Raw genomic sequence first — 71,315 nt, 5'->3', positions numbered from 1 at the left:
GTTGCTGAGTGAGAGCGTTTGTGTTTTGTGTCTACCGGGGATGACCTCATGATGGGGCACCACACCTCTGGTTGAGATGCAGTACCTCTGGGGCGACTGAAGCTTCAGGGGCTCCACAACAGCACAGAATGTAATCCTGGCACAATGGAACAGATCTACTGACACACAACAACTGCTTCACTCAGCAACACTGGAACGGGTACTGGGACACCACAGCCATTATTTGATTGTTTCAGGCTCCCCATGATACTGTCAGGTTGAGTCATTAATCCTGTGGTCCAGCTGAAATTTGCCCCCATGTTGAAACTGGATTTGTTCCGCTGAGTTGTCTTAGGCTACTTTCACACATCCGGCTGTAGCAGTGTGGCACAATCCGGCGCTCAGCTGAAAAACGAAACCTTTTTTTTTGCCGCCGGTTTCGTTTTTTTCCAGCATTGACTTGCATCGGCGCCGCATGGGCGTGCGTTCCGTCCGTTTTTTGCCGCATGCGGCAGATTTAGCCTATGCGGCGGCCGGATGGAACGTTCCCTGGCACGTTTTTTGCTCTGGCAAAAAAAAAAACGCATCGCGCCGCATCCGGCCGCTGCGGCGCATTTTTCAATGCATGCCTATGGACGCCGGATGCGGCAAAAACCGCATCCGGCCGCTGCATGCGGTTTCTTCCACTGCGCATGCTCAGTAGCGTACCGCAACCGGAAAAAAACGGACGGGCCGCATGTAAAAACTTATGCAAAGTATGCGGTGTTTTTGCCGCATCCGTTGCATAGGTTTCACAGCCGGATTGAGCCACAGTGCTCAAACCGGATGTGTGAAAGTAGCCAGATTTTTGGCATCAGGCACAATCCGGCGAAAAAAAATCTGGCTCCAGATCCATTTTTTCCCCATAGTCTTGTATTAGCGCCACATGGTGTTGCATTTCAGCTGGTGTGCACTGGATCCGGCAAAAGTTGTCTTGGCAGCCGCCGGACAGGACGCACCATGTACGGCCTCTTTCACACGTCACTTTTTGCCAATCCATCGTTTTTTGGGTAAAACAGATCCGGCACCGGATTCATTTTTCCCTCATTTTTCCCTCATAGTGTTCTTTTTGAGCCGGATTGTGCCCGCATGGCGTTTTCATCCGGCGTGCGACGGACCTAGCGAAATGTGTCCGTGTGGCCGCCGGAAGGAACGCACAATGCAACGTTTTTTCTGTCCGGCAAAAAAACGGATTGTGTTGGATCCGGCGCTATCCGTTTTTTTACAATTGTAGCCTATAGGCCCTGGATCCATTGCCATCCATATAAAAACGGAATCAGGCGACGGATCGGTTTGTTTTTTCTGGGCATGTCCAGAACATATGTAAATGTACTTCTGGAAAGAAAAATTAATAAAACCTCTCTCGCCGGAAGGGGAAAAATGAGACTGATCCGTTTTTTTGGCTGATCCGTCACATCAGATTTTTCACAATCTGCATCAGGCACAATCCGGTTTGTGCCTGAAGAAACAAAAATTAAAAAGTATAGTTTTTTGTTGAAAAACTAAAGAAAACGGACGCCGACGGATCCGGACCCATCCGGCGTGTTGTATAATGGAAGCCTATGGGCGCCGGATCCATCGTAATACGGCAAAAAAAAGCAATAAAGCGACGAATTGTGTTTTTTTTTAAACTGAGCGTGCTCAGTATCACAATGGATCCGTCAAAAAACAGAAGAAACGGATGGGAAAAACTGATCCGTCGCATCCGTTTTTTTAGCCGGATTGTGCCTGAAGGCAAAAACCTGATGTGTGAAAATAGCCTTATTTTCATTGCGCGACTGGATAAAACCCCTTTAGATTTGGCAATTATTAAATTATTATCAAAAAATTAAGTGCTTGTCCTCGACTTCCTATTAGGCCTCTTTTACACGTCCGTGAAAATCACGCATGTGTTTCACGGACGTGTCAAAGGTGCGTATTGCCCTCGGTGTGCCGTGTGCACGGCCTACGTGTGTTCTCCGTGTGTTATCCGTGATAACACACGGAGAACGGGAACTTTCTGCTCACCTGTCCTTGGTGTCGCTGTCCATGGTGCTGATCTTCGGTCTCCGGTCCTGCCGTCTCCCCGCTGCTGCTGCTTCCGGCCGCAGTGAAGTGAATATGCAATGAGCATAATGAGCGGCGGTTGGCAGCAAGTGACAGCAGCGGCAGTGACAGGAGGGCTGGAGAAGGTGAGTAATGTTTTTGTTTTTTTTCTCGCAGACAGGTCTTCTCTCCGGTGCATGTCACACAGACCACATCCGTGTGATCCGTGTGTGTTACGTGTGACCCGATTGCGTTCCGTGTGACACCCGTGATGCCGTACATGTCGGCGTGAGAAACAAACGGACACACGTATGTACAGAACGGACACAAGTTTCGTGCGAATATACTTACATGTGTCCAAAACGATAGAAATACATAGGTCCACGTGTGTACGTGTCTCCGGTACGTGAGAAAACTGCCAAACACGTACTGGAGACACGGACGTGTGAAGGAGGCCTTAAACAGGGAAAAGTCGTCAGCTTCGGTTTTGCCGCATTGCTCTCCTCACATGGCACGATGAACACCGAGCCATGAGGTTTTGCATTGCAGCAAAAAGCAGGACCGTACTCTCAGGCCATGTTCACACAGGCAGAAATGCTGCATTTTTCCATGTTTTTTTACATAAAAAATGCTGTGTAGGAACATGGCATTGGCTTAAGAAAAAACAAAACATAAAAATCATGTACTTTCTGTTGCGGATTTCTGTCCATCACCTGTTTTTTCATGAAGGAAAAAACGCGCCAAAAACACAAGGTGTGAACACATCTTGAGGCCATGTTCCCACGTAACGGAGGCCGTCTCCCCACAATGAATTTGTAAAGCTTTTTTTCATGATTTTCCAAAAACGATCATTACATGTTTACCAAATTGCAGTTTCACCTGTAACGCATTGTGTGAACACCGCCTAAATCCTGTGCCTTTTGTGTGCAGAAAATCTGATGCAAAGTGGATGTGATTTCCTGAAAGACATTGTGACGCTGGGCGTTTTTTGGTGCTTTCATGGTAAAGCGGGAAAAACTGTGTGTAAAAAAAAAAAAACAATTGTGTTTTTAAAGTCCCAGTGTTTGCACAAAAAAAATATTAAAAAATGTTGCTTCAAATCTGCTCCAAAAGCAAAAAAAAAAGTCGAAAATGCAAAACAAACCCCGCAGCGAGCAAATAAAAAGGCATATCGGTATGGATACTGGCTGTCGAAGGATATATATATATTTATATATATAATGTACATATCTGTATACATAAAAAGCTGCAGCATAATTTGGGTGCATTTTTGCTGCAAAGTCATGTTGATCTCAGTGAGGAAAAACAGATAAAAACGCTGTAAAAATTTACACCGTTTAAAAAATAAAAAATAAAAATGTTCCGCTGGTCAAAAGGTGGAAAATAAACAAAAACGCATTGTGCGCTGTTACTGTAAAACGATACATTTTTCAGCACAAAAATGTTGTTTCTGTCTTGTTTTTGGGGGATGCATTCTCAGAAGAGACGCATTGTCCTGTCTCGATTTTCAAGAATTGCAAAAAAAAATAATGCACACGGAGTGCAAAGGCAATAGAATTTGTGTGACCAACTACAGAAAATCTTCCAAATCTGGACGCACTCGTGACTTCATGTCACAGCGGTGGTAGGGGACAAGTCACAATCCAACTCTACAGGAGATCATCAGATGCAATATCTAGACCATACATGGACAATATCATCTTGGTCAAAGAGATGAGAATAAGGCTACTTTCACACTTGCGTTGTGCGGCTTCCGTTGCTATCCGCAGCCTTGAGGAATTACGGTAACCGTTGCAGGAAACCGTTATATTCCTCATAGACTTCTATTAGCTACGGATAGCAACAGATGGTCTTGCATTGCATCCGCCCCGCGGCACATCAGTTGTTTTGACGCTGACCGTCAGTGACCGTCGGGCGGATGCAACGCTGCATGTAGCGTTTTTCTGTGCTTGGCAGAGTGCAAAAAAAACACAACCTGCAGGATTCCGTCGGCGTCCGTTGTTTTTATAATGGATGCCTATGGTGGCGGATTCCGTTAGAATCCGTCATTTTGACAGATTCCGTTAACGCATCCATCTTTACAGAACTGTGCATGCCCAGATGTGTAAAGTCAAGGAAAAAAAAACTATAACGGATTGCGTTATTTTGTGGGATCCGTAGCATCCGTTGTGCCACTATATGCAACGCATCCGTTGCATGCGTCACACAACGCAATGCTACGGATCCCGTCCAACGCAAGTGTGAAACTAGCCAAATCCCTGTGAGACTCCACCTCAGGTGTGGAGGAGAAGGTGGTCAGCTGAGGGTAATGAGGTGGAGTAATGGAGGTGTGATGAGGAGGGTATAAAGCCCTGCTCCCTCCACCTTCTCCTTGTGTGTCTTGCTCTGCAGTCAGGATGGAGCTCTTGGGCAGGTGGAGTTGTCTACTAGTGGTTCTCCTCTATGGATCAGGCTTTGTTAGTTCCTTGGTCAGGCACCAGCGCCAGTCAGATTCTTGGTGGAGGAATTATCAGCCTGGTCAAGGATCTTCTAGAAGACTTGGACAATCTGTACCTGCAGTGGGCTCTTCTAGAGGAAATCCTTGGTCCCAATCTAGATGGGACAACAGATATACTGCCAGAGACCATAATCTCTGGGACCTTACACAAGCTCCATCCTCTGTTAGTGTGCAATGTGGTGAAGACAAGATGGTGGTGACTGTGAACAGAGACTTCTATGGGAATGGTAAGCTGGTGAAGCCCTCAGACCTGACCCTGGGCTCCTGTAGGCCTGGACAGCAAACCACAGATACTACGGTGGTGTTTGACAATGGCCTTCAAGAATGTGGGAACATCTTAGAGGTGAGCACCCAATATGACTATTCTTATACTGGTTTCTTTCTCATTGGTTAATATATGGTAGGACATGGCTGGTGCTGTCCATGTATAGCAAGACACTGTGCAATGTGTCTTCTATGACTATTATAGTTGAAAGAAGCGTAGAGGACTGGTGCATCTGTGCCGCCCCTGCAGCGGTCGAACTGCTCTAATTCGGGGTCTGCTGTGGCTTGAGGGTCTCTGGACCCGGGAGTTTGTGGCCACTTCAAATGAAAAGGATATTTACAGGGGATAAGAGTTTGTGACTCCACCTGTGGTTCGCGGTAAGGAGTACCGCCGCTGCCTGAGTACCTGGGGGAGATGGAGCGGGGCAGCCAGATGTTCTCTCTATGGGTAGGAGAGGCCCTGGGACTCTGGATAGTGGAGTGCAGTGCTGGTTGGAAGTGGGGGAGGACCACATACTCACTCAGGCAGTGTTGGTAGTGATGCGACCGCAAAGCAGACTGACACGAAGGTAAACCAAGTCTCTGGGTGCCGCTCTCTCTGGGGGAGCTCGTCCGGGAGTCCACTCCCTTTTGGTGTTGCGGGTGGTCGGTACTTTTCCTCCATACACTAGTGTTAGATGTTCTGTGTGACAAACCACCCCCTAGACACCCCTCCCCTCAGCCTGAAGCTTTCAGGGTCCTGTTCCCCACTATTGGGTAGGGAAGCTATGCTCTCGATGACTGACACTTGGGATTCAGTGGGCTGCATGTGTTTGAAAGCCCAATTCCCCCCCCCCCCCCCCCATTGTGTTTGATGCTGTCAATCTGAGCTCTTGGACAGTTCATAGAGATACTATTCTCCACAGGTTAATTCAAGTTGCATGAAGCTACTCCCTCATCTAGGGTCCAGTATCCCTCCGTGCTTAGTACCGGTTCGGTTACTAGGTACTCCGGTGCCAATCGTTCTTCAAAACTAAGTCGGGCTTCTTTCTCTAATATCCTCTGGTCCCAGACCACCGCCTGTGACCTAGCCAACGTCTCCCAGGAAGCTCCAGCTCCTCACTCTGAGGGCTATCACTCAACTCCTCCAGCTAGACCACCCACTGGTGTGCCTGACAGGGTGTGGTATTTGAATGCTGATGGAGCAACAGTCAGGATCCCAGAACCATGAGGGGTTGAGTCCTGCACCAAAGGCTAGAGTGCAGTACCCTTTGACACCTGACTAGTTCAGGGGCATCACACATCACAATTCTTAATATGGCTCCATAATGAGGTGCCAAAATCTCTGGCACAGACTTGTATTAAACAAGGTGACAATGGATTTACTGCGGCCACAATGTAATAGAGCAGGATGAGCTGAGCAGACTATCTAGGATGAAAGGACAATATTGGCTTAACTTAAAAGGTTTTTTTCCAATCTCTAAGACCCTAACCCAACATTTAGTATCTGCAAATATCTCCATTTAAAAATGTAGTGTAATTCTCCTGATTCACTGTCCCTTACCTTATGTTCAGGGCATTGCAGGACCAAAGGTAACCATGGATCACTAGAAACTGACTTTATGCATGGTCCTTACCATGGATGCCTAAGGTACTGCAATACCCTGAACGTAAGGTAAGAGATGGTGAATCAGGAGAACTATACTATCCTTCTAATTGGGAGTATTTGCTAATATTTATAGCTTGGGATGGGATCTTGAAGATGGGATTACCCCTTAAGTCTAGACAAAGCAGGTGTATCTGTTCGTCACCCACAGGCTGAATGTCGAGTATGAACCCACCACTCCATACTTAAAATGTTCATTGTAAAGTAATCCAGTCCACAGGACTGCATGTACAAGGAGTTTCCCTCTCCGAATGCCATCCAGACTCTGATCACTGATGGTCAGATATGAGAACAGCTGAGTTTACATGAAGTACAATAACTTTTGTAACTTCCACAGAGCTAAGCTATCATCTGGTCTTTGTCCCACCAATGTCTAGACCCTGCATGGAGTGGTCTTCCCCTTTTCTTAAACAGATGAAGACCCCTTAGGCTTCCTTTAAAATTAATCTACAGAAGATCTCTTCAGGTCCTTTGCTAGATCTAAATAACTAAGCTACTGATGATCTTCCAGATGACTCCAGACTGGCTGATCTACAACTCCAACCTGCGCTACAACCCTACCTCTGCCAGCAATGTGCCCATCATCAGGTCCAACTCTGCTGTGGTTCCTGTCCAGTGCTTCTACCCAAGGTAAGACTCTAGAAGTAGCACCTCCTGAGGAGCTGACTAATCAGATATTTATTGGAAGGGCTCCACAAAGCCACTAGTTAATGAGACCACTCAAAAGTTGGCCATACTGGTGTAAATGCCTCCAAATTTCTATGGAGCCTTAAAGGAGGTAATGACTAAGCTGACCAAAGCCAGTGCCATAAGTGATCTCTATTATCTGGCTAAACTCCATCTTTGCCCTCTCCAGATACGAGTATCATGTTTGATCCCAAAATGCTGGGAGAACAAGTCTTGAATTGGCTCTAAGATCATACTGACAAGCCTGTGCTTACTAACAAGTAACTGTTGTAGGGTTATAATCTCCTGTCACTTTCTAGTCCTTCTCATTATGTCTCTTTTCTAGACATGGTAATGTGAGCAGTAACGCCATCAGACCAACATGGATTCCATTCAGCACCACAGTGACCTCAGAGGAGAGGCTAGCTTTCTCCTTGCAGCTCATGACTGGTAAGAATATTGCTAACACTTAGGGTAGTGGTGCAAAGTCTTGTGGTCTACTTAATGTGCATTTTCTCTTCAGCCGACTTCAGTGCCCCTAGTTTGGTACTGGTCTTTCAGCTTGGTGAAAAATTGTACATAGAAGCCTCCTTGGATATCCAAAACCATGTGCTGATGATCCTGTTCGTTGACCGTTGTGTAGCCACCATTACTCCAGATGTGGACTCTAGACCCAGTTATGACATAATCTCCAACAATGGGTGAGTTACAAACATCAATACTACACAAGACTTTAAGGAGCCCAATAGCTACAACTGATTTGTGTTACAGGTGCTTGATGGACAGTATGGAAGAAGATTCCTCCTCAGTCTTTGTTTCACCAAGACCTCAAGCCAACAAGCTTCAATTCATGGTCGATGCCTTCAGGTTCACGGACAGCGCTGCTTCTACGGTGAGCACTTGGCCTTTATTCCTCCTGGTCAGATTGAACCCGCAACTTGCATAAGCTTCCAAAAGTGTAATTTCTTGGGTTACTCTTAACACGATTTGTGTCGCGGGCGGCGGGGCGATGCACTCGGGTCCGGCACTGCTGCTGCTCGGTGGCTCGAGCGGTGATCCGGGGACTCGAGCGGCGCTCCTCGCCCGTGAGTGAAAAGGGGATTTATTGTTTGGGGATTTAGTCCGTGACGCCACCCACGGGTTGTGGTAAAGATGGGCACCACTGCTGCTGGTGACGGGGATCCTGGGAGCGATGGTAGGGAGCAGCTGGGATGTTGGTGGTCCCAGGGCCCGGTGGTGTGATGGGGAGGCAGGGTTGGTGAGGTGCAGGGACAGCGCGGTGCTGGATGGCATGGTTGTACTCAGACAAAGTCACAAAGTCTCCGGTAAACCAAACTGCTGGATGGACAAGTCCCGCAGCCGGCTGCAGTGTCTCTCCCCGGACAGGTGATGGTGGCTGTCTCTCCCTGCACCTATGCGTACTGTGACTCCGATGGCTTCTCAACGGTAGCCCACTCCCTGGTGTATGGATGTCGGAGGAGCCTGTTTTGCCTGCAGGCGCTGGCCCTTGGATCTCTAGCCTGTGGCAGTAGCTGTATATCCTCAGTGCGGACAGTTGCCTTCTAACGGGTCTTTGGTTGTTAGGAACCCCAGGGGGTTTCCAGTCACTATCGGCTTTGACCTTTGTTGGCGGCTCCAAGCCTGGTCGGGGTCCGAAGGCCGTGCCTGTATGTGCTAGCTTCACTTCACGGTTCGGTACCGGCAGGCCACCGCCCGATCCTGCAACCACAGTCTGCCAACCTTGCTGCCAGTGCCTGGGCCACAAACCCAGACACTCCCCACTTTACTTCTTTCACTTCAACCTCCTGAACTCAACTCCCTCTCCTTTTCCTGCCTCCAGGCCAACCGCCTGGCTCCGCCCCACCTGGTGTGGACATCAGACCCGTGAGGGAGGCAACAAGGATTCTGTGTCTGGCTAATGTAACTGTCCCCGGGTGGGGGTGTGAGTGTCTTACCTGTGACAACCTGGCTAGGCCAGGGCGCCACATTTGTTTTACAGTACCCATTAAGCTTGCTTTTCTCAATTTCCAGTAGCTAAAAGAAAAGTAACTCCTGTATGTTCTCCTAGATCTACATCACCTGTACCCTGAGAGCTGCTGAGATCAACCAGACCCCTGATCCAATGAACAAGGCCTGCTCCTACAACAAGGCCTCTAGAAGGTAAACTCTTCCAACACAATAACACATCAGACTAGTGTTGACCATCACACTAGATAGTGGCTGATCACTAAATGTTTGGGACATTTGGACTGTCTCACTCTTAGTTGGTCACCTGTGGAAGGATCTAGTGGGATCTGCCAGTGCTGCACCACTAGGAACTGCGCTACTGCTGGCGGCCAGAGATCACAATGGGGATCGTCTTTTGGCAGGCAAAGAGGATTTGGGAAGAGAGATGTTGGTGAGTCAGACTTTTTGACAGGTCTCTAGATACGTGAATGTAGAATTTACTGACTTGCAGGCTAAAGTCAAGTGGAGAACACTTTCTGCCAAAGTGACTTTGTAGCCTACAGGGATAACTTAAGATTTTTGGGTTTGGTAGACTACAAAGTTTAGATGCACCTTAACTGTCTGTATACTGAAGGTTGGAGTTGATTTCAATATTTTTATCTTGACAGATTCTCATCTAGAGAAACATGGCCTGGCCACCCTGGGTCCCATACTAGTGACTGGATCCAGGACTAACCAGGTTACTGGAGCAGGAGCCCTCCAAGCTTCCAGGACGGGTGCAGGACCTGAACCTCTACAGCTGTGGGTGCTGGTGGCCATCGGATCTGTCACTTCAGTAGTTGTTGCCGTTGCTCTTACTGTGGTTGGAACGTGTCTTCTGAAAAGATTTTCCCACAAAGAATCTGTCTAAAATAAATGCAATTTGTATAATCCTTCTCATGGGTCTTCTTGAAATGGTTGTTAGGGACTTGACAATCTCTGGGTTGACTCGGTCTGTTTCATGCAGGCATCACTTACACAGAAAACTTGTAGAATTCCTATCCTAATAAAAAAATTTTGCACTCAACTAAAGTGAAAGGAGTTGTCCACTTAACCACCATATCTGGCATGGTGAGATGTTTCTCATCCACTTAAAGATGGTCTGATGTCTAACTCCATTCTAAATCCCTGCAGTAATGTCAGCTGTTTTATTCCGAGTGCATGCTAGAATCTTAAACAACACGCTCGGGTCCGGTGCTGCTTCGCTTGCTGCTCAAGCAGTGGGCCGGATCCTGGGGACTCGAGCGGCGCTCCTCGCCCGTGAGTGAAAAGGGGAATGGTTTTGGGGATTTGTCAGTGATGCTACCCACGGTTGTGGTGAGGTTGTGACACCACCGCTGCTCTGGACTGGGATCCCGGGAGCGATGACAGGGAGCAGCCTGGATGTTGCCTCTCCCCTCCGTGGGTAGGGGGGTTGGTTGTCCCGGTGAGGGTTAGGGATGGCAGGCAGGTTACGGGGCCTGGTGAGGTGCAGGGTCGCGGGTCCCACAGGCAGATGCAGTGTTTTCCCCTGACCCCAGGTTGGTAGTGTAAGTCCTTTCCTGCACCTTCGTGTATGCTCTTCCTGCGCTCCGGTTTCCAGCTGGCTCCCCGGTTCGGTACCGGTGGGCCACCGCCCAGCCCCGGCTACCTACAGTTCCACCAAGACTGTCTTCCCAGCTCCTGCAGACGGCCACTACAGTCTGCCCCACTGGCGCTCGAGTGGGAACTTTTCGCGCCCAAGATGGCGGCTTCTGAAAATTTTCGGCGGGACACAAGGCACACTTCTACCAGGCGGTAGAACGGTAAGATCCTGTTCGTGACACCAAGTTGTCACGGGCAGAGGAGGGGACGCTGCGCTCACCATGCTCGGGTCCGGCGCTGTTGCTTCGCTTGCTGCTCGGTGGCTCAAGCGGTGGGCCGGATCCCGGGGACTCGAGCGGCGCTCCTCGCCCATTAGTGAAAAGGGGAATGGTTTTGGGGATTTATTGTCCGTGACTCCACCCACGGTTGTGGTGAGGTTGTGACACCACCGCTGCTCTGGATGGGGATCCCGGGGAGCAGCCTGGATGTTGCTTCTCCCCTCCGTGGGTAGGGGGGTTGGTTGTCCCGGGGCCCGGTTAGGGATGGCAGGCGGGTTACGGGGCCTGGTGAGGTGCGGGGGCAGCGCTGTGCCGCACGGCACGGTGGTACTCACTCAGCCAGTAATTTACACGGAGTCTCTGGTTAAACAAACGGCTGGATGGACGGGTCCCACAGGCGGCTGCGGTGTTTTTCCCCTGACCCCAGGTTGGTAGTGTAAGTCCTTTCCTGCACCTTCGTGTACGCTCTTCCTGCGCTCTGGTTTCCAGCTGGCTCCCCGGTTCGGTACCGGTGGGCCACCGCCCAGCCCCGGCTACCTACGGTTCCACCAAGACTGTCTTCCCGGCTCCTGCAGACGGCCACTACCGTCTGCCCCACTGGCTACACGAGGGACCTAGGCCCCAGTCTGCGTCTGCCTCTCTGCAGACCTCCTCTCTTTCTCTGCCTGGACTTGTCTGAGCTGGTTTTTGCCTCAGGCCAGCTAGACTCCTCGGTGGGCGTGCCCATCTGCCTGACTCCGCCCACCTGGTGTGTCTGTCTGAACCGAGGGAAGAAATCAGGTCTCACTGGGGATGACTGCTGTGAACTGCTGGGGGTGTGTGTGTTGTTACCTGTGGCCCCTGGCTTGTCCAGGGTGCCACAGACGTGCTCGCCACGCTCGGGTCTGAGGCTTCTGCTGCTGCTCGGTGGGCCGGACCCGGGGACTCGAGCAGCGCTCCTCGTCCACGAGTGAAAAGTGGGGTGGTTTGTTTTGGGAGATAGTTCGTGACGCCACCCACGGGTCGTGGTGGTGATGGCACCACCGCTGCTGGTGATGGGGATCCCGGGAAGGATGGTAGAGAGCAGCAAGGATGTTGTCCCCTCCGTGGGTAGGGGTTGGTGGGCCCGGTGGTGTAACGGGGAGGCTGGATGGCTGGGTTGCAGGGACAGCGCGGCGAGGTGCCAGTCGGCACTAGTGTACTCACTCAGGCAATAAATGACAGTCTCTGGTAAACCAAACGGCTGGATGGACGGGTCTCGCAGCCGGCTGCAGTTTCGTGCTCTCCCCGGACGGCTGATGGTTGCTGTCTTTTCCTGCACCTTGTTAGAATGTTCTGACTCCTGTGGTTGCCCACCAGTAGTCCACTCCCCGGCGTATAGGTGCCGTAGGAGCCCTTTTGCCCGCAGGCGCTGGCCCTTGGATCTCTAGCCTGTGGTGGTGGCTGTATACCCTCACGGTGTGGACGGTTGCCTTCTGTCGGGACTTGGTTGTTAGGAAACCCCTGGGGTTCCTGTCACACTCAGATTTGACTGTTGTCGGCGGCTCCAAGCCTAGTCGGGGTCCGATGGCCCTGCCTGTGTGCTTAGCTTCACTCCACTCCCCGGTTCGGTATCGGCGGGCCACCGCCCAGCCCCGGTCCTTACGGCTCTGCAGAGATTCACCAACTCCTGCAGACGGCCACAACCGTCTGCCAACCTTGCTGTTTGTGTCTGAGCCCCAACCCAGACACCGACAGTTTCTACTCCTCACACTTTCACCTCCAAACACTAACTAACTGCTTTTCCCGCCTTCAGGCCTGTGAACTCCTCGGTGGGTGGGGCCAACCGCCTGGCTTCGCCCCACCTAGTGTGGGCATCAGACCCTGGAGGGAGGCAACAAGGGTTTTTGTCTGACTGGTGTTACTATCCAGGGGAGGGGGTGTGTGTGGTGTTATGTCTGTGACTACCTGGCTAGTCCAGGGCATCACAGATCCATGTGACATGTACTAGAGAACTGTCAAAATATACATTTTTATACTTGCCTGTCTCTGGTGCTGCTGTCACTTCTGGGCTCATTATGGTCATGAATATTCACTGCACTCAGTGTGGACCTGGAAGTGACAGCAGTGCTGGAGACAGCAGCAGCTGGGACAGGTAAGTATACAAGCTCATGCTGTCCATATGCTATCCAGATGTCACACAAGACGCAAAACACTGGTTCCCACGAGGCGCATAGGAAAACCAGTATGTGAGACCTTACCTGTCCTGGCTGTATGAAGCTTCACTCCTTTTGTGAAGGTGCTTTCTCCCTCCCGCTCCCTAGATTAGACTGATTCATGGTCAGCACTGAGTGGGGAGGCTCCTTTTGGCCCTTTTCTATAGCAGCTTGTGGTGATAAGACTGAATTTTTTTTTTTATGGATGCATCAGCCAGTAGATGGCAGCAAAGCACATTATCAGTCCTCATTGTATGCACATCACATCACATAATGCATCACATTTCCTAACTGACAGTGACACATCCGCACTGGGGCTGTGGGGAACTCGTTACCGGGCTTCTCCTTTTGTCCTGGGTGGGATGTAATGGTGGCAAGGCCTGGTTCTGTGACCCTGGTGATGTTGTAATAAAAAGGGGATTATTTACAAGGGATAGTCTTGTGATGCCATCTGTGGTGCTTGGCCAGAGATAGCTGACACTGCAGGATGAGGCCTCTGGGGCAGATGGTGATGCAGCTGAGTTGGTATACTTCTCCACAGAGCTGGGCTGTTGGGAGCAGTAGTCAGAGATGGCGAGGGTGCAGGCGAATAACTAAGCGATGCAGTCTCAAGGTTTTTACTGACTGTAGTAGGTTCCAAGGTAACACGACTACTCAGTGACCGCCTTTTGGAGTGCTGTGCTCCAGCCGATCCCGGGTAGTTCAGAGGTCATTCCGGTGCACCCTTATGTTCCTACCCTGGTCGTTTTCCTGTGCGGACTTCCCGCTCACTTGTTCTACGCACACAGTGCCCTGAGCCTGTGTCTGCTGACCCTACAGAGTGGCTTAAAGCTCTGTCTCTTGGCCCTCTATGGCCACCTTCCAGCAGATTTGTGTACAGAGTTAGCTTTGGTACAAGCTGTATCCTTAGCCTCTGATTTTACTAGATGAGCAAGTTGGTTCTTCTCCTCTAGCCTAGAGACCAAATCACCATCTGCAGCCAAGTCCCTCCACTCAAATGTGTCTTATGTGGAACGAGACCATGGGTGTATGGCGCACTCCCCGTGGGCTCTAGGACCCCTTCTCTCTTGTGCCTGGGCTGAGCTGCACCAGCTCCAGACCATAGGCTTCCACTTCTCTCTCAACTCCCCACTTTTTACAGGATGCTCCTAACTAGGCTCCACCCCTCCCCCTCCCCCCCCCCCCAGCCTGGCCTTAGACTGTCACTAGGCCCTTACCATTGTCTGAGGTGTTGCTGAGTGAAAGCGTTTGTTTTGTATCTACTGGTGGATGACCTCTTCCTTACTCAGGATGGAGCACTACACCTCTGGCTGAGATGCAGTAGCTCTGTGGCGACTGAAGCCTCAGTGGCGCCACACTCCCCCGGAGCAAATCCCAGCATGTCCTCAGGCTGGAGCAGAAATAAAAATAGTGGGGTTATGACATGCAAATTTTTGCTCGTTGTTAACAGGCAACAAGTTAAAACCTTTTCTTCCCTTTATGGGAGGCATTATCTCTTGAACATTACCAACATGATGAACTTTTTGCAATATAATATAAAATTCTGCAATATAAAACATCATTTTAACACTAACTTTAAGGAGACCACAATGCCAAGGTTCTTTGTACCACTCCTGTTATGGGCAATATTAGCAGCAACAAATAGGACAATGTGGGGGACCCACCACAAACAAACCCCCAACGTAGGTTCTGAGCGGGTGACAGAGCGTTCCTGACCACGTTTCATTACTTCTGCCACACCAGACAGGTTTTAACTCCTGTGGTAAATCTACTGGGGAGCACACTAACAAGGTGCTAACTATATACAGTGGTAGTCCTGATCACCCATAGTCCAGTGATCCAGTTGTCCATTTATAACACAAACACATTACAGTATTTTCAACGTTCAAAAAAGTTAACAAATTTTACATTTCTTTAGGTACTCTTTAAGGCATACTTATTTCTTGTCACCAGGTCTGCGGCTTCCCCGTTCAGGGCAGTCAATGTACCCCGGCACACCGTAGGTCAGACCCAGTGTCTGTGTCCCCTGGTCACAGGATGCAATGTTTGTCTTGCTGACTGGGGCAGATTCTCGGTGTGGTGCGCACTCCGGTGCAGCTTCCTCCAAGTGCTGGGTTTTTACATTCAGGGTGTACCAACCCCTTACGCTGGGAATACACCATTGCATCACCTGGGTACAGATCGCGAGCAGGATGACCCTTCAGCAGATGGGCTTCCACGTCTCGCCGGGAGACAAAGATATTTTTCACGAGACTGGACTCTCTAATAAAGCCCTATCCATAAGGGCACGACTCTCCGGCATCACCTTTATCAGGGACTTCTGCCACTTCTGAACAGTACCCACCTGGAGCTCCAATTGCCGGCATCCCACCCACTTCACCACCTCCACCTCTAGGAAGTCCGGGTCTAGGTCTGGTCACGATACGGGTGCTACTCCTGGACAGCCAGGGGAGCCTGTCGCTTCCAGACCGTGCCCCCGGTTGCTCCGGTTGCTGCTCGCCATGGCGCATGCTGAGTCTTCTGCGTAGTCATCCCATGATCTTTTACTTCCTGGGAAGGCGGGACTTCTGGACTCTTTGGTAAGTTTTCTTTCTCCTCTGTAGCTGTCCGGGCGGGTACGGCTTTTCGCGCCATACCACAACCAAGCCCACCAAGGGCGGATACACCCAGGCCACCTGATTACACATGGCACCTGTTCTTTTTCAATGGACACCAGTGCACAGTCCTTTTTACACAGTCTTTAAGGCGCACAGTACCCGTGGTAACGGGCATGAAATCCTGTTCGTAACACCAAGTTGACACGCCCGCATTCGGTCCGTGGGGCACTCTTTACCGGGCCGGTCCTTTGTCATGGGTGGGATGTCGTGGCAGCAAGACCCGGTTCCATGACCACGGCGATGTCGTTATAAAAAGGGGACTATTTACAAGGGATGATGATAGTTATTTGTGACGTCACCTGTGGTATTCATCCAGAGATAGCTGACACTGCAGGACGGGTCCTCAGGGACAGATGGTGATGCAGCTGAGTTGGTATAGCTCTCCACGGGTAGAGCGGAGTCCCCAGGGCTGTTGAGAGTAGAAGTCAGAGATGGCGTGGGTGCAGGCGAATAACGGAGTGACACAGATGCAGTCTCAAGGTTTTTACTCACTGTAGCAGGTTCCAAGGTAACACGATTATTCAGTGACCGCCTTTGGAGTGCTGGGTTCCACTGTGATGGGCTCCAGTCGATCCCGGGTAGTTCAGAGGTCAAAACCGGTGCACCCTTCTTATGTGGCTTGAAGCTCGATCCCTTGGCCCTCTATGGTCACCTACCAGTGGATTCATGTGCGGAGTTGGCTTCGGTACTAACTGTATCCTTAGCCTCCGGTTTTACTAGATGAGCATGTTTGGTTCCTCTGCTCTTGCCTAGGGACCGGATCCCCGTCTGCAGCCAAGTCCCTCCTCTCCAACGTGTCGTATGTGGAAAGAGACCATGGGGGTATGGTGCACTCCACATGAGCTGTAGGACCCTTTCTCTCCTGTGCCTGGGCCGAGCTGCACCAGATCCAGATTACAGGTGTTCCATCCTCCACTGCTCCTTCTTGACTCCCCACTTTCTACAGGCTGCTCCCATCAACTAGGCTCCATCCCCCAGCCTGGCCCCAGACTGTCACTGGGCCCTTACCATGGTCTGATGAGGTGTTGCTGAGTGAGAGCGTTTGTGTTTTGTGTCTACCAGTGGATGACCTCTTCCTTACCCAGGATGGGGCACCACACCTCTGGCTGAGATGCAGTACCTCTGTGGCGACTGAAGCTTCAGGGGCTCCACAACAGCACAGAATGTAATCCTGGCACAATGGAACAGATCTACTGACACACAACAACTGCTTCTGTGTAACCCAGGGATAGGGGTACTCAGATCCGGCCCAAGGGGTCACTTCTGAGGGCATCACGGGGGCGTGACCCGGTCTGTTATCCCAGGCACCAAAACAAAAGGATGATTATATACAGGGGAGATTTTGGTAAAGTTCGTGACGCCACCCATGGGTTGTGGTGAAGGTGGACACCACCGCTGCGGTTATGGGGGTACCCGAGGGCCGATGGTGATGCAGCGAGATGTTAACCCCTCCGTGGGTAGGGATGGTGGCCCCGGGACCTGTTGGGCTTTGTAGTGCAGGGAGATGGGCGGCTGTCTGAGGGCTGCATGCCCGGTTGGACCGGGGGATGTTGTTACTCACAGTTCGCTTTGCAAGAAAACTCACACAGAGTCAGGAATTAACCAGAAATTGCCGGTGTCCGTAGCCTTTGGTACGGAGGGTGTTCGGATCCCACACCCGGTACAGCAGGGCCCTTTCTCTCTCTGTCCACTACTATAGGAAGCCTCAACTCCTTGGCTTGGAACGGGGAGTCCACTCCCCAGTGACGATCCGGAGCCTGATTACTATGCCGGCGGGCCACTACCGTGCCCCGGCCACCTTGGCTCCTTGCCACAGCTCTACTCCTTTCAGCAATCCTGGAGCTCGCTTCCACACTCCATAGCAGCCGGGAGCTTTCACACTCCTGTCTGCTCTGCTGCCTCTCTTCTCACACTCTGCTGCACTAGCCCCTCCCCTGCTGCTCAGTTTAGCTCTTACACTGGGGGGGTGTCTGTCCTGCTGCACCGGTGTGGGATCAGGTTACCAAGGAGGAGAATGACCTGCACTTTGCTGGATTTCTGTAGGCTCTGTGACACCCTGGATTTGCCAGGGCGTCACACTTCACTCAGCAACACTGGAACGGGTACTGGGACACCACAGCCATTATTTGATTGTTTCAGGCTCCCAATGATACTGTCAGGTTGAGTCATTAATCCTGTGGTCCAGCCGAAATTTGTATGTTGAAACCGGATTCGTTCCGCTGAGTCGTCTTAGGCTGCTTTCACACATCAGTTTTTTGGCATCAGTCATAATCCAGCGAAAAACAATCTGGCTCCGGATCCGTTTTTGCCCCATAGTCTTGTATTAGCGCCACATGGTGTTGCGTTTCATCCGGCGTGCGACGGATCTGGCAAAATTTGTCTTTGCTGCCGCCAGACAGGACGCATCATGTATTGCCTCTTTCACACATCACTTTTTGCCATCATGCGCAATCCAGCGTTTTTTGGAAAAAACGGATCCGGCGCCAGATCCATTATTTCCATAGTGTTGTTTTTAGCCGGATTGTGCCGCATGGGCTTTCGTTTAGATCCGACGTGCGACGGATCCGGCGAAATGTGTCTCCGCTGGAAAATACGCAGCATGAAACGTTTGTGTCCGGAAAAAAAACGGATTGTGTTGGATCCGGCGCTGTCTGGTTTTTTTTTTACAATAGTAGCCTATGGGCGCCAGATCTGTCACCATCTGTAAAAAAACCGGAATCAGGCGACAGATCCGTTTTTTGTTTCTGGGCATACCCAGAACATATGTAAATTCACTTCTGGAAAGAAAAATTAAAAAAAAAAAAATTCTCTCACCGGAAGGGGAAAAATGAGACTGATCCATTTTTTTTGCCTGATCTGTCACATCAGTTTTGTCACAATCTGCGACAGATCCGTCGCATCAGGCACAATCCGCTTTGTGCCTGAAGTAAAAAAAAAAAGAAAAAGGATAGTTTTTTTGTTGAAAAACTTAAAAAACGGACGCCGACAGATCCGGCGCTGTCCGGCGTGTTGTATAATGGAAGCCTATGGGCGCCTGATCCATTGTAATACGGCAAAAAAAGCAATACAGCGACGGATTGTGCTTTTTAAAACTGAGCGTGCTCAGTATCACAATGGATCCGTCGAAAAACAGAAGAAGCGGATGGGAAAAACCTGATGTGTGAAAATAGCCTTATTTTCATCGATAAAACCCCTTTAGATTTGGCAATTATTAAATTATCAAAAAATTACGGTAAGTGCTTGTCCTCGACTTCCTACTAAAATGTTACAAATCGTTGGCTTCGGTTTTGCCGCATTGCTCTCTGCACATGGCACGATCAACACCTAGCCATGAGGTTTTGCATTGCAGCAAAAATCAGCACCGTACTCTCAGGCCATGTTCACACAGGCAGAAATGCTGCAGTTTTTCACAAACATGCTGTGTAGGAACATGGCCTTGGCATTAAAAAAAATAAAATAAAATAAAATATATATAATAATAATCTTTATTTCTATAGCGCCAACAAATTCCGCAGCGCTTTACAATTCAATATAATAAAAAAAACCATACTTTCTGTTGCAGATTTCTGTCCATCATCTGTTTTTTTCATGAAGAAATAAAAAATGCATCAAAAAACTTAGGTGTGAATATATCTTAAGGCCACGTGTTCACATAACAGAGGCTGTCTCCCCACAATGCATTTGGAAAGTGCTGTTGTCTTTTCATGATTTTCCAAAAATGATCCCAAATTGCAGCAAAAAACCCAAAAACCCTTCCCCTCTAACGCATTGTGTGAACACCGCCTAAATCCTGTTTTTTTTTGTGTGCAGAAAATCTGATGCAAAGTGGATGTGATTTTCTGTAGGACATTGGGGCACCGGGCATTTTTTGGTGCTTTCATGAGGAGGCGGGAAAAACTGTGTAAAAAAAAAAAAAAAAATACAATTGTGTTTTAAAGTGCAAAATCCCAGTGTTTGCACAATAAAAAGAATATATTAAAAAATGTGGCTTCAAATCTGCTCCAAAAGCAAAAAAAAAGTAGAAAATGCAATACAATCCCCGCAGCGAGCTGATAAAATTGCAGTCAAATGCAGTGGAAAAAAAAGCAGTGTGAACATGGCCTAAGGATTTTATATATATATATATATATATATATATATATATATATATATATATATATATAAATTATATATATATATATATATATACACACATATATATCTATAGCTATATATATATATACATATATACTGTATTTATATATTTATATATATATATATATATATATATATATATATATATGTATATATATCCCCGCAGCGAGCAGATAAAATTGCAGTCAAATGCAGTGGAAAAAAAGCAGTGTGAACATGGCCTAAGGATTTTATATATATATATATATATATATATATATATATATATATATAAAAATTATATATATATATATATATATATATACACACATATATATCTATAGCTATATATATATATATACATATATACTGTATTTATATATTTATATATATGTATATATATATATACATAAAAGGCTGCAGCATAATTTGCGTGAATTTTTGCTGCAACGTCATTTTGATCTCAGTGAGGAAAAACAAGTAAAAACACTATAAAAATTTACACCATTTAAAAATAAATAAAAAATAAATAAATAAATATGCACCACTGGTCAAAAAGTGGAAAATAGACAAAAACGCATTGTGCGCTGTTACTGTAAAACGCTATATTTTTTCGGCACAAAAATGTTGTCTATGTCTTGGGGGGGGGGGGGGTTTAGGCTATGTGCCCACGGTGCGTTTTTTCATGCTTTTCTGCAGCGTTTTCAACTCCACCTTTTTTAGTGCCCAAATGGCTGCATTTTGATTTCCCAGCAAAGTCTATGGGAAATAGGGTTTTCCTGTGCCCACCATGCATTTGAAAACGCTGCGTCAAATTTGCATGTTTTTTGACAAAAACCATGCGTTTATAAAAGCAGCATGTCAATTGTTTTTGCCATTTGAGGTGCGTTTAGATAACATAGAAGTCAATGAGAAACGGGGAGTAACCAAGAAACATCAAAATTCCAGCGTTTTACATGCTTTTTAGGTGCAGAAAACATGTGTTTTGGACTAGCAAAACGCATGCTTTTTGGCCATCAACAAAATGATTTCATATGTCCCTTTACACACATAATCCGACAATTAAATTAATGAAAATTAAGAATTTATTGCTTTTTTTTCAATAAATTGTATATTAGCGCTAAAATTTAATGAAATATGTCTGTTTTCATGATTAATTAATTAAATTAATTAGTTTATTTTTTTTTCTCTTTTTTTCACTGTGTTTGACAGATTAAACTTTATTTAGCAGTGTCCTGATGTTCAAAACGCATCTGTCAAAACGCAGGTGGAAAAGCATGCAAAAAGCGCTAAAAACGCGGTAAAAACGCATGCGTTTTTAGCGCTATTTTGTGGCCAAAAGCAACTTTCAATACATCAATTACTGCCAGAGGATGCGTTTAGAAATTCAAGGACCTCAACGCAACGTGGACACATAGCCTTAGGGCCCACTCACACTTGCGCTATTTTGACGCAAACGGGAAGCGCGTTACTATGGCGCGTGTGTGTGTCATGCAGTACCCGCTTGTGTCCACACGATGTCGCGCTTTCACTGTAAATAAATGAACTCTACTACATTAGTGACGGATTCCGTTTGCGTCGAAATAGCGCAAGTGTGAGTGGGGCCTTAGACGCAATCTCATAAGAGAAGTATTGTTCTGTTGTTCTGTTGCGATTTTCAAAAATTAAAAAAAAAAAAAAATGCACGTGTGTTGACAGTTTGACAAGGCATTAGAATTTGTGTGACCAACTACAGAAAATCTTCCAAATCTGGACGCACTCGTGACTTCATGTCACAGCGGTGGTAGATGACAAGTCACAATCCAACTCTACAGGAGATCATCAGATGCAATATCTAGACCGATACATGGACAATATCATCTTGGTCAAAGAGATGAGAACAAATCCTTGTGAGGCTCCACCTCAGGTGTGAAGGAGAAGGTGGCCAGCTGAGGGTAATGAGGTGGAGTAATGGTGGTGTGATGAGGAGGGTATAAAGCTCTGCTCCCTCCATCTTCTCCTTGTGTGTCTTGCTCTGCAGTCAGGATGGAGCTCTTGGGCAGGTGGAGGTGTCTACTAGTGGTTCTCTTCTATGGATCAGGCTTTACTAGTTCTTTGGTCAGGCACCGGCGCCAGTCAGATGCTTGGTGGAGGAATTATCAGCCTGGTCAAGGATCTTCTAGAAGACTTGGACAATCTGTACCTGGAGTGGGCTCTTCTAGAGGAAATCCTTGGTCCCAATCTAGATGGGACAACAGATATACTGGCAGAGACCATAATCTCCGGGACCTTGCACAAGCTCCATCCTCTGTCAGTGTTCAATGTGGTGAAGACAAGATGGTGGTGACTGTGAACAGGGACTTCTATGGGAATGGTAAGCTGGTGAAGCCCTCAGACCTGACCCTGGGCTCCTGTAGGCCTGGACAGCAGACCACAGATACTACGGTGGTGTTTGACAATGGCCTTCAAGAATGTGGGAACATCTTGGAGGTGAGCACTCAATATGACTGAGCTGTTGCTAGTATCTTTGTTGTTTTTGTGTAATATTATATATGGTAGGTCTTGGCTGGTGCTAGTCAGGTAAACCAAGACACCGTGCAATGAATCATATAGGACTGGTTACTTCTGCCAGGACTGTTATAGTTGGGAAAAAGGTGTAGAGGACTGGGTTTTGCTTGAATGCCTCAGTTTCACTGGTGAATCACAATTCTAAATATGGCTCAATATTGAGGAGCCAAAATTGCTGGCATAGACTTTCATTAAACAAGGTGTCCAATGTTATAATGGCTTTACTGTGGCTGTGATGGTAGAGAGCCGGATGAGACTACCTAGATTGAAGGGAACATATTGGCTTAATTTAAAGGAATGTTCCAATCTAACACTCCCCAACATGTAGTAATAGTGGCAAATGCCTCAAATTAGAAAGGGAGTCAGAAGAACTAAACTACCTATCTCTTGCTTCATGTTCAGGGCATTGCAGGATTTTGGGTATCCATGGTTATGACCGCATAGTCAGTTGCTCATGGTCATAACCATGGATACTGAAGTTCCTGCAATGCCCTGAAAATGCGGCAAGCGAGGTTTTTCTGATTCACTATGCTACCCTTCTAATTGGAGGAATATATGATCTACTTCTAATTAGGGATATTTACATATTTGTATCTTTCAAGTGTGGCAGCCTAGCCAGGTCGTCACAGATAACATCCAAACACCCCCACCCTCATTAGACAGGGACACCAGCCAAACACAATCCTTGTTGCCTCCCTCCAGTGACCTGATGTCCACACCAGGTGGGGCGGAGCTAAGCAGTTGGCTCCACCCACCAAGGAGTTCACAGGCCTGGAAGTGAGAGAACAGTTCAGGAGGTTGAAGTGAGAGGAGTGGAGTGTCTGGGTTTGTGGCCCAGGCACTAACAGCAAGGTTGGCAGATGGTGGTGGCCGTCTGCAGGAGTGGTGGAGCAACGCGTAACCGTAGGACTGGGAATGGGCGACGGCCCACCTGTACCGACCGGGGAGCGAAGTGAAGCCAGCACACACAGGCAGGGCCATCGGACCCCAACCAGGCTTGGAGCCGCCGACAATAGTCAGATCCGAATGTGACTGGAACCCAGGGGTTTCACAACAGCAAAAGTCTCGATTGAAGGCAACAGCCCACACCGTGAGGGTATACAGCTACCGCCTCACGCTAGAGACCCAAGGGCCAGCGCCTGCGGGCAAACTGGCTCCTCCGGTACCCATACACTGGGGAGCGGACTACCGTTGGGAATCCATAGTAGTCAGAAAGAGAACATCAAGGTGCAGGGAAAGACAGCCGCCATCACCTGTCCGGGGAGAAACACTGCAGCCGGCTGAGGGACCCATCCATCCAGCTGTTTTGGTTTACCGAGGACTTTGTACATTTCTTGCTGAGTGAGTACACCCGTGCCATCCCTCACCGCGCCATGCTGTCCCTTCAACCCTGCACCTCACCAACCCTGCCTCCCCGTCACTACATCACCAGGACCACCTACCCACGGAGGGGGAAAACGACATCCCAGCTGCTCCTTACCATCGCTCCCGGGATCCCCATCATCAGCAGCGGTGATCCCTATCTTCACCACGACCCGTGGGTGGCGTCACTGACTTAAATCCCCAAACAAACTACTCCTTTTCACTCACGGGCAAGGCGTGCCGCTCGAGTCCCCGGATCCGGCCCACCGCTCGAGCAGCAGCGCCGGACCCGAGCGTTAGTGAGCGCAGCAGCGACGGCGTCCTCCCCGCCCGCGACAACTTGGCGTCACGAACAGGATTGAACCCATCTACTTACCAGTAGAAGTGCGCCTTGTGATCGCCGCCGGCGGTGTCGAGCCGAAACATTTTGAAGCGCCGCCATCTTGGCGTGAATCTCCCGCTCGAGCATCTTCTCCGAGCAGGGAAGGCGCGAAAGCGAAGCCCCGCCCCCAACAAACGGAAGTGCTGAAGAGAACCAAGGAGGCGCGAGAGTGTCTGCCTGATGTAGCCGAAGCTATAAAAGTGGGGACGCCAGGACTCTGCAAACATAATCGGTTCCTGGAAGCAGCTTGCAACATGTCCGCACCATCAGAGGCCCGAATCTCTGGAGCCTGCCCCCGGGACGGCGGCTTGGCTGAACACCCAAGTGATGCTGTTGTGCTGCCGTAACCGGGTCCAAGTACGGAACCTGTTAGATCGCTGGACCGCTGAGATGGAGGAGCTGGTCGTGCGGGCGCATGAAATGGAGACCATGCTAGAGGAGCTGGTGAGAGACCCACACCCTTGTGTGCCTAGAGGACCGGCCGCTGCGGCTGAAGGATCCAGTCTACCCCTGGCCCCAGCAGGGCCCGACCCATCGCCTTTGCTGACCGCCCATACAACCCCACCCAGATCACCGTCCCCCGATGGAGGTGGCAGTCCGTGTTGCCCCGCCAGGGCCCAGAGGCCCGAGAGGAAGCCAGCCCATCAACCACTGGAGCAGGTAACGTAGACTAACCGGTAGCAGACCTCCCCAGCCGATGACGGGTCACTTGCCAATGAGGAGCCACGAGTCTGGGCTCAGCTGGAAATCGTTACCGGCCTGCCAAGTCCCACCAGTGGTTCCCTGGAGTCAGATGACAGCGGCTCGGGGGCTGACACGGAGCCTGTCTCGGAGGAGGAGGGAGTCTTCGGCTTGTATGACATGGAGGCCACTTACATCCCTCGGAGCGGAAACAATGGATACCGGGCAGCTCTTCCTCGTCGCGCCTGCCGTGCACTGGAGGGGCTGGAACCCGTGCTTCTGCACCTGGAGCCGGGTGAGGAGCACGAAAGTGAGCAGTAGTGGCAGCGGTCCTCCGTTGCAAGCAGTTGTCCCCTGTTGGGACCCTCAGCAGTTTAAATGAATGATTTTAATGAACCGTGACATTTACCTGATTGACTGATTATTTCAGCTGTTGCCGACAAGTTGTCCCCGGAGGGACCCTATGTGTTCTCAACCTGCATGAGAAACTACTCATGGACATGGCCGAGAACTGGCAGGCCACCCATGGACTAGTGGGCTTGTAAATAAGTTGAGGGTTTATATATTTTTTTTTTTTTTTTTTTTTCCGTTGGAGCCGCCTCCGCAGAGGCAGATTGGAGGAAGGGCCCGCAGCACAGCAGGCTGGGGCCTGGCCACCACCAGGACCGGTGGCCATCCTCCGGGGGTCAGGGGTCCCCCAAGGACGTGGGGTCCTCTGAAGTGACAGCCGGGTGCGAGTTACTGTACCCGTTCCTGCTCGGGCAGCCTGAACCTGGACTGGGGTCAAGGGGTGCTGCCCACTTCATAGGGGCAGCATCAGGGCTAGGTTGCTTGGGTGGGAGAGCGGAAGATTGACGGGTGTTATAACATTTTTAATATGTGCAACGTTTAAGTGTCTTTACAAGAAATGCTTATGTTTGAAATGTTTCCATGTTGATTTACCTTTTTTAAAAGAAAAATAAAACCAGTGATGGACGGGCAGCCCGCGGACTGTCTGCAGTTCACCAAGGGGGAATGTGGCGCCCTGGCCTAGCCAGGTCGTCACAGATAACATCCAAACACCCCCACCCTCATTAGACAGGGACACCAGCCAAACACAATCCTTGTTGCCTCCCTCCAGTGACTGATGTCCACACCAGGTGGGGAGGAGCCAAGCAGTTGGCTCCACCCACCAAGGAGTTCACAGGCCTGTAGGTGGGAAAAGTGAGAAGTTCAGGAGGTTGAAGTGAGAGGAGTAAAGTGGAGTGTCTGGGTTTGTGGCCACAAACCCAAACAGCAAGGTTGGCAGACGGTGGTGGCTGTGTGCAGGAGTGGTGGAGCAACGCGGAACCATAGGACCGGGGATGGGCGACAGCCCACTGGTACTGACCGGGGAGCGAAGTGAAGCCAGCACACACAGGCAGGGCCCTCGGACCCCGACCAAGCTTGGCGCCGCCCACAATAGTCAGATCCGAATGTGACTGGAACCCCAGGGGTGTCACAACAGCAAAAGTCTCGATTGAAGGCAACAGCCCACACCGTGAGGGTATACAGCTACCGCCTAAGGCTAGAGACCCAAGGGCCAGCGTCTGCGGGCAAACTGGTTCCTCCGGTACCCATACACCGGGGAGCGGACTACCATTGGGAATCCATAGTCAGAAAGAGAACATCAAGGTGCAGGGAAAGACAGCCGCAATCACCTGTCTGGGGAGAAGCACTGCAGCTGGCTGCGGGACCCGTCCATCCAGCCGTTTGGTTTACTGAGGACTTTGTACCTTTCTTGCTGAGTGAGTACACCCGTGCCATCCGGCACCGCGCCACGCTGTCCCTGCAACCCTGCACCTCACCAACCCTGCCTCCCCGGGACCACCGAACTCCCCTACCCACAGAGGGGGTAAACTACGTCCCAGCTGCCTCCTTACCATCGCTCCCAGGATCCCAATCAGCGGTGATCCCCATCTTCACCACGACCAGTGGGTGGCGTCACTGACTAAATACCCCCCCCAGCAGCAGCGCCGGACCCGAGCGTTAGCGAGAGCGCAGCAGCGATGGCTTCCTCCCCGCCCGCGAGACAAGCTTAGCCAAAGCTAGTCTAGCCGTTCATCACACACTGGCTCAAAGCTGAGTATGAATGCACATTCCTAACTGTTGTAAAGCAATCCAACCCATAGGACTAGATATACAAGGAGTTTCCCTTGCCTAATTCAATCCAGACTCTGACCACTAATGGTGGAGATATGGCAATGGATCAGTTTGCCTGAACTATTTATTTTTTTTTATTTTTTTGTAACTTTCAGACCTAAACTGAATTCTGACAGCTAAGCTGTCATCTTGTCTGTTATAGTCCCACCAGTGTCTAGACCCTGCATGGAGTGGTCTTCCCCTATTTTCATAAACAGATGTAACCTTTGAGGTTTCTTTACAATGAATCTACAGATCTCTTCAGACCTACTGAGATGCAGCAGAAAAGGGAGCTAACCTACTAATCTTCTTCCAGATGACTCCAGACTGGCTGATCTACAACTCCAACCTGCGCTACACCCCTACCTCTGCCAGCAATGTGCCCATCATCAGGTCCAACTCTGCTGTGGTTCCTGTCCAGTGCTTCTACCCAAGGTAAGACTCTAGAAATGACACATTTGAGGTGCTTGGACTAATCAGATATTCATTGCCAGGGGTCCCCCAAAGCTACTAGTTAGTTAATAAGACCTCTCAAAAGTTGGCCATACTGGTGTAAATGCCTCCAAATTTCCATGAGGTGATGACCAAGCTGACCAAAGCCAGTGCCATGACGGTGATCCTTATCAGGCTGAACTCCCATCTTTGACCTCTTCAGATACGAGTATCCATGTTTGCTTCATGGATTTTCAATATGCTTGCAGATCAAGGCCCCAAACAAATCTTTGACTTGTGTTGGACCTCAATGGTAGAATGTTGTCGGAAAATGCCTCTAGGATTATTTGACAAGCTTGTGCTTACTAACTAGTAACTGTTAAAAGGTTATCTCCAGACACTGACAACTAACCTAAATATTATTCAGAGTTGGCTTTCTAGTCCTCATGTCTATCTTTTCTAGACATGGTAATGTGAGCAGTAACGCCATCAGGCCAACGTGGACTCCATTCAGCACCACAGTGACCTCAGAGGAGAGGCTGGCTTTCTCCTTGCAGCTCATGACTTGTAAGAATATTTTCAACACTTAGGATAATGGTGCAAAGTCTTGGGTCTATTTAACTGGTATTTTCTCTTCAGCTGACTTCAGTGCCCCCAGTTCGGTACTGGTCTTTCAGCTTGGTGAGATATTGCATATAGAAGCCTCTTTGGATATCCAGAATCACGTGCCAATGATCCTGTTCGTTGACCGTTGTGTGGCCACCATTACACCAGATGTGGACTCTAGACCCAGTTATGAACTAATCTCCAACAATGGGTGAGTTACTTCCATTAATTCTGTACAAGACTCCAAGGAACCAAAAACCTAAAACTGATCTGTTTCACAGGTGCTTAATGGACAGTATGGAAGAAGATTCCTCCTCAGTCTTTGTTTCACCAAGACCTCAAGCCAACAAGCTCCAGTTCATGGTTGATGCCTTCAGGTTCACTGACAGTGCTGCTTCTACGGTGAGAAATTGTCCTTGATGCATCCTAGTCATAGATTCAACCCACAACTGGCACAAAAGCTACCAAGTGTCATTTCTTGGGTTGCTCAATGCTATATTTGTCCTAAAAGACCCATTAAGCTTTTGATGGGATCTGTGACGCCACTTATGGTTTCCAGCTAACATAGGAGCCACCGCTGCATGAGGTGTCCCCTGGGGCAGATGGTAGCACAGCTTGGTTGGTGCAGCTCTCCACTGGCAGAGCTCAGGCCCCAGGGATGTTGGGAGTAGTAGTCTCCTGCTGCAATGCAGCTATGGTGGGGGTAGGGTGCAGGAAGGATTGGAGGACACTTGATATAATCAAGTTATCTAATCAATTAAGGATTACCACCTCTGGGCTGCCGGGCTCCAGCCGATCCCGGATAGTTCGGCGGTCAGAGCCAGTGCCTCCTTCTGAGTCCTTCCTACTTGCACTGTGGGTCCCTGCGGCTTGAAGCTATGCTGTGACCCGCTGCCTTGTGTTGGCTCTGGTCCTGTTCCGTATGGCAGGGAGTGAGTCCTTTTACTGGTGCCCCTCGGTTATCACGGCTCCTGGCTCTAGTATGCTGCTGTGCTCCCAGCACTGTGGGGGTCAGACTTAATCTTCTGCCCAGTGGATTCTGCTGGAGGGACTTGCAATACCCAGCCTAGGGTTCTGCACCCTGTTGTGTGCACTCGGTCCTTGGGGAGCAATGGCGCAGCTCTCTCCCCAGCGACAATCTTCTCTCCACCTTGTTCGCACTTTGACACTGTCCCTGGCTGGTCTGTGTCTTGCTCCACCTCTGGGTTGCTGAACCAGTTGGCAGGAGCTCCCATACCTTGTGGTGGCTACCTTAACCCAGTCCCGGTGGGAGGGCAGTGAGTGTTGTATGGATTGTGGTGGTTACTGGCAATGACCTCTTCCATACCCCAGGATGAATACTGCACAGTACCGTGTGGCGATTGAAGCCTCAGGGGCACCACACTTGCGTTTCACTTTATTTATTTATTTTTTTTTCCCCAGTAGCTAAATAGAAACTAACTCCTGTATCTTGTTCTCCTAGATCTACATCACCTGTACCCTGAGAGCTGCTGAGATCAACCAGACCCCTGATCCAATGAACAAGGCCTGCTCCTACAACAAGGCCTCTAGAAGGTAAACGCTTCCAACACAATAACACATCAGACTAGTGTTGACCATCACACAAGATAGTGGCTGATCATTAAATGTTTGGGACATTTTGACTGTCTCACTCTTAGTTGGTCACCTGTGGAAGGATCTAGTGGGATCTGCCAGTGCTGCACCACTAGGAACTGCGCTACTGCTGGCGGCCAGAGATCACAATGGGGATCGTCCTTCGGCAGGCAAAGGGGATTTGGGAAGAGAGATGTTGGTGAGTCGGGTAGACTTTTGACAGGTCTCTGAAGACACACAAATGTAGATTTTACAGACATGCAGGCTAAAGTCTAAAGAACACTTTCTGCCCAAGTGACTTTTGAAGTCAACCAAACCCAAAGGTTATCCCTGTAGTCAAGATTAGATGCACGCTAACTGTCTGTGTATACTGAGGGTTGGAGATGCTTTCAATATTTTTTTTTTTTTTTTTTTTTTTTTTTGTAATCTTGACAGATTCTCATCTAGAGGAACATGGCCTGGCCACCCTGGGTCCTATTCTAGTGACTGGATCCAGGACTAACAAGGTTACCGGAGCAGGAGCCCTCCAAGCTTCCAGGACGGGTGCAGGACCTGAACCTCTACAGCTGTGGGTGCTGGTGGCCATCGGATCTGTCACTTCAGTAGTTGTTGCTCTTACTGTGGCTGGAAAATGTCTTCTGAAAAGATTTTCCCACAAAGAATCTGTCTAAAATAAATGCAATTTGTATAATCCTTCTCGGTCTTCTTAAAATATTTGAGACTTGGCAACAATCTCTGGGTTGGCTCAGTCACTGTTTATTCATGCCGGCATCACTTACACAGGTCAAACTTCTGTAGGAATCCTATATTCTAAAAATATATATTTTGTGCTCGCAACTGAAGGGTAAAGGGAGTCTTCCACTTCTCAGTTAAAATCATAATCCACAGGAGCTGGTATGGTGTGATGTCTCATACACTTAAAGGGATGGTCTGAAATGCAACTAAATTTCATTCTAAAGCTCTATCTAATTAGTGCAGTAATGTCAGCTATTTTCTCTTGTGAATTCCAGTGTGTGTGCTAGAATACTGAAACTAAGCACCTTCAGAGCAGTAGGCATAGACTGCAGTCCCTGCCCCCTCCCTGAGATGAAGAATCATCAGTAATGCTAATTTCTGGGGTTGCTTTTGTGTTATTGCTCTGCCCCTCCCTGAGCTGTACAGTGTAATCTGCAGTGACATGCCGGGCCTGTGAGGTTACCAGGCCGCAGTTTCTGGGATGCTGCGGTGGCATGGCTTGGTTCAATGACCCCAGTGGCTTTAGTCAAAGCAAAAAGGGGGGTAATTATTATTGACGCCACCTGTGGTACTTGGCCAGAGAGCTGCTGTAGGATGGTACCTGTGGGGTAGATGGTGACGCAGCTTGGTTAGTATAGCTCTCCACAGGTAGAGCAGGGCAGATGGGGTAGTAGGAGGCCTCCTATGATCTTCTGGAGCAGCACCACCACTGCCCCTGCCCTACCCCCCCCCCTCCCCACCCACCCACCCTCCTTAGGATTAAGACTGACCCTTATTTTCTCCTATATTCCTCCTCTAAATTTGAGGTGCGTCTTATAATCCAGTGCATCTTATAAAATGAAATACGGTATATCAAGATCTGTAAATTGACAAACTTATCACACGCATTGATCTGGCCCACTGTCTTAAAGTGTATGCACATAGATAAATCTACGTGTGTTAATAGCAGCCAGACAGCACACAGGAGCCGAACGCAGCGGAACCGCAAGAGCCAACGTCAGTAATTTTAGATTATAAGGTTATGCCTTCTGACTGAGCACTCCTTCCTACCACCTTTTATATTTTTTTTTTTTTTTTTTTTTTTCTTTTCCTATTAGTAGGCACCTACCTGACCAAATCAGTGTAGGCTTTTTCAGGTAGAGACCCAACAAAAAGATACGCCTTGACGTTGGCTAATGAGCACACAAGACTGTGATAATGCAGTAATTGTAACTAGCAGTTGGATGCTTGGATGGGCGCGACTCGCCTTTCCAAGTATAATGGGAGTCAAACATTTTTCCATAAGATTTCTTGGAAAATTGCTTGAGTCCCCCATTGACTTTCATACTCCCCAAAACACACCCATCCGAGCTTCCAACTATTAAGACCCAAGCACCCGAGCATGGTAGTGCTCGCTCATCACTAGTTACAAGTACTGAGTGCCGTCCCTGCACCGGTCGACCCGCTCGGATTCGTGGGGGTGATTACTCATGGCTCGAGGGTCTCTGGATCAGGGGGCTAGGGGCCACACTCATGGAAAAGGGGGTATTTACAGGGGAGATATAGTTCGTGACGCCACCCGTGGTGTATAGTAATTGGGAGTACTGCCGTTGAGAGTACCCGGGGTGATGGAGTGGGGCAGCAAGATGACATTACCCTCCACAGGTAGGGGAATGCCCCGGGACTCTGGATGGTGAGATGGGTGCAGGGGGAGCGCAGGCTCGCTGGTTGCAGGAGTTAATCAGGTACTCACTCAGAAATAAAGCAGACTCTGACAACGTGGTAAACAAAGTCTGACTGCCGCTGCCCTCTAGGGGGAACTCGTCCGGGTCCTGTTCCCTGCAGCACTGCCTTGTGGTCCATAACCTGCCTCCTGGCACATTAGTTTTAAAGTGTCCTTTTGTGGCCCATCAGCTTGGAGCTTTCCAGGCCCTGCTTCCCACTATGGCTAAGTGAAGGAGCCTGCTCTAAGGTGCTCACGCTTGGGATGCTTGTTTAGAACGCCCTATGCCCCTCGTTGCCTAGTGCCCCTGATTCCTGAGCTTCGTGGGAAGTCCAGAGGCCCTGTCCTCCGCAGGTTAATTGCCAGGTCACCTGAAGCTCCTAGCGTCCCTGTACTCCATCGTGCCTTCGGAACCTGGACCGGTGATAGGACCAGGCTGCTGACCGTCCTCCAAGACAGGTACCAGGCACCTAGCCTCAATCCCCTGCGACAGGGGGTTCGACTCTTCTAGGTCCAGACCAGTCTGCAACCTAGTCTGCTTCACCCCTGGGAGCTCCAACTGCCAGCTTCCTCTGAGCTCCTCACAGCTCGAGGGCTACCACTCAACTGACTTATCACCTCCCACATCCCTGCCTGACCCCTAGGTGGGCAGCCCTATTCCAGCTTAAGCTAACCACAGGTGTGGTGCAAAGTGTATCTAGGAGTTTATTTTCTGGTGGAGGCAGTACTGCAGAATGGAGACCCAGAACCATGGGGGGGTTGAATCCTGCATGGGGAGAGAAAGATTGTGCAATACCCTGTTACGACCTGAATAGTCCAGGGGCATCACATGAGTGTGGCGCCCTGGACTAGCCAGGTCGTCACAGATAACACACAACAGACCCCCCCCCCCCCCCCAATTAGACAGGGACACCAGCCAAACACAAAACCCTTGTTGCCTCCCTCCAGTGTCTGATGTCCACACCAGGTGGGGTGGAGCCAAGCAGTTGGCACCACCCACCGAGGAGTTCACAGCCCTGGAGGCGGGAAAAGTGACAGTTGAGTGTTGGAGTTTGAAATGAGAGGAGCAAGCACTTGGGTGTCTGGGTTTGTGGCCCAGGCACTGACAGCAAGGTTGGCAGACGGTGGTGGCCGTCTGCAGGAGTGGTGGAGCAACGCGGAACCGTAGGACTGGGGATGGGCGACGGCCCGCCTGTACCGACCGGGGAGCGAAGTGAAGCCAGCACACACAGGCAGGGCCATCGGAGCCCAACCAGGCTTGGAGCCGCCAACAATAGTCAGATCCGAATGTGACTGGAGCCCCAGGGGTTTCACAACAGCAAAAGTCTCGATTGAAGGCAACAGCCCACACCGTGAGGGTATACAGCTACCGCCTCAGGCTAGAGACCCAAGGGCCAGCGCCTGCGGGCAAACTGGCTCCTGGCACCGGTACCCATACACCGGGGAGCGGACTACTGTTGGGAATCCATAGTAGTCAGAAAGAGAACATCAAGGTGCAGGGAAAGACAGCCGCCATCACCTGTCCGGGGAGAAACACTGCAGCCGGCTGCGGGACCCGTCCATCCAGCCGTTTTGGTTTACCGAGGACTTTGTACATTTCTTGCTGAGTGAGTACACCCGTGCCATCCGTCACCGCGCCACGCTGTCCCTGCAACCCTGCACCTCACCAACCCTGCCTCCTCGTCACTACATCACCGGGACCACCTACCCACGGAGGGGGAAAACAACATCCCAGCTGCTCCTTACCATCGCTCCCGGGATCCCCATCAGCAGCAGCGGTGATCCCTATCTTCACCACGACCCGTGGGTGGCGTCACTGACTTAAATCCCCAAACAAACTACCCCTTTTCACTTACGGGCGAGACGTGCCGCTCGAGTCCCAGGATCCGGCCCACCGCTCGAGCAGCACCCGAGTGCCGGACCCGAGCGTTAGTGAGCGCAGCAGCGACGGCGTCCTCCCCGCCCGAGACAACTTGGCGTCACGAACAGGATTGAACCCATCTACTTACCAGTAGAAGTGCGCCTTGTGATCGCCGCCGGCGGTGTCGAGCCGAAACATTTTGAAGCGCCGCAATCTTGGCGTGAATCTCCCGCTCGAACATCTTCTCCGAGCAGGGAAGGCACGAAAGCGAAGCCCCGCCCCCAACAAAGGGAAGTGCTGAAGAGAACCAAGGAGGCGTGAGAGTGTGTCTGCCTGATGTAGCCGAAGCTATAAAAGTGGGGACGCCAGGACTCTGCAAACATAATCGGTTCCTGGAAGCAGCTTGCAACATGTCCGCACCATCAGAGGCCCGAATCTCTGGAGCCTGCCCCCGGGACGGCGGCTTGGCTGAACACCCAAGTGATGCTGTTGTGCTGCCGTAACCGGGTCCAAGTACGGAACCTGTTAGATCGCTGGACCGCTGAGATGGAGGAGCTGGTCGTGCGGGCGCATGAAATAGAGACCATGCTAGAGGAGCTGGTGAGAGACCCACACCCTTGTGTGCCTAGAGGACCGGCCGCTGCGGCTGAAGGATCCGGTCTACCCCTGGCCCCAGCAGGGCCCAACCCATCGCCTTTGCTGACCGCCCATACAACCCCACCCAGATCACCGTCCCCGATGGAGGTGGCAGTCCGTGTTGCACGCAAAAGTCCCGATTGAAGGCAACTGCCCACACCATGAGGGTATACAGCTACCGCCTAAGGCTAGAGACCCAAGGGCCAGCGCCTGCGGGCAAACGGGCTCCTCCGGTACCCATACACCGGGGAGCGGACTACCGTTGGGGATCCATAGTAGTCAGAAGGAGAACATCAAGGTGCAGGGAAAGACAGCCGCCATCACCTGTCCGGGGAGAGACACTGCAGCCGGCTGCGTGACCCATCCATCCAGCCGTTTAGTTTACCGAGGACTTTGTACATTTCTTACTGAGTGAGTACACCCGTGCCATCCGGCGCCGCGCTGTCCCTGCAACCCTGCACCTCACCAACCCTGCCTCCCCGTCACATCATCGGGCCCCGGGACCACCGACCCCTACCCACGCAGGAGGAAAACAACATCCCAGCTGCTCCCTACCATCGCTCCCGGGATCCCCGTCACCAGTAGCGGTGGTGCTCATCTTCACCACGACCCGTAGGTGGCGTCAGGGACTAAATCCCCCAAACCAACCATCCCTTTCACTCACGGGCGAGGAGCGCCGCTCGAGTCCCCGGTTCCGGCCCACCGCTCGAGCCACCGAGCAGCAGCAGCGCCGGACCCGAGCGTTAGTGAGAGCACAGCAGCGGCGTCCTCCCCGCCCGTGACATGAGCACCCGAGCATGGTAGTGCTCACTCATCACTAGTTACGAGTATTGAGCACCCAAGTATGGTAGTGCCCGCTCATCACTAGTTACGAGCACTGAGCACCTGAGCATGGTAGTGCCCACTCATCACTAGTTACTAGTATTGAGCACCCGAGCATGGTAGTGCCCGCCCATTACTAGTGATCGTTGGATCAAGGTTGACTTGTGTGTCGCCTGGGGACCAGGGGGTACTCAGATCCGGGCCACGGGGTCACTTCTGTGGGTATCACGGTAGCGTGACCCGGTCTGTGATCCCAGGCTCCACAGTAAAAGGGGATTTGGTAAGGGAGATTGTCCGTGACGCCACCCACGGTTGTGGTGATTGTGTGGACACCACCGCTGCTCTGTATGGGGATCCCGGGAGCGGTGACAGGGAGCAGCTTTGTTGTTATTTCTCCCCTCCGTGGGTAGGGGGTTAGTTGTCCAGGGGCCTGGTGATGGGGTAGGAGTGGATGGCAGGCCGGGTGCGGGGCCTGGTGAGGTGCAGGGTCGCAGGGGCAGCGCTGTGCCGCACGGCACGGTGGTACTCACTCAGCCAGAAATCAGGACACAGTTCTTAGTAAAACACTCGTCTGGATGGATGGGAGCCCACAGACGGCTGCGGTTGTTGTTTCTCCCCTGACCCAGTTTGGTGTAAGTCCTTTCCTGCACCTTCCGTACACTCCTCCTGCGCTCCGGCTTCCAGCTGTCTCCCCGATTCAGTACCGGTGGGCCACCGCCCAGCCCCGGCTACCTACGTTTCCACCAACTGTCTCCCCGGCTCCCTGCAGACGGCCACTACCGTCTGCCTGACTCTCTGCTGCACGAGGGCCCTAGGCTCCAATCCTAGGCCCCAGTCTGCGTCTGCCTCTCTGCAGACCTCCTCTCTCCTCCTCCGCCTGAACCTGACTGGGCTTGTTTCCTGCCTCAGGCCAGCTAACTCCTGGGTGGGCGTCTCCATCTCCTGACTCCGCCCACCTGGTGTGTCAGTCTGGGCCCGAGGAAAGGAATCAAGTTTCACTGGGGATGTCTGCTGTGAAACTGGTGGGGGTGTGTGTGTGTTGCTATCTGTGGCCCCTGGCTTGTCCAGGGCGCCACATTCCCCCTTAGCAAAATGCAGACCGTCCTCGGGCTGCCCGTCCATCACCGGTTTTATTTTTCTTTTTTTTTTTAAACTGCAAAAGATTAAAACATTAAACACAAGCTTTTTCAATCTTCCCACAACGGGATGCACATTACTTTAACGTTGCAACAACAATTAACACTTTTAATAATGGCAACGTAACGGGTCCTTCAGTCACCCACCCAAACAACCTGGCCCTGATGCTGCCCCTAAGAAATGGGCAGCACCCCTTGACCCAAGTCCAGAACCAGGCTGCCCAGATAGTTAACGGGATGGGTGCTTCGCTGCTGTTGCGGCCGGGCGGATTGCCGGAGCCGTCGTCCTCTCCGTCGCGGCCGGGATGGAAGCCGGGACCGGTGGCAGGGCAGTGACGATGGTAAGACCTGGGGACCCCAGGTCTGGGCCCTCCCTCGCAGACGCTGCGAGCTCCGCTACCGGTGACAGGGGTAACGGGTCGGTCGGGGCGTTGGCCGCGGGCACAGGCACCGAGGTTTCAGTGGTGCCGGACGGACGGGACATCTCGTGCAGCGGTGTTCCAGGAACCAAACACTGGCAGAGTCCTGGCGTCCCTGCTTCCACAGCCGCGGTTCACATGCGGCCGGACGCCATCCCGTCCCCCTTAGCTTCTTTTTAGCACTTCCTTCTTCAGGGGGCGGGGCTCCACTTTCGCGCCTTTCCTGCTCAGGGAAGACGCTCGAGCGGGAAATTTTTCGCGCCCAAGATGGCGGCTTTGCAAAACTTTCAGCCGGACACCTCCGGCGGTAACAAGGCGCACCTCTACCAATCGGCAGAGCAGTAGGATCCTGTTCGTGACGCCAAATGTGTCGCCCGGGGACCAGGGGGTACTCAGATCCGGGCCATGGGGTCACTCCTGTGGGTATCACGGTAGCGTGACCCGGTCTGTGATCCCAGGCTCCACAGTAAAAGGGGATTTGGTAAGGGAGATTGTCCGTGACGCCACCCACGGTTGTGGTGATTGTGTGGACACCACCGCTGCTCTGTATGGGGATCCCGGGAGCGGTGACAGGGAGCAGCTTTGTTGTTATTTCTCCCCTCCGTGGGTAGGGGGTTAGTTGTCCCGAGGCCCGGTGATGGGGTAGGAGTGGATGGCAGGCCGGGTGCGGGGCCTGGTGAGGTGCAGGGTCGCAGGGGCAGCGCTGTGCCGCACGGCACGGTGGTACTCACTCAGCCAGAAATCAGGACACAGTTCTTAGTAAAACACTCGGCTGGATGGACGGGTGCCCACAGACGGCTGCGGTTGTTGTTTCTCCCCTGACCCAGTTTGGTGGCGTAAGTCCTTTCCTGCACCTTCCGTACACTCCTCCTGCACTCCGGCTTCCAGCTGGCTCCCCGATTCAGTACCAGTGGGCCACCGCCCAGCCCCGGCTACCTAAGGTTCCACCAACTGTCTCCCCGGCTCCCTGCAGACGGCCACTACCGTCTGCCTGACTCTCTGCTGCACGAGGGCCCTAGGCTCCAATCCTAGGCCCCAGTCTGCGTCTGCCTCTCTGCAGACCTCCTCTCTCCTCCTCCGCCTGAACTTGACTGGGCTTGTTTCCTGCCTCAGGCCAGCTAACTCCTGGGTGGACGTCTCCATCTCCTGACTCCGCCCACCTGGTGTGTCAGTCTGGGCCCGAGGAAAGGAATCAAGTTTCACTGGGGATGTCTGCTGTGAAACTGTGTGGGGGTGTGTGTGTGTTGCTATCTGTGGCCCCTGGCTTGTCCAGGGCGCCACACTTGCATTGCTTCACTGATACCAATTTTCACCTCTAGGTCTATCTCGATACCATAGAGTTATCCTCTACTTCTGATAGAATAGGACTATTATATACGGGGCGTTGGGGTTAGATATATTGAGGTTTCTAATTCTATAATGCGTTATCTAGCCAATGGGTATGGAAATTTATCCTATAATTTGAGTTTATACCTTTTGGACTCATCTCCCTAATTTTCTATTAATTTCCATGGCCTCAAATCTTGAATATATTTAAGAATGGCGCCTCTGATATCCTGGTTTCTTAAGCAATAGATTAAAGGGTTGAACAATGGAGTCACCAGCGTGTAGAGAACAGACAGACCTTTGTTCAGATTTATGGAATTATCTCTTGGTGGAAATATATAGATCGATGACAGCGTCCCATAGTACGTGCAGACGATGATCAGATGGGAGCTGCAGGTGGAGAAGGCCTTATGTCGCCCGGTGGTGGATGGAATCTTCAGGATGGCCCGAATTATTGAAACGTAGGAGATCACAATAAACGTGAATGGTGACAAAACGATGGGAAAGGCCACCACAGCGGTGGCAACGTCTACTGAAGACGTACTGGAGCAGGACAGTCTTAGGAGCGGAGCGATATCACAGTAGAAGTGATTGATGACGTTGCCGCTGCAGAAGTCCAATTTTCTTAGGGAAATGTATACAACAGAGGACATTGTGAAACCCAAGAACCAGCAGGAGGTGACCATCTGCAGCTGATGGGTGAGGGTCATAATGATGGTGTAGTGTAATGGTCTGCAGATGGCCACATGTCGATCGAAGGACATGGCTGCCAGCAACAAGCACTGGGCGATGGTCGGGACGCCCAATAAGTAGAACTGAGAGAGACACCGGGCCACCGATACCTCTCCTCCTCCCACCAGGATCAGCCATAACATATTGGGCACAATGTTACTGGTGAACATGATCTCTGACAAGGACAACTGGCTGAGGAAGACGTACATTGGAGAGTGGAGGCTGTGGGTGACCCCCACCAGGACAATCACCAGGAGATTGGCAGTCAAAGCCATGATGTGGACCACCAAAAACAGAGTGAAAACTAAAATCCGGAAGTTGTGGAGATTTCCAAAGCCCAATAGGAAAAATTCTGTGATGGTTGAATGATTTCTCTTGTCCATTCCCTGCAGGACAAAACATCAGAGACTATGAGGTCAAAGAAATAAAAACTGCCCCAAAACTGGATGTACTGGTCAGGAATCTTCCATTGTCCCTCCTCCTGCCTGCAGCAGGAGCCTCTCCCTCACTGCTCAGGCAAGAACAGGAGACCCAGCACAAAGACGCCTGCCACCCACAACAGAGGAGACCAGAAAGAAAACTCCTGTGTGAGATTTATAGAAGATGGCTTCATTGCAATGACTAATTTTAGTCGCGTGTGAGAGAATTGTGCGCAGTGAAAGTGAATAATTACAGGAAACACTGCGCTGAACATACACAAGTGCAACTCAATAAATCAGAATATCATCAAAAAGACAATGTATTTCAGTAATTCAATACAAAAAGGGAAACACATTATATAGAGTCATTACACACAGAGCGATCTATTCCTGCGCTCTCCCACTGCTCGGGTCCGGCTGCTGCTGCTGCTCGGTGGTGGCTCGAGCGGTGTGCCAGATCCCGGGGACTCGAGCGGCACTCCTCGCCCGTGAGTGAAAAGGGGGTTGATTGTGGGGATTTATTGTCCGTGACGCCACCCACGGTTGTGGTGATTTTGGTGACACCACCGCTGCTCTGTATGGGGATCTGTCTCGCAGAGCCTGTCCTGCCACGCCAGCCGCTCCGAACCACGTCCATTCCAGTACCCTGACGGTGACTTCGGCGGATGTTCCACCACCTCTGCAGCTCCGCCAGTCTCCAGTCCCTGGCTCCGTTGGGTGACCCGTCCCATCGCTCAGCAGGTTCCGGATCCCGCCTTACCCTTCAACCCGGCCTTGGACCCTGAGCCTCGTCACCCGGACTACCGTCCAGAACTCCGTGTGTTCAGCAACATCCACCTTTCCAACTCCCCTACGGACTGTCTGGCTACCAAATAGTGCTTCGGCTGCCGTGCATCAAGACCCTCTGGCGGGGTGACCGGCCTGGCTGCCTCCTCAAGGGAAACCGGTGTACGGTCCAGTGTTTCCACCACCCGGACGTAACACATACAGGGGGCCCCGGACACGGAAAGTCGCTTGCCTCAGACTCTCCTCCCGGATTGCACGGGCCACCAACTCCGCCTTCTTCCTCTCCCTTTCTTCAATTTCTGGGCCCAACGGTACCGGCTCCCTGTCCCAGTACGGGGCTGCTGCGAGCTCCGGCGCACGGGTCGGGCCCCACGAGACCTTTTGGACACTGCCCACTGCTGGTGATCTGGGCAGAAGGTCCCGCGGGGACCGAGGCGTGGGGGATGGGCACAGGGGCTTTCCGCGGCTGGGCCTTCTTTACGGAGCGGTCCATCGGCTCCGGCTCAGGGGATTTCTCGGGCGGCGCCTCCGGTTCGGGCTTCGGGGCTTTCCACGGCAGCACTTCCGGTCGGCTACGGGCTCCGGCTACAGGTCGGCCCGCCGGGGCGGGCATGCGGGGTATCGCTACCGGTTGCGGTGGCAGCGGGCCTAGTGGCGGGGTCACGGCTTCCAGGACGGGTGGCGAGGGAGGCAGCAGGGTGAGAGGGTTTAGACCGGGTCCCGCAGCCGCGATGACCGGCCCTTTAAGGGCATCGGGGCGTGGGTCACTCACCCTCCCTTCCGCAGCTTCCTACTCGCGTCTCCGCACGGTCGCTATGACCTCCGTCATGTCGGTCTCCCACTCCTCCAAGAGGAGCTGCATCTTGACCTGCAGCCTCTGGTAGAGCTGAGCGGTCCGGATTTCCACCCACGCCGCTGTTCCAGGCGTGGGGGCCACGGTGCTTCGGGACGGCATAAACATCTTGCTGGCGGCCTCTCCCAGGAACAAGATGGACGCAGGGTCCTGGCGTCCCTGCTTTTATAGCCGCGCTCACATGCAGCCAGCCGCCATTTCGTCCCCCTTAGCCTCTTTCCGGCTCCTCCTCTCTCGGGGCGGGGTTTTGGCCTTCGCGCCTCCACTACTCGAGGAGACGCTCGAACGGGAACTTTTCACGCCAAAGATGGCGGCTTCTGAAATTTTTCGGCCGGACACCTCCGGCGGTAACAAGGCGCACCTCTACCCAACGGCAGAGCGGTAGGATCCTGCTCGTGACGCCAAGTTGTCGCGGGCGGAGGAGGGGACGCTGCGCTCTCCCACTGCTCGGGTCTGGCTGCTGCTGCTGCTCGGTGGTGGCTCGAGCGGTGTGCCGGATCCCGGGGACTCGAGCGGCGCTCCTCGCCCGTGAGTGAAAAGGGGGTTGATTGTGGGGATTTGTTGTCCGTGACGCCACCCACGGTTGTGGTGATTTTGGTGACACCACCGCTGCTCTGTATGGGGATCCCGGGAGCGGTGACAGGGAGCAGCTGAGTTGTTAGTACTCCCCTCCGTGGGTAGGGGTTGGTTGTCCCGGGGCCCAGTGATGGGGTAAGGATGGATGCTGGCAGGCGAGTTGCAGGGGCCTGGCGAGGTGCAGGGTCGCGGGGGCAGCGCTGTGCCGCACGGCACGGTGGTACTCACTCAGCCTGAGACGATGACACAGTTCTCGGTAAAACACACGGCTGGAAAGACGGGTCCCACGGACGGCTGCTGATGCTTTTCCCCGGTAGGTTAACGGTGACTGTCCTTTCCCTGCACCTGAGTACTGATGTTGGTTCCAATGGGTTCCCACCGGCAACCCGCTCCCCGGCTTGGATATGGGCCGGAGGAGCCCCTTTTTGCCCGCAGGCGATGGGCCTGAGGAACTGATGCCTTGGCGGTGGCGGTGTCCCTCTCACTCGGTTGGACTGTTGCCTTCAATCGGGACTTAGTTGTTTGGAAACCCGGGAGGTCCCATTCACTGACGGATTTGGCAAATTCACGGTGACTCCAAGCCTTACCGGGGTCTGAAAGGCCCCTGCCAATGGTGCTGGCTTCTCCTTGTGTACCGGTCCGGTACCGCCGGGCCACCGCCCGTCCACGGTCCTTACGGCAACTCCAATAGGCCACTCCTGCAGACGGTCACCGCCGTCTGCTAACCTTGCTGTCTCTGTCCGGGCCACACACCCGGACGCTGTCAGTTAGTCGCTCCACTACCACTTAGCTCCTCACACTTTCGCTGTCAAAACTAATCTGCTCCCTTTTCCCGCCTCCAGGACTGTGAACTCCTCGGTGTGCGGGACCAACCGCCTGGCCCACCCCCTGGTGTGAACATCAGCCCCTGGAGGAAGGCAACAAGGATTTTTGGGTCTAGCTTAGATGTACCTAACCGGGGTGTAGGGTGTGGTGGTGTAGTTACCTGTGACCCCTGGCTTGTCCAGGGCGTCACAATTACACACAGAGGGATCTCTTCCTATATATTATATAGAGTCATTACACAAAGAGGGATCTATTCCTATATATTATATAGAGTCACTACACACAGAGGGATCTATTCCTATATATTATATAGAGTCACTACACACAGAGGGATCTATTCCTATATATTATATAGAGTCATTACACACAGAGGGATATATTCCTATATATTATATAGAGTCATTACACACAGAGAGATTTATTCCTATATATTATATAGTCATTACACACAGAAGGATCTATTCCTATATATTATATAGAGTCACTACACACAGAGGGATCTATTCCTATTTATTATATAGAGTCATTACAAACAGTGGGATATATTCCTATATATTATATAGAGTCATTACACACAGAGGGATCTATTCCTATATATTATATAGAGTCATTACACCCAGAGGAATCTACTCCATATATATTATATAGAGTCATTATACACAGAGGGATCTATTCCTATATATTATATAGAGTCACTACACACAGAGGGATCTATTCCTATATATTATTTAGAGTCAAAACACACAGAGGGATCTATGCCTATATATTTATATAGAGTCAGTACGCACAGAGGCATCTATTCCTATATATTATTTAGAGTCATTACGCACAGAGGGATCTATTCCTATATATTATATAGAGTCATTACACACAGGAGGATATAGTCCTATATATTATATAGAGTCATTACACACAGAGGGATCTATTCCTATATATTATATAGAGTCATTACACACAGAGGGATCTATTCCTATATATTATATAGAGTCATTACACACAGAGGGATCTATTTCTTATGCTTTTTTTCTGTTAATGTTGATGATTATGGGTTACTGCCAATGAAAACCCAAAAGTCATTATCTCAGAAAATTAGAATATTATATAAGAGCAACTAAAAAAATGATGTTACACTCAGAAATGTTGGCGCCTCCTGAACAGTCTGTACAGTAAATGCCTCAATACTTGGTCGGCTCCTTTTGCATGAATTAGTGCATCAATGCGGCAATGTGGCATGGAGGTGAGCAGCCTGTGGCACTGCTGAGGTGTTATGGAAGCCCAGGTTGCTTTGATAGCCGCCTTCAGCTCGTCTGCATTGTTGGCTCTGGTGTCTCTCATAGATTCTCTATGGGGTTTAGGTCAGGCGAGTTTGCTGCCAATCAAGCACCTTGATACTGTGGTTAGTAAACCAGGTATTGGTACTTTTGGCAGTGTGGACAGGGGCCAAGTCCTGCTGGAAAATGACATTTCCATCTCCATAAAGCTTGTCGGCAGATGGAATCATGAAGTGCTGTAAAATCTCCTGGTAGACAGCTGCGCTGAGTTTGGTCTTGATAGAACACAATGGCCCTACACCAGCAGATGACATGCCAAACCATCACTGATTGTGGAGACTTCACACTACACTTCAGCAGCTTGGACTGTGGCCTCCACTCTTCCTCCAGACTCTGGGACCGCAATTTCCAAATGAAATGCAAAACTTACTTTCATCTGAAAACAAGACCTTGGACCAATGAGAACAGTCCAGGTCTTTTTCTCCTTGGCCCAGGTAAGATGCTTCTGGAATTGTCTATTGGACAAGAATGGCTTGACACAAGGAATGCGACACTTGTAGCCCATGTCCTGGACACGTCTGTGTGTGGTGGCTCTTGAAGCTCTGACTCCAGCAGCGTCCACTCCTTGTGAATCTCCCCCACATTTTTGAATGGCCTTTTCTTAACAATCCTATCAAGGCTGCGGTTATCCCGGTTGCTTGTGCACCTTTTTCTACCACACTTTTACCTTCCACTCAACACTCCATTAATATGCTTGGATACAGCACTCTGTGAACAGCCAGCTACTTTACTAATGACCCTTTGTGGCTTACCCTCCTTGTGACGTGTGTCAGTGACTGCCTTCTCGACATCTGTCAAGTCAGCAGTCTTCCCCATGATTGTGTAGTCTACCGAACTAAACTAAGAGACCATTGTAAACGCTTCTTTTTGGTTTTAATTGAGTGTAAGCCATAATCATCAACATGACTAGAAATAAACACGTGAAATTGATCCCTCTGTGTGTAATGACTCTATGTAATATATAGGAATAAATCCCTCTGTGTGTAATGACTCTGTATAATATATTAAAATAGATCCCTCTGTGTGTAACGACTCTATATAATATATAGGAATAGATCCCTCTGTGTGTAATGACTCTATATAATATATAGGAATAGATCCCTCTGTTTGTAGTGACGCTATATAATATTTAGGAATAGATCCCTCTGTGTGTAATGACTATATAATATACAGGAATAGATCCCTCTGTGTGTAATGACTCTATATAATATATAGGAATAGATCCCTCTGTGTGTAATTACTCTATATAATATATAGATATAGATCCCTCTGTGTGTAATGACTCTATATAATATATAGGAATAGATCCCTCTGTGTGTAATGACTATATAATATATGGGAATAGATCCATCTGTGTGTAATGACTCTATATAATATATAGGAATAGATCCCTCAGTGTGTAATGACTCTATATAATATATAGGAATAAATCCCTCTGTGTGTAATGACTCTATATAATATATAGGAATAGATCCCTCAGTGTGTAATGACTATATAATATATAGGAATAGATCCCTCTGTGTGTAATGACTATATAATATATAGGAATAGACCCCTCTGTGTGTAATTACTGTATATAATATATATGAATAGATCCCTCTGTGTGTAATGACTCTATATAATATATAGGAATAGATCCCTCTGTGTGTAATGACTCTATATAATATATAGGAATAGATCCCTCTGTGTGTAATGACTCTATATAATATATAGGAATAGATCCCTCTGTGTGTAATGACTCTATATAATATATAGGAATAGATCCCTCTGTGTGTAATGACTCTATATAATATATAGGAATAGATCCCTCTGTGTGTAATGACTATATATAATATATAGGAATAGATCCCTCTGTGTGTAATGACTCTATATAATATATAGGAATAGATCCCCCTGTGTGTAATGACTCTATATAATATATAGGAATAGATCCCTCTGTGTTTAATGACTCTATATAATATATAGGAATAGATCCCTCTGTGTGTAATGACTCTATATAATATATAGGAATAGATCACTCTGTGTGTAATGACTCTATATAATATATAGGAATAGATCCCTCTGTGTGTAATGACTCTATATAATATATAGGAATAGATCCCTCTGTGTGTAATGACTATATATTGTTACGGTTTCTGTGGCCCTGGAGACTATGTTCGGATTTCTTGCTACTGCACATGTGCAAGCGCTGGAGACTAAGTCCTATTTTGGAGCCATTGCACATGTGCGGCTGACATCATCGCTGACACGAGGTCACATGTCTCTGACACCTTCTAAGCTGATTGGCCGCTGGTCATGTGCTTGTGATACGTGGTCACATGTCTCTGACACCTTCTATGCCGATTGGTCGCTGGTCATGTGCTTGTGACGCTTTGCTCGGTGATAGGCCAGCGTGACGTCATTGCTGTCATTCTGGCAGCGGATTGGCTCTGGTGTCCTCCATCTTGGATGAGGCACAGAGTCTATATAAGACCCTGACGCACGCCGCCCGGCGCTCAGTCCTCTTGGTTCATGCATGAGGGTAGATGCCCTGTGCACGTCCCTCTAGGCATCTCTCTGTCTATGTTAGGTGAGCGCTACCGGCAGGGTAGCGTTCTTATACCTTACAGCTTCGGCTGCTGTCCGTATCCTTACCTTTTAGTGGAACGGACATAGGCAGGTGCCTGAGGCACATGGTCCGGCTGGGCCTTGTGATTCTACTCGTAGGTGGACGTTGCCGCTAGGGTAACGTTCCTTATACTGCGTCTGGCAGTTGTTCGTATCCTCGCACACTAGGGGAGCGAACAGAGGTAGGAGCTTTGTGCGGCTTACGCTGCTGTCCGTCTCTTTTGCACCACTAGAAGAGCGGACCTAGGCAGGTGCCATATCTAGCGGATCGTGTCCTCGCACACTAGTGGAGCGAACGCAGGTAGGAGCTTTGTGCGGCTTACGCTGCTGTCCGTCTCCTGGCACCGCTAGAGGAACGGACCTAGGTAGGTGCCATTTCACACTCACTGCTTTTGTCTCTGTGACCATTAACAGAGACCATTCCACACACCCTCCATGTAAGGGAGGAATTGCTTTATTTCCTAATTATATTCCTCTGTGAGTTTAACAGAGGTATTGCACTCTGCACTTGTGCTACGACTATTTACAGCGGCACACTTATATACTTTTCCTCACACTTTAACATATCCTCTGCCATACACTGTAGCAGAGACTTTGCACGGTGGACCCTGACTGTCTGATATTCCTTTGTTTTTCATAATCAGGCAGCCCCCGTAACAATATATAATATATAGGAATAGATCCCTCATTGTATAATGACTCTATATAATATATAGGAATAGATCCCTCTGTGTATAATGACTCTATATAATATATAGGAATAGATCACTGTGTGTAATGACTCTATATAATATATAGGAATAGATCACTCTGTGTATAATGACTCTATATAATATATAGGAATAGATCACTGTGTGTAATGACTCTATATAATATATAGGAATAGATCCCTCTGTGTGTAATGACTCTATATAATATATAGGAATAGATCACTGTGTGTAATGAGTCTATATAATATATAGGAATAGATCACTCTGTGTGTAATGACTCTATATAATATATAGGAATAGATCTCTCTGTGTGTAATGGCTCTATATAATATATAGGAATAGATCACTCTGTGTGTAATGACTCTATATAATATATAGGAATAGATCCCTCTGTGTGTAATGACTCTATATAATATATAGGAATAGATCCCTCTGTGTGTAATGACTCTATATAATATATAGGAATAGATCCCTCTGTGTGTAATAACTCTATATAATATATAGGAATAGATCCCTCTGTGTGTAATGACTCTATATAATATATAGGAATAGATCCCTCTGTGTGTAATAACTCTATATAATATATAGGAATAGATCCCTCTGTGTGTAATGACTCTATATAATGTGTTTCCTTTTTGTATTGAATTACTGAAATAAATTAACTTTTTGATGATATTCAAATTCATTGAGATGCACTTGTATGAGAACAAGTAGCAGATCGCCTATAGAGACCAAATATCATACCCCATAAGAGGAACATCCACAGCACCTCTATAAAAGTCACACAGTGCCCCCATAATAACAGTGATATTTACAGTGCCCCCATGTAAGTGATACTACCACCAATAGGATGTGGTTCTTGATATATCCCAGTGATCCCTCTCCTGACCCCGGTATTATTGGGGGATGTTACCTGTGAGCAGTAATCGGTGGCTCAGATATCCCAACCTCCATATTACATTCTATAGGGGTGTGTAGATTTCTGTAGGAGCCTCACTATAGATCCACACAGCACAGATTCATCACACGTCCTGGTGCCGGAGTGTGAATGATATCTGGGCTTTCCACCTCCCCTTGTGCCGGAAGCGGCTGCATTGGAGCCGTGGTCAGATCCATCCACGTCTGGATGGAGGGACATCGGTCACACACTATGGATGATATCTGACTGGCGGATCTGTAGCCCCTGCATTATGTTACCTGCTGAGATCTGTGATGATTGTGCCAAGATATGTGAGATTTAATAATTACCCAGATTAAGCCATTAAATATCCTGACGTGAGGCTCTCCGGGGAGCCTCCACCGGCCTCATTATTGTCAGGAGGCTCGTTAGAGGTTTTTTCTATTTGCTGCATCTATTAATTATCTCTCGACTTCTAAAGGGAAAGACGGCAGCGAGAGACCAACACATCCCTGATCAGCAATAATAGTAAAGTCTGCTACAAAATATTGGCCAATAGAACGAATGACAATCCATGCTTTTTCCCCGATGCGTACCCCTTTTTTCAGCAGCCATAACTTTTTATTATTTTTTTCACTGATGTCGCTGGATGAGGTTTTGTTCAATTTTTTTATGGAACATGTCACAAATTTTCTAAATATATTTCAGTATTTGGAAAGTAATTCTTGCCACTTAGTGAAAAATATTATCAGCTGGATCAACTGATGGCCTATAAGAAGGTGTCTCATTATCACAAGAAACATCTTATATTGGGTAAAACCAGTGAGCTGTCCCAAGAACTTCATAACCTTATTGTTGCGAAACATACTAGTTACATCGGTTACAGAAGAATTTATAAACTACTGAAGGATCCAGTGAGCACTGTTGGGGCTATAATCAGGAACTGGAAAGAACATCATTTCACCATAAAGCGGCCACAACCAGATGCTTCTTTCAAGATTTCAGATAGAAAAGTGAAAATAAGAGAAGAGTTGTCTCAGAGCCATGGACACCTGTGAAGAGCTACAGAAAGACCAGGAATCAGCAGATACAATTGTTTCTCAGAAAACAATAAGTAATGCACTCCCCCTCCATGGCCTGTATGCACGCTCCTGTATGCACGCTCCTGTATGCACGCTCCTGTATGCACGCTCCTGTATGCACGCTCCTGTATGCACACTCACCATGCAAGACTCCATTGCTAAACAAAAAGCAGGTTAAAGAGCATTTAAAGTTTGCTTCACAACATTTAGACAAGACTGTGAACTACTGGGAGAATATAGCGCCTACGCCAACGATCCTAACACCAACGATATGACAGCCCAGTAGTGCTGACACTCTTCCCTGCTAACCTTCTGTGCTTCTGCAGCATCCGAGTGGTCTCACAGTCCCTGAGTCTCCTCTGTTCTCCTGTCGGCACCCCCGCACCCCATATGTCAGAGGTACCAACGTTCCCATGCTGCCTTTTCCTCCTCCACACTGCCTGGCCTGTCCTCTAGCTCACGAGGCCCACGCTTGCACAATAGGGCTTTTAGAAGTGCTCGTTCCCTTTTCTTAAAGAGTCAGAGCTACCTCACCCAAAGAAGTGTCTCTAGACTCCCGCTTTAAGGCAAAATATATATATGTTCAATCTATTTTTATTAGGTATATTTCAAAAATTACAATAATCACCATGAACTTATATTGAAACATTTACAATTTTCAAATTTTCAATACAAAAAATGTCACAAACTGTTGAGTTATGTCCTTTTGTGTGCCAAGACACATCTCCCTCTGTCTATTCCGGACCTCACAAAGAATCCCCGTGACCTCATTTGTAAGAATTCAAGCAAAGTTAGGAATGTAGCCGAGAACAACTATATTTGGTCGTCTTGGGTCACTAGGACAAAATACCTTATGGAATATTATACTATTAGTAACCATCAAAGAGATTTATGACTACAAAAAGACAAAGAAAAAGAATGAACGGAGAACAGCGAGAAATATACTAGAGAGATAGAAGAGAAATCAAAGTGGAGGGGGTAAGAGGGGGGGAAGAGGGGGAGGAAAGGAGGTCATTCGTTTGGGGAACCTGCGGACCCGAGACGGGTCGGAGCCCCCTCCTTTCTCTCAAGACCTTCCTATATGTATAAATGTCACTTTGCCACCCTATTTTGGGTCCATTAAAATAGCTTGTGAAAATCAGTGGATTCATGGAAAGACATCCACTCACTCCAAGTTGTACAGAACTTGTCTCCATGTCCAGAGACGTCTGCCGACAATTCCTCCATTCTATAGATATCGGACATTTCGGAATACCATTCTGTGATTGGAGGAGTTGTGGTCGTTTTCCAATGTCTTGGTATTACCGAGCGGGCGGCTGTTATGCAGAATCTCAGGATGTCTTTTTTGTGATATGATATCGAATGCGGTAAAATGGAAAGTAGGGCAATTTTAGGAGAACTCACCACCTGTCTCCCAGTTATGAGGCGGTAATTATCAAATACCTTCTTCCAAAAAGGTTTTATCAGCTGGCACTCCCACCAGATATGTATCATGGTGCCCGTCTCTTTGTTACATCTCCAACACACCTGGGAGACCTGTGGGAAGATTGCATGGAGCTTCGATGGGTATTGATACCACCGTGTTAATATTTTATAATTTTTCTCCTGAGCTGAGCATGCGAGTGACATTTTGTGGCTGAATAGGAAACCTTTCGCCCACTCCTCCCGTGAAAAGGTCTCCCCCAGATCCCGTTCCCAAGCCAGCTGGTAATTTATCTTTTCGGCTTCACCATGTTTGATGAGGACCTTATATATGAGGGAGATAGCATGATCCGGGGAGTTCCCCCTTCTGAACAGTTCCTCCATTGGAGTAAGAGTTCTGCGGATCAGGCTCTCTGCCTCCCGTGTAGCTATAAATGACTGCAGCTGTATGTACTCAAACCACTGCGCTCCTCCACCCATGGGCCGCAATCTGATATCCTGAAAGTCAGGCAGTTTACCATCCACGAGAATGTCCCCGACTCGGGTGTCCTCCACCGCCCTCCATCCGAGAAAAGCGCTCTTCCGATAACCAGGGCGGAAAGAAGGGCAAGAAAAAAGAGGAGACAGGGGGCCTAGAGTGTCTAGTGGAGCAAATTTGCTTGATACTGTATGCCAAACTTTGATGGTGTCCTTTGTGTATTTCGGTGCCGGACCTATCATGGAACTGTCAGATAATGGTATCCAGGGGAGGTGTCCCAGAGGGGACTGGGATATCTGTCTGTTCTATCTGTACCCATTGTTTATTTTTGTTCTGGAAAGTCCAATCCAGCACTCGGACCATAGCTGAGGCTTGGAAGTATGTCTTAAAATTAGGGAGTCCAGCTCCCCCCTCCCCCTTCGGGCGAGTCAAGGAGCGTAACCCAATCCGGGGCCTTCCCCCCCCCCCCACACAAAGCGCACCAAAGCTGAACGTAGGCTCTGAAAAAAAAAACCCTGGAGGTATTATAGGGACAGTTTGGTAGATGTATAAAAAGCGAGGTAAAATATCCATCTTAACTACGTTCATCCTACCGAACCACGATAGTCTCAGTCCATTGTAGGACGAAAGATTTTTAATAGTTCGATTTAGCAGGGTTTGATAGTTGAGCGTATATAATTTTGATAAATCTGCCGGAATATATACCCCCAGATATTTCACCGCCTCAGGTTTCCTCTTGAACGGGAAATTGGAAGCAATCTGACCAACCTCTGACTGGGGCAATGAGATATTCAAGGCCTCCGACTTAGAAAAATTGACCTTAAAATTGCTTAAGTGGCCAAATCGTTCAAGTTCCTTCATCAATGATGGTAGGGAAGTATGAGGTTGGCTGACGTATAATAGTAAATCATCTGCGTACAATGCCGCTTTATGATGGACTGAACCACATCTTATCCCCTGGATATCATCGTTTTTCCTAATGGCATTCGCCAAATGTTCCATAACAATTACGTATAGCAGGGGGGACAAAGGGCACCCCTGTCTGGTCCCATTCTGTATGGCAATGGAGGAGGACAGCATACCATTTATCCGGACCCGGGCAGTCGGACCAGAGTATAGCGCGAAATTTTTTTGTAGGAACTTTGGACCCAATCCCAATTGGTCTAGAGCTGCTCTCATAAATCCCCAGTGGACCCTGTCAAAGGCCTTTTCTGCATCGATGGACAATAAGCCCATGGGTATTGCTTCAAGCTTGGCTTTCGGCACCAGAAGACCAGTCTTGATGGTATTATCCCTGGCTTCACGGCCTTTGACAAAACCCACCTGATCCGTATGTATACTTGAAGGCAGCAGGGGCGCTAATCTATCTGCCAATATCTTAGAGAAGAGTTTGATGTCAATGTTCAGCAGAGATATGGGTCGATAATTTGCAGCATGTGCTGGGTCCTTCCCGGGTTTGGGGATTACACTAATGTGTGCCTCAAGGGTCTGAGGAGCAAATCCAACCTCTCCATCTAAAGAATTGAATGTTCTGGCCATAATTGGGGCTAACTGCGCTTCGAACAACTTATAAAAAGCCGGGGTGAATCCATCCGGTCCCGGACATTTACCAGAGGGGGTGTGTCGAATAGCTGCACCGATCTCTGTTTCCAAAATGTCCTCCTCCAAAGCCCCAGCAAGCAAGACATCCAGAGGGGGAAGGGCAGTATCTCTTACATATTTTCTCATTTTTTCCCCTAACTCCGTAGGGGCGAGGTCCGCGAACTGACCCTTGATGTTATATAACTTGTCATAATATGATTTGAAGATTTCAAGGATCTCCCCTGGATCATGTGTGTTCCCATCTCTCTGCGTCTTAATATGTGGAATGTATGAAACGGCAGCCCTGGGATGCAGCAGGCGTGCCAGTGGGCGTCCGCATTTATCTGCTGCTTCATAATAGAATCGCTTCATACATTCTCTCTGATACAAATACCTCCGGTCCAGAAGGTTCTTAAGTGCGGCTCGCTTTTGAATAAGGTCCGCCATGTCCGTAGGGGCGAGCGTCTGCTTATGCCTAAGCTCCAATCGGTGAATCTGCTGCAATAATTCGTTCACCTCCTCTGTCCTTTCTTTTTTAAGTCTGGAGCCATGCTTAATCAGCACTCCCCTCAGTACGCATTTCAATGTTTCCCACTGGATCGGAGGAGATGTTGGATCTCCTTTATGTACCTGAACAAAGGACTCTATTGTGTCCTGCAACTCTTTCTGGCATATGTTATCTTTGAGAAGATTACTATTTAGCCTCCATGTCCATGGGCGCTGGGTGATGGGGGGAATCTGTAGGGAGAGGTAGATTGGGGCATGGTCAGACCAAAATATGTCTCCAATTTTAGCTATTGGTTGCCAAGAAAGGGCTCGCTGTCCCACCAGAAAGAAGTCAATTCTAGTGTATGTGTTATGTGGAGGAGAGAAGTAAGTGTAGTCCTTACCCTGTGGATTCAGAATGCGCCAGATGTCTATCAGTTGGAGGGCGTGGAGGTCCCGCCTCAAAGAACCCATCTCGCGTTGCCGACCTGGGCCCCTCCCAGAGGAGGAGTCTACTGCTGGATTTAGGGTAAAATTAAAGTCCCCGCCAATAAGCAGGGTCCCCTCTGCGAAGTCCGCCAGTGTCTTCAGGAGAGATCTGCACGTAGAAACCTGGTTATTGTTTGGAAGATACCAATTTGCAATGCTAAACACCGTATTAAAGACCCTCAGTTTGAGGAACACGTATCTACCTTGGCTATCTATGCGTGTGTCAATGACCGTATGTGCAAGCTGTTTATGTATTGCTACTGACACTCCCTTAGACTTAGCCTCTGGGTTAGTACTGTGGTACCATACGGGGTAGAATCTATCTTTAAATGCTGGTATATTGCCGGTTTTAAAGTGCGTCTCCTGCAATAAGAGGATTTGTGTCCTCTGTTTGTGCATGGAGTAAAGAACCTGCGAGCGCTTCTGAGGGATATTGAATCCCCGTACATTGAGTGAACATAATCTAAGAGCCTCCATTTCCCCGTCTACAGGTCCCCCAGTGAACAGGGAGTTATTGTTATCAGGAAGGGGCAAGGGAGAGAAAGGAGGGGAGAAAAAAAAAAAAAAAAGGGGGGGGGGGGGAAGGTGGGTGGTGATGTGTGTAGGAAGAAAGAGAAGGAAGGGTAGTACCACTACCAAGTAGGGTTAGTGATAAAAATAGAACTAGTTATAGATGGGAAGAAAGAAGGGAGGAAAGGAGAAAATAGAAAAAGGGGAAAAAGAAGGAAGAAAAAAGGAATAGGAAGGAGAGAATAAGAAGAGGAAAAAGAGAAAGAAAAAGAGAGGCCCTCAACAATAGTATCAGGCAAACGATCGTGGGGTCAGTATAACCTACACCTGCCCGCAGCGTGTAGAACCCCGACGGGAAGTAGACTTTCAATAGAGGCCCGTCCCCCCCCGGGTCGGCCCCAGACCCCCAAATATGAAGCATTACTATCTATACCAATATGTAGTGACAACATACCCCCACCCCAGTCATCTTTGCAATTCACATAATATTTAACATTTGACCGGCAGGACACAAAAACGGTTATTATGTTCCTGTAATTTATGGCTCAAATTTCGACTAAAACAATCTCTGACTTAACGTTAGTCTGTCCCATAAGATCAGTATTTAGCAATATATCTAAGGCAGTAAAGAATGGGAAGATCTCATTCCCCCTCACGGTCCGGCGGTGTCATCTCTGCATCTTTCCTTCGCTGTGGGCCCCGATTTTTCCTGCGAGTATTCTCTCGTTGCGGGAAAGGGTTGTTGATAGGCTCTCCAGGGAAGCTGTGGACACGTGGCCATTCCTTGTCTGGAATATGGACAACAGGTACTCCAAGGGCTGCACAGAAGGACGGAAGATCCAATAGAGAATGTAGCACATGAAGGCTTCCCCCACGTCGGACCTGCAGTTTAAAGGGGAATCCCCAAGAATACAGAATTCCCCTCTGTCTTAGAGTGTCCAGAAGAGGTCTCAGGACCCTACGCTTCTGCAGAGTGTGCCTTGACAGATCCGGTAGTAGCTGGATTGGTATATTCTTGAACATAATAGAGTCCTTTTGCCTGGCTTTGGCCAGGATTTCTTCTTTCTTTTTGTAGTTATGTACTCTACAAATTACGTCCCGAGGGTTAGCATTCTCTGTTGGTTTGGGGCCCAATGATCGATGCGCTCTGTCCAGTTCTAAACGGGAGTCCCGTGGTAGATCTAGAATGGAGTTAAAGAGTCGCCTTAAGGATGCCTCCAGGTCCTGGGGGGCTACTGACTCGGGGATACCCCTTATCCTGATGTTATTACGTCTGCCCCTGTTCTCCAAATCATCCAGCAGGTCTGTCAAGTGTTCTATTTGGATGGCTTGCGTAGCTAGGGTCTGTGACTGTTGGGAAAGCTGTGCAGACATAGAGGTTGCGCAAGTTTCAGAAGTTGTCATGCGTACGTTTAACTGCTGCATTTCTCCTCTCATGGACGAAGACTCTGCTTTGTATGAAGCCTCCATTCTAGTTATGTACTCCTCCATTTCTTCTCTGGTTGGGATAGCTCTTATACAAGCCTTAAGGTCATCCCAGACGCATATCTCTTGTCCCCTCTCCCCAGTGTCACTATCACCTGGACTGTGTGGAGGGGATCTGAAGGCATCTGGTATCTTTCCCCTTTCAGGTGATGAAAGAGACTCATTTATATAAGAATCCCCCAGAGAGTCCAGTGCATTCCCAGGGAGCCCCTGTCTCACTTGTTTAGAAGGAGCCGAGGTTGAAGGGGCCTCCATTGGGCTGTGTATATCTGTAATAAGTCAATCATTACCAAGGCTCCCAACCCTCAGCTGCTCCACACTGAGCATTGCCTCCCTGCAACTCTCCGTTGTTTCTCGTGCAGGGGGCATCATATCAGGGATAGTATTGTATCCATGCTGCTTGTTTCCCATGGGCGCTTTCCCTGCTGCCGGTATGGGAGGGACTGGCTGCATTATTAAGGATCTCCTCTGTGTCTTACCCCCAGCCTGGTCTTCAGTGTCCTGCCTTGTCTGCTGTCCCACTTCAAACTGCTCCCTCGGGTGAAGGGATTGGGTTCCTGACGCTGCGGCTGCCGCCATGAGGTGAGAGGAGGGGGCTTCCATGTGCTGCGCGTCTTCCAGGCCACGCTGATGATTACCGTTGCTCTGCTTTCCCGGCATTGTTGCCGTCAGGGGGATCCCGGGCGGCTGAGGCTGTGTGATGCAGCCGCCCTCCGCCATGTTGCAGGGTAGCAGGGATGTCTCCCGGAGTGTTGCGGCCGCCATTTTAGTTGATGCTGATACTTGGCCAGGTCCGGTGGAGCTCCGTAAAAACCTCGTTATGCGTGTAGAAGCCGGTGTCCGGTGCTCTGTCTTTGACCTGCCGCTATTACTTCTTTTCTTAGCCGGCATTGGCTATTTTAGAGCCGGGTATGTGTCTCAATAAGGGGTCTAGGGCCTCTCCAGGCACGGGAACAAGGGAGACCAGCGTCCTCACTCCTCCATTGCCAGGCCACGCCCCCGGCAAAATATATATAAGGAATCCTCCCCCTCTTGATTGTCCTCATAACTTGTCTGTCCATGCTAGTTGTCAGATCCCCGTGCTTTTTACCACACTCTGTAATGTTCTATGACTCTGTCTCCATTTTGCCTAATGCCCGTGAAGCCACCAAGGTCCATTCTGTGTCCTCCATATCCACAAACAACCTCCGGCTGCCTGTGACCACTGGTACCAATCTATTCGAATCCACACCAGCTTCTGCTTGATCCACTCTGGTTCCTGGTCATCGTCCTGTGGCGCTAGCTGCTGAGGTATCAGGATCCCCTGTGGCTGCCTCCTGGCGATTATTTATCAGCAATCTGTCTGCTTCCACCTCCTGTGGTTGTGGTGAAGTCTCGGTAGCCCCTTGGGTCCGCTCCTTTGGGCCAGTTTATGGTGTCTTGGACCAGTGGACTCACTTCCTCTCGCCCGGTTACCCGGACGTGACAATAGTCTGGTCAGGCGAGAGCAAAACTGACCTCTTTGGAGGTCATAATATACCCCATATTTGGAGGTCAAAAGGCAAATCACCCCAAAACGTCAACAACATTGACGTGTGGAGGTGAGAACATCACAACATGGGGCTGTTTTTCTGGAGACGGCACTGTCAAACTTCATATGACTGAAGGAAGGATGAATGGACAAATGTACCGAGACATTCTCGTTAAAAATCTACTGCCATCTACCAGGAGGATAGAGATGAAACGAGGGCAGACATTTCACAAGACAATGATCCCAAACACACAGCCAAGGAAAGTACCAACAGGTTTCAGAGTGTTATGAACATAAACACTTTCACACATCAGTAATGAAAAACCTACTATAGGGAGACGACGCACCCGAACTCAACCGGTCCTTGTACAGACTAGAAAAATCCCAAACACCTCATCGGTCCTCACTGCCTAAAAGGCCATCAAGGGTTTTTTGTACCTCCAGAAGGATCACAGGTGAGGCGGTGACAAAATGCCAACAAGGACAGAGGAAGGCGTGAATAACATAATCCTAAGTGACAAATCTAAAACCTGTTTATATAAGGAGGATAGTTACTCGCATTCTGGACGCAGCACATTTTGCTGCATTTTACAGGACAAGCACAAGAATTAGGAAGAGCAACTCATTGTCTACATTTGTGGACTTGGATGCTGGAATTTTTTTCCTTCCTTGGAGTGGGGGAAATAAGTATTTGATCCCTTGCTGATTTTGTAAGTTTTCCCACTGACAAAGACATGAACAGTCTATAATTTTATGGGTCGGTTAATTATAACAGTGAGAGATAGAATATCCAAAATAAAATCCAGAAAATTACACTGTATAAATTATATAAATTTATTTGCATTTTGTAGAGAGAAATAAGTATTTGATCTCTTCGACAAACAAGACTTAATACTTGGTGACGTTCCCTTGTTGGCAGCACAGCAGTCAAACTTGGTTTGTAGTTGATGATGAGGTTTGTGCACATGTCAGGAGGAATTTTGCTCTACTCCTCTTTGCAGATCATCTCCAAATCATTAAGATTTTGAGGCTGTCGTTTGGCAACTCAGAGCTTCAGCTCCTCCATATGTTTTCTATGGGATTAAGGTCTGGAGACTGGTTAGGCCACGCCATGACCTTAATGTCCTTCTTTTTGAGCCACTCCTTTGTTGCCTTGGCTGTATGTTTTGGTTCATTGTCGTGCTGGAAGACCCAGGCATGACCCATTGTTAATGTCCTGGCGGAGGGATGGAGGTTGTCACTCAGGAATTTACGGTACATGGTTCCATCCATTGTCCCATTGATGTGGTGAAGTAGTCCTGTGCCCTTAGCAGAGAAACACCCCCAAAATATAATGTTTCCACCTCCATGCTTTACAGTGGGGATGGTTTGTTTTTGGATCATAGGCAGCATTTCTATGGACTATGGTTGCTGTATGGAAGAAACAAAAATTGTTGCATCATTAACCGGGTGCACCGGCATTTACTTTAAGAACTACCCGGGATCGGCGGAGGTCCCTGACAGGGGATCCCAGCACACCAGTGGGCAACCGGTTGTCTGCAGCAGCTGACAGTGAGTAAAATACCTTGAAACTGCACCCTCTGGTGTTGCCTCCTTTATTTCGCCCTGCACTGCACCATCCACAAAACACCCACGATTGCCCCGGGGCACCGCTCCACCTGTGGGGAGCAGAACCATCCCAGCTGCTAATCCATCAGGAGGTCCCATCCAGCAGCGGCGGCTCCATAGCCGCAATACACAGGTGGCATCACGAATATTCCACAAACTTTATTATTAATTAGCACCCCCACAACTGCCATATTAGTTGACCCCGCCAGGGTCACGGAGTCCGGCCTCGCCACCACTGACTACCCCCGGACTAGTCCGGCCCGACACCGGGTGTCCCAAAGCCCTGGGGTGGGCGAGTCATTAACATCTAGGGTGTTAAGAATCTGGGACCTGTGAGGGATATTTTGGCTGGAAAGTCAATAAAAGAAATCAATCAACATAAAAACAATCCCCCACCACTCTAACATCCCTCACAGTTCTAGTCCTAAATCTATTGAAGTCCTTTGTGTGCTTTTGTGTTTGAACTTCACTTTATTCTCTGGGGAATAGGAGAGATATAGCTCTATGTGGCCATATTATGGTCCGAATCACTGGTGTACATAGGTATTCTTCCAACCCTCCATCTTGTCCGTCTTCGGCATCACTATGATGCCTGTACCTGTTCGGGATTTTTGGTGATACGTCCCCTTCCCAGATATGAGCAGTGTGTAAATTATTGCCGGAATTGTGGCACAGGGGAAACATTTATTGTGTGGACATGGTGGACATGCATTGAGGTTGCTTTGTATTTAGAAAAGAAGACTTATTTGCTTCCCCCTGAAGAAGCAAACAGAATAAAACAGTGAAACGTACATCAGATTATTTACTGCCATGTGTTGGAGTTCAAACCCGTGTCCCTGTGCTTTATGATCGGCTTATCTGTCCACTGAGAAGCAGCAGATACACCTTTTCTCTGGGTGTATATTATCTGTTATTCTTGCTTTACTCTTTTAGGTTAGCAGGTGGTTTTATTTACTCATTTGTTTGTCCAATCACCTTTTGGGTGCAGCTGTAAATACCTTTCCCCTGCCAGTGTTTCCTGCTGGTGATTTTCTCATTTGGATGTCCAGTCATACTGTCGTGGTTTATGCCATTTGAGTGAAAGACCATCTGGGGTTTATAGCTCTGTGGTTTTTGCTCTTCACCCTGCTCCTATCTTCTTTTGGAAGTTAGGACGTAGGTGGAATACTTTCTAGCAGTACATATGTGCCGCCCCAGGGCTATGGGGTACTCAGTCTCAAGCCGTATATGTACGGGGATGCTGTGTCACGGGTGTATACTGACCGATGCCCGGTTCCATGACCCTGGGGGTCGCTTTTAAAAGGGGAATTATATACAAGGGATATTAGAGAGTTTATGTTGTGACACCACTTGCGGTTTGCGGCTATGGTGATGGAACCGCTGCTGCACGGTTTCTCACTATCTGGGGCTGTTCTTAATGCCAGCCTTGATGTTAGGCCCTCCGCAAGTAGGGCCGGGGCTCCAAGGGGATGGATGATGGAGTTCAGCGCAGAAAGAAGTGAGACCACACTGGATGCAGGGCAACTGGTGTTTACTCACAATGCTGGTTCACTGAGGACGGCCAGTTTCAACCCCTGGGTTCCCTTCGTCCCAGTGCCGGTGGTAATCTGATGGTTTCTTTCCCCTGCCCCACTCACTGTTTGATGGAACCCCGTGGCTTGGAGCGTCTGGGGGTCCCCTTCTGTTTGACATTAAGTCTCTGGTCCGTCCGGCGGGCAGTGTGAACCCTGTAGGGTCGGTGGTCTGTCCCGGTCCTTGATTCTCTCGTTACTGCTGATGCCCCTGGATCTTTGGGTCAGTGAGGTCCTGGATGGTCCCCTCACTGTGCAGGTATTTGCCAGTTAGCCTGAAGTCTTTGCCTGACCTAGGGCCCTGTGCCCCGTCGGTGCTATGGTTCCAGGGGTATCTCGTCGTACCCTCCCTGGCAAACACTCTCCTTCACCAGCTAGGTCACTGCTACACGACCCCGTCTGAAGACACATCCGTCTCCTCCAACTGTCACTACAGACTGCACCACTGTCTCACTCCTCCCCCCCCTGGTTGTCGGCTAATGGACTAGGTCAGCTCCACCCCTGGGGGGCCATCCGTTGGGTCCCAAACTAGTCAGTCACCCCTGATTGGGAGAGGGAAACTGGGGAAGTTTATGTGTTTTGATGTTAGTGGCACTGGTCTTCCAGGTCCCTGGGGGTAGGCCCTGCATCTTTGACAGGATGCAGTACCTTGTAGTGCCCTGAAGGTTTCAGGGGCGCTACACGTACATCATCTTTTCACTTTATATTAGGTGGTTTGTTTTTTTTCACTCTGGGAACTCTTCCTATCTCAGCATTACATCCTTTCTGAAGGTAATTTGTACTCTGCTTTGCCTTAGGAGGTATGTGAAGCACTCGATGGCCGTTCAGGTAGCATAGGTCCGAGTTGTCGAGTTAATTTTAAGATATTTTCTCTGTGGATCTGCAGGATCTCCCCGCACAGGAACAGAAAGAGATGATTAAGCTTCAGTATTTTACAGTTTATTGACATGAACGCAGAGAAACGAGCCTTCACGAATTCTACAAGAGTATGGACAAGGGAAAAATGAAAAATCTGCACGATGACGCTTTAAAGGTTTTCGGCATATTTGGAAATACCTATATATGAGAACAAACCTTCTCTGTTATAAACTTGATTGAAAAAAGCATCAATGGATTCTGATTGACGAACACTTGGAAGATATTTGGAAAACATTGATATCAAGAGATTTCCGAGTATGATAAACTGATTGCTGCAAAGAAGTGTAATACATCCCAGTAACTAACAGTTGCCAGGAAGAAAACTGCAAAATGTGTTAAAACGCCTTCCATTTAGAAAAGCAGTTTTAAAAATAGTTTAACTTTAGGCTGTGTTCATACTGAGTTTTTGGAGCAAAAACTGAGCAAAAACTTTCCAAATCCTTCTCAAAAACTCAAGGAACACATTACATTTTTTGCCAATTTTTTTATGAGTGTTTTTTTGCAGCAGAAAAATTCAGCATTTTACAATATCAACAAAGTGAATGAGATTTCTGAAATCTCCCGCGAATTTCAACCTTTAAAAACGTGTATGAAAATGGGGCAAAGATGCGCATATTTTACACACCATTTTTTCCTGCAAGAATCTGTATTTTGCTGCAGTAAACATGTGGACATACCCTAACTTAGGTTTTTAGGGGCTCAGATTGTAAACTAGGGTTCACACTGAGTTCTTGGAGCAGAAACTACATTAAATAACTAATCTGTGCCACTCCATACCAGTGTAACCACCAAGATCTGTGCCACTGTATAGTAGTGTAACCACCAAGATCTGTGCCACTGTATAGTAGTGTAACCACCAAGCTCTGTGCCACTGTATAGTAGTGTAACCACCAAGCTCTGTGCCACTGTATAGTAGTGTAACCACCAAGCTCTGTGCCACTGTATAGTAGTGTAACCACCAAGATCTGTGCCACTGTATAGTAGTGTAACCACCAAGCTCTGTGCCACTGTATAGTAGTGTAACCACCAAGCTCTGTGCCACTGTATAGTAGTGTAACCATCAAGCTCTGTGCCACTGTATAGTAGTGTAACCACCAAGCTCTGTGCCACTGTATAGTAGTGTAACCATCCATCTCTGTGCCACTGTATAGAAGTGTAACCACCAAGCTCTGTGCCACTGTATAGTAGTGTAACCATCCATCTCTGTGCCACTGTATAGCAGTGTAACCACCAAGCTCTGTGCCACTGTATATTAGTGTAACCACCAAGCTCTGTGCCACTGTATAGTAGTGTAACCATCAAGCTCTGTGCCATTGTATAGTAGTGTAACCACCAAGCTCTGTGCCATTGTATAGTAGTGTAACCACCAAGCACTGTGCCACTGTATAGTAGTGTAACCACCAAGCTCTGTGCCACTGTATAGTAGTGTAACCACCACGCTCTGTGCCACTGTATAGTAGTGTAACCACCACGCTCTGTGCCACTGTATAGTAGTGTAACCACCAAGCTCTGTGCCACTGTATAGTAGTGTAACCATCCATCTCTATGCCACTGTATAGTAGTGTAACCATCAAGCTCTGTGCCACTGTATAGTACTGTAACCACCACGCTCTGTGCCACTGTATAGTATTGTAACCACCAAGCACTGTGCCACTGTATAGTAGTGTAACCATCCATCTCTGTGCCACTGTATAGTTATGTAACCACCACGCTCTGTGCCACTGTATAGTAGTGTAACCATCTATCTCTGTGCCACTGTATAGTAGTGTAACCACCACGCTCTGTGCCACTGTATAGTAGTGTAACCACCACGCTCTGTGCCACTGTATAGTAGTGTAACCATCCATCTCTATGCCACTGTATAGTAGTGTAACCATCAAGCTCTGTGCCACTGTATAGTACTGTAACCACCACGCTCTGTGCCACTGTATAGTAGTGTAACCACCAAGCACTGTGCCACTGTATAGTAGTGTAACCATCCATCTCTGTGCCACTGTATAGTTATGTAACCACCACGCTCTGTGCCACTGTATAGTAGTGTAACCACCAAGCTCTGTGCCACTGTATAGTAGTGTAACCACCAAGCTCTGTGCCACTGTATAGTAGTGCAACCACCAAGCACTGTGCCACTGTATAGTAGTGTAACCATCAAGCTCTGTGCCACTGTATAGTAGTGTAACCACCAAGCTCTGTGCCACTGTATAGTAGTGTAACCATCTATCTCTGTGCAACTGTATAGTTATGTAACCACCAAGCTCTGTGCCACTGTATAGTAGTGTAACCATCCATCTCTGTGCCACTGTATAGTAGTGTAACCACCACGCTCTGTGCCACTGTATAGTAGTGTAACCCCCACGCTCTGTGCCACTGTATAGTAGTGTAACCACCAAGCTCTGTGCCACTGTATAGTAGTGTAACCACCAAGCTCTGTGCCACTGTATAGTACTGTAACCACCAAGCTCTGTACCACTGTATAGTAGTGTAACCACCAAGCTCTGTGCCACTGTATAGTAGTGTAACCACCAAGCTCTGTGCCACTGTATAGTAGTGTAACCACCAAGCTCTGTGCCACTGTATAGTAGTGTAACCATCAAGCTCTATACCACTGTATAGTAGTGTAACCACCAAGCTCTGTGTCACTGTATAGTAGTGTAACCGCCAAGCTCTGTGCCACTGTATAGTAGTGTAACCACCAAGCTCTATGCCACTGTATAGTAGTGTAACCACCAAGCTCTGTACCACTGTATAGTAGTGTAACCACCAAGCTCTGTGCCACTGTATAGTAGTGTAACCACCAAGCTCTGTGCCACTGTATAGTACTGTAACCACCAAGCTCTGTGCCACTGTATAGTAGTGTAACCACCACGCTCTGTGCCACTGTATAGTAGTGTAACCACCAAGCTCTGTGTCACTGTATAGTAGTGTAACCACCAAGCTCTGTGCCACTGTATAGTAGTGTAACCAACCATCTCTGTGCCACTGTATAGTTATGTAACCACCACGCTCTGTGCCACTGTATAGTAGTGTAACCACCACGCTCTGTGCCACTGTATAGTAGTGTAACCACCAAGCTCTGTGCCACTGTATAGTAGTGTAACCACCAAGCTCTGTGCCACTGTATAGTACTGTAACCACCAAGCTCTGTGCCACTGTATAGTAGTGTAACCATCAAGCTCTGTGCCACTGTATAGTAGTGTAACCACTACGCTCTGTGCCACTGTATAGTAGTGTAACCACCAAGCCCTGTGCCACTGTATAGTAGTGTAACCACCAAGCTCTGTGCCACTGTATAGTAGTGTAATCACCAAGCACTGTGCCACTGTATAGTAGTGTAACCACCAAGCTCTGTGCCACTGTATAGTAGTGTAACCACCAAGCTCTGTGCCACTGTATAGTAGTGTAACCACCAAGCTCTGTGCCACTGTATAGTAGTGTAACCACCAAGCTCTGTGCCACTGTATAGTAGTTTAACCACCAAGCTCTGTGCCACTGTATAGTAGTGTAACCATCAAGCTCTGTGCCACTGTATAGTAGTGTAACCACCAAGCAATGTGCCACTGTATAGTAGTGTAACCACCAAGCACTGTGCCACTGTATAGTAGTGTAACCATCAAGCTCTGTGCCACTGTATAGTAGTGTAACCATCAAGCTCTGTGCCACTGTATAGTAGTGTAACCACCAAGCTCTGTGCCACTGTATAGTAGTGTAACCATCCATCTCTGTGCCACTGTATAGTATTGTAACCACCACGCTCTGTGCCACTGTATAGTAGTGTAACCACCAAGCACTGTGCCACTGTATAGTAATGTAACCAACCATCTCTGTGCCACTGTATAGTTATGTAACCACCACGCTCTGTGCCACTGTATAGTAGTGTAACCACCACGCTCTGTGCCACTGTATAGTAGTGTGACCACCAAGCTCTGTGCCACTGTATAGTAGTGTAACCACCAAGCTCTGTGCCACTGTATAGTACTGTAACCACCAATCTCTGTGCCACTGTATAGTAGTGTAACCACCAAGCACTGTGCCACTGTATAGTAATGTAACCAACCATCTCTGTGCCACTGTATAGTTATGTAACCACCACGCTCTGTGCCACTGTATAGTAGTGTAACCACCACGCTCTGTGCCACTGTATAGTAGTGTGACCACCAAGCTCTGTGCCACTGTATAGTAGTGTAACCACCACGCTCTGTGCCACTGTATAGTAGTGTGACCACCAAGCTCTGTGCCACTGTATAGTACTGTAACCACCAATCTCTGTGCCACTGTATAGTAGTGTAACCACCACGCTCTGTGCCACTGTATAGTAGTGTAACCACCAAGCTCTGTGCCACTGTATAGTAGTGTAACCACCAAGCTCTGTGCCACTGTATAGTAGTGTAACCGCCAAGCCCTGTGCCACTGTATAGTAATGTAGCCACTAAGCTTTGTGCCACCGTATAGCAGTCTAAGGGGTAAGGTTTCTCCTTGTGGAGAGTGACATGCCAGGTCTAGCCTACCAGTATGAGGAGGCTTAAATGTTCCTCTGAGAAACTAAATTTGTAAATTGCCTCTTCAGAAAGGAAGAATACTTGAAATCTAGCGCCACCTATTGGAAGTAGCAATCCTAAAAATCAATATTGACCATTTAACGAGCCTTGTAATATGACTTAGGCTAAAAGTCCAACCAGAGTCTCAATTTACAGACACATGTTTCAGGGCATTGCCCCTCATCAGTGCACAGGATGAGATCTGATTTGGTAGGTGAGACACCTGGCTTGTCGCACTTTGCGAGGCAAAATCTTACCCCTTAGATTCCATTCCTAGCCTCTCACCTAGCAAATCAGATCTCATACTTTGCACAAATGAGGGGTAACACCCCGAAACACCATGTTGGCAAATTGAGATTCTGGTTTGGCTTTTATCCTATGTCATATAGCAAGGCCCGTTTAAGGGTCTATATTGGCTTTTAGGATGGCTACTTCCAGTAGGTGGCGCTAGATTTCAAGTCTTCTTCCTCTCTGAAGAAACAATTTGCATGTTTAATTTCCCAGAGGAGCATTGGAGGCGATTAAGTCTCCTCATACTGGGATGTCAGACCTGCTTGTCACTTTCCACAAGGAGAAACCTTACTCTTTAGATCTCAGTCTTAGATTCTTACCTTGCCAAATCAGATCTCATACTTTGCACTGATGAAGGGCAATGCCCCGAAACACTGTCAGCAAATTGAGATTCTGGTTCGGTTTTTATCTTAAGTTTTAGGGAAAGTCTCATTAAAGGGTTACTATTTTCTTTTTTTGGTTTGCTACTCCCAATAGGTAGCACTAGAGTTCAAGTCCTCTTCCTCTCTGAAGAGGCAATTTGCACAATATATAGTACTGTAAGCAATAAGATTACACCATTATACGGAGGTCTGCGGCTAGTATTTGAGTGAATCTACTTTCTTTTGGTACTGTAGGGGTTAATGACTGTTTCCTATGTGGCTATCCTTTGTAGCCTTAATCTCAGGTGCAGCTCTTTGTGACCACTCCCTTCACTATAAAAAGTCACATGTCTTACCATCTGATGCTGGTTATAGAATCTCATTCTTATGCTGACCACTTTGGAAGTGGCCAGTCTCTGTAAAAAGCTGAGGAGTCGTGACAATTGTAGCTGTGGTGTTTAGCTTTATTGGAGGAGATTGGAATGTTTTTCCTTTTTGCATCTATATTTGCTCTGTTTGTCTCCCTCAACTTATTGCAGTGGTGAGACTAGTGCTCTTTCCGGCCTTCTCACTAGCCAGGGTGAGTTCAGGGTAAGCAAGGGCCTAGGCATGTGTCAGCGTTGGGGGGGGGGGGGAAATCCATACACCGTGTGCAGAATTATTAGGCAAGTTGTATTTTAGAGGATTTTTTTTATTATTGATCAATAACTATGTTCTCAATCAGCCCAAAAGACTCATAAATATCAAAGCTCAATATTTTTGGCAGTTGGAGGGGTTTTTAGATTTGGCTATCTTAGGAGGATCTGTCTGTGCAGGTAACTATTACTATGCAGGATTATTAGGCAACTTAATAAAAATCAAATATATTCCCATCTTGCTTGTTTATTGTCACCAGGTAAACCAATATAACTGCACAAAATTTAGAAATAAACATTTCTGACATGCAAAAACAAAACACAAAAAAATGAGTGACCAATATCGCCCTCTTTCTTTCTGATGACACTCAGCAGCCGACCTTCCATAGATTCTGTCATTGCTTGATCTGTTTATGATCCACATTGCGTGCAGCAGCCACCACAGCCTCCAGACACTGCTCCCAGAGGTGCGCTGTTTTCCCTCCCTGTAGAGCTCACATTTTATGAGGGACCACAGGTTCTCTATGGGGTTCAGATCAGGGGAACAAGGGGGCCATGTCATTATTTTTTCATCTTTTAGCCCTTTACTGGCCAGCCACGCTGTGCAGTAGTTGGATGCATGTGATGGAGCATTGTCCTGCATGAAAATCATGTTTTTCTTGAACGATACCGACTTCTTCCTGTACCTCTGCTTAAAGAAGTTGTCTTCCAGAAACTGGCAGTAGGTCTGGGAGTTGAGCTTCACTCCATCCTCAGCCCGAAAAGGTCCCACAAGTTCATCTTTGATGATCCCAGCCCATACCAGTACCCCTCCTCCACCTTGCTGGTGTCTGAGTCGGAGTGGAGCTCTCTGCCCTTTACTGATCCAGCCTCGGGCCCATCCATCTGCCCATCAAGAGTCACTCTCATTTCATCAGTCCAGAAAACCTAAGAAAAATCAGTCTTCAGATATTTCTTGGCCCAGTCTTGAGGTTTTATCTTATGTTTCTTGGTCAGAGGTGGTGGTTTTCAGCCTTCCTTACCTTGGCCATGTCCCTGAGTATGGCACACCTTGTGCTTTTTGATACTCTAGTAACATTGCAGCTCTGAAATATGGCCAAACTGGTGGCAAATGGCATCTTGGCAGCTTCATGCTTGATTTTCCTCAATTCATCGGCAGTTATTTTGGGCCTTTTTGGCCCAACACGCTTCTTGGGACCCTGTTGGCTATTTGCCATGAAACGCTTGATTGTTCGGTGATCATGCTTCAAAAGTTTGGCAATTTCAAGACTGCTGCATCCCTCTGCAAGACATCTCACAATTTTGGACTTTTCAGAGCCCGTCAAATTTCTCTTCTGACCCATTTTGCCAAAGAAAAGGAAGTTGCCTAATAACTAAGCACCCCTTATATAGGGTGTTGATGTCATTACACCGCACCCCTCCTCATTACAGAGATGCACATCACCGGATTTACTTAATTGGTAGTTGGCTCTCAGCCTATACAGCTTGGAGTAGGACGACATGTATAAAAAGTATCATGTGATCAAAATACTCATTTGCCTAATAATTCTGCACACAGTGTATAGGGACGTTAGAGAGCATAGGATAGAGACTCAGGTGAGTACTAGAAGTTGTCCTCTCTCTCCACTCCCTATCACTAGGGCCTTCTTTCTATACCAACCCCATCGTTACCCTTGTATTGCGCCATGCACTGAGCTTCTGTACGCTTCAACGTAACAGAACTTGAGGATAAATTGGCAGTAGTAGTGGAGCTCAGATTGTGAGCCCCAATGGGGACAGTGTTCTTGATGTATGTAAAGCGCTGCGGAATATGTTAGCGCTATATAAAAATAAAGATTTGATTTTGATTTGGAGTGACAATGTGATTATTGAACAAACTTTGAATGTGAAGGCCAAAAAGATGGTGTAGACTGAGTCAGAGGAGATGCTGGATGACCAACAGGAGTCATCAAAGCCGCACCAGATCTTTTAGGAACCAATTTTAATTATATATATATATATATATATATATATATATATATATATATATCCAGTATTCAGTTTTTTCTCCCTCATCATTGATTATCATGCATGTGTTTGTTCCTGTACAGGTTATCATGGGTCTGGGAAGAAAGAGTAAGTATGCACCAATCAGCCATAAAGCACCATCTGCCTAATCTTATGTAGGTCCCCTTGTGCTTCCTCTGATCTGTTGAGGTCTGGACTCCACTCTTATGGTATTTAGTATTAAGACATTAACAGTAGTTCCATGTAAGCCATGAAAGTTGGGCCTCAATGGATTGAACTCTTATTTTCTGAGAAAACCCATCAGGAGCTGCCATAAATAAAAAAGACCATCCAAGACCTCTTGCATTCTAGAAATACATCCCAAGACCTACTGCATACCAGGAACAGCCTACAAGATCTGTGCTATACCTGTAACATGCCACAAGACCTGCTGTATGGCAAGAACACCCTACATGACCAGCCATAAACTGGAAAAACCCTACAAGATGCACTGTAAAATGGTAAGACTCCTCTGAAGCTGCCATATACCAAGAAGACCCAACAAGATCTGTAAAATATACAAGGAACACCCCACAAGAAAAGCCATATATTGGGAAGAGCCCACAAGACCTGCCGTATACTAAGAACACTCCACAAGACCTATTGTATACTGGGAATACCTCACAAGATCCTCCGTATACCGATCACTCCCTACAAGGCTAACCGTATACTAGGATTACAACACAAGATCTTCTGCATACAGGGAACACCTTACTGGACTTCCCATATACAATGAACATCTCACAATGTCTGCTGTATACCAGTAACACTCTATAATATCTGCTGCATACTGGGAATACCCTACAAGACCTGCTGTACATCGGGAACACCACACAAGACCTGCCTTTACTGAGGACCTAGTCTATCAGACATCCCAATTTGGCCCTTGTCAGAGTTGTTCACATCCTTAGACTTGACAATATCTTGAGAACTAACATAGTCATCAGATAATCAGTGTTATTTCTTCGCCTGTCAGTGGTTTTAAAGTAAGGGCTGATCGGTATGTAGGCACACAAATGGGAAGTGTAGAAGACATTTCCTTCTGGAGGAGTTTCGAAGATGTTGATGTTGGTTTGACTGTTTGAATGATAGAAGGAGGAGATCTTCTGTATTATAACTTTTGCCATTGTTTCAAGATTTTGATATTTTTCCTAATGGCACCTCTGATGTCCTGGTTTCTCAAGCTGTAGATTAAGGGATTAAACAATGGAGTCATCAATGTGTAGAGAACAGACAGACCTTTGTTCAGATTTATGGAATTATCTCTTGGTGGAAAGATATAGATGGCTGACAACGTCCCATAGTACATGCAGACGATGATCAAATGGGAGCTGCAGGTGGAGAAGGCTTTTTGTCTCCCGATGGTAGAGGGAATCTTGAGGATGGTTCGAATGATTGAAACGTAGGTGACCACAATAAACGTACATGGTGTCAAGAGAACTGGGAAGGAAACCATAGCGGTGACCAGTTCTACAAAAGATGTACTGGAGCAGGACAGTCGTAGAAGTGGAGCGATATCACAAAAGAAGTGATTAATAACATTTCGGCTGCAGAATTCTAATTTGCTCAAGAAAAAGTAAACCGGAACTGGAAAGGAGAATCCCAACAACCAGCAGGAGGTGACCATCTGCATCTGATGGCTAAAAGTCATAATGGTGGCGTAATGTAGTGGTCTGCAGATGGCCACATGTCGATCAAGGGACATGGCTGCCAGCAAAAAGCACTGGGCTATGCTTGGGACACTCATTAAGTAGAACTGAGATAAACATCTGGACACAGGTAGTCGTCCTTCACCCATCAGTATCAACCACAGCATATTGGGCACAATGTTACTGGTGAACAGGATCTCAGATAAGGATAACTGGCTGAGAAATAAATACATGGGTGAGTGGAGGCTCTGGGTGACCCCGACCAGGACCACAACACAAATATTAGATGTTAAAGCCATGATGTGGATGATCAGAAAGAAGATGAAAATTACATATCTGAGGTTGTGGAGGTTTCCAAATCCCAAAAGGAGAAATTCTGTGACTATTGATTGATTCTTCTCGGCCATTCCCTGTAGGCAAGAAGACAAAAAGTGACAAAAATGGAAAAATACAAGGTGAGACAATATGATTCATGGTCTTCTCTAGGACAACAGGTTATAAGGGACTGGTTTAAAGAATGCAAAAGGAGAACATACCTGGGGCCTCCATAAACTTCAGGATCTAGTAGACCTGCACCCAAACTTTTTCTGTCAATCCCAAATCCCATAACCTACACTTAAGGCAGAAGACCTGC

The 71,315-nt window shown here is 48.6% G+C and overlaps 4 protein-coding genes across 4 annotated transcripts; 2 read left to right on the top strand and 2 right to left on the bottom strand.

Moving 5' to 3' along the window:
- Positions 1-4,439: 4,439 nt before the first annotated feature.
- Positions 4,440-9,972, top strand: LOC142302145 (zona pellucida sperm-binding protein 3-like). The gene is made up of 8 exons (XM_075343229.1): positions 4,440-4,883; positions 6,961-7,079; positions 7,462-7,565; positions 7,639-7,816; positions 7,887-8,007; positions 9,184-9,275; positions 9,380-9,513; positions 9,731-9,972. Exons 1-8 carry the CDS (start codon positions 4,440-4,442, stop codon positions 9,970-9,972), a joined length of 1,434 nt encoding a protein of 477 aa, XP_075199344.1.
- Positions 9,973-21,911: 11,939 nt separating this feature from the next.
- LOC142302144 (zona pellucida sperm-binding protein 3-like) lies at positions 21,912-30,320 on the top strand. The gene is made up of 8 exons (XM_075343228.1): positions 21,912-22,355; positions 27,335-27,453; positions 27,914-28,017; positions 28,090-28,267; positions 28,338-28,458; positions 29,519-29,610; positions 29,715-29,848; positions 30,085-30,320. The coding sequence occupies exons 1-8, from the start codon at positions 21,912-21,914 to the stop codon at positions 30,318-30,320; spliced, it is 1,428 nt and encodes a 475-aa protein (XP_075199343.1).
- Positions 30,321-38,450: 8,130 nt separating this feature from the next.
- Positions 38,451-39,401, bottom strand: LOC142302824 (olfactory receptor 11A1-like). The gene has a single exon (XM_075343933.1). It carries the CDS (start codon positions 39,399-39,401, stop codon positions 38,451-38,453), a length of 951 nt encoding a protein of 316 aa, XP_075200048.1.
- Positions 39,402-70,143: 30,742 nt separating this feature from the next.
- On the bottom strand, positions 70,144-71,088 carry LOC142302822 (olfactory receptor 6Q1-like). Its single transcript, XM_075343932.1, has one exon. The coding sequence runs from the start codon at positions 71,086-71,088 to the stop codon at positions 70,144-70,146; it is 945 nt and encodes a 314-aa protein (XP_075200047.1).
- Between the last annotated feature and the right edge of the window lie 227 nt (positions 71,089-71,315).

Source organism: Anomaloglossus baeobatrachus, chromosome 4 (genome assembly GCF_048569485.1).
Source record: "Anomaloglossus baeobatrachus isolate aAnoBae1 chromosome 4, aAnoBae1.hap1, whole genome shotgun sequence".
Classification (NCBI taxonomy): Eukaryota; Metazoa; Chordata; class Amphibia; order Anura; family Aromobatidae; genus Anomaloglossus; species Anomaloglossus baeobatrachus.
Note: the sequence above shows the minus strand (reverse complement) of the source record. Positions and strands in the feature narration are given on the sequence as shown.

What these genes read in the sequence shown, in the direction of transcription:
- LOC142302145 (XM_075343229.1), top strand. Translation starts at nt 4,440, where the DNA reads ATGGAGCTCTTGGGCAGGTGGAGTTGTCTACTAGTGGTTCTCCTCTAT. An exon ending in GTCCAGTGCTTCTACCCAAG is followed by an intron (nt 7,080 to 7,461) that starts GTAAGACTCTAG and finishes TCTCTTTTCTAG; the next exon opens with ACATGGTAATGTGAGCAGTA. An exon ending in GACATAATCTCCAACAATGG is followed by an intron (nt 7,817 to 7,886) that starts GTGAGTTACAAA and finishes TTTGTGTTACAG; the next exon opens with GTGCTTGATGGACAGTATGG.
- LOC142302144 (XM_075343228.1), top strand. Translation starts at nt 21,912, where the DNA reads ATGGAGCTCTTGGGCAGGTGGAGGTGTCTACTAGTGGTTCTCTTCTAT. An exon ending in AATGTGGGAACATCTTGGAG is followed by an intron (nt 22,356 to 27,334) that starts GTGAGCACTCAA and finishes ATCTTCTTCCAG; the next exon opens with ATGACTCCAGACTGGCTGAT. An exon ending in ATTTGGGAAGAGAGATGTTG is followed by an intron (nt 29,849 to 30,084) that starts GTGAGTCGGGTA and finishes TAATCTTGACAG; the next exon opens with ATTCTCATCTAGAGGAACAT.
- LOC142302824 (XM_075343933.1), bottom strand. Translation starts at nt 39,401, where the DNA reads ATGGACAAGAGAAATCATTCAACCATCACAGAATTTTTCCTATTGGGC.
- LOC142302822 (XM_075343932.1), bottom strand. Translation starts at nt 71,088, where the DNA reads ATGGCCGAGAAGAATCAATCAATAGTCACAGAATTTCTCCTTTTGGGA.